Genomic DNA, 72,089 nt, shown 5'->3' on the forward strand with positions numbered 1-72,089 from the left:
TCGGGAATATATACCTTTCACATGTTCCCAAGAAGCTTCTCCATAGCCATCTACCAAATAATACACATCCACAAATTGTATACCCTGTCCAGGTTCCTCGTCGTAATGATGCACACAACCCCTGTATACAAACGGTACAGGTCCTTCCCAGATGCGGGTGTTCATATACATGGCCATGTATAACTCCAGATATGTAGTCATATATCTATAAATGTACATACTTATATTTGCATAAATACACATCACACATACATGCAAATAAGTAGGTGTCAAGTGTGTGTCCTATTCATAAATATGTATACTTGCAAATGTATACATATGCCTCTCAGAAACATATGAACATTAACATGTACTATACATATGTACACCAACCGACTGTCATATTTGTTGCCAGTAGTGTGGAATGCCTGTAGTAAAGTCATATATCCTAACTACCATCCTTACAGAATGAATCACGGATGGCTTAGCTGTAAAACCAGTGACTATAGTGTTTCTATTCTTGGGTCCAAACCATGTAAGATCTGCTAATTTAATATGATGCCCAGAATAATGGCAGCTGGATATAGGGAGATTAAGGCACTTTCAAGCAGACGTAAGTGGGTATGCCCGATGGTAAGTGGCGGTCATTCAACAGTATGGGAAATGTAAATAAGCATATAGGTGTATATGCATGTGTATGTACAGACAGATACATATATATATATATCCATAAAGAATGAACATGGTCACAATAAAGCACTCATAACAAACGTGAAGTGAAACAGCAGCAGAACCCCAGTATTACTTAGTGCTGGCATATCAAGCTGGCCAGAGTTAAGCAAACCTCCTGCATCTTCAACCACAAATAAGATGCTAAAAGTAGAACTAACTTTGCCCACTAAGTCTGACGTTAAGACAGATAAAGGACAGGGCCAATCTCAATTCAAATGAGCCAAAAACAGAAAAACTAATTGAACACCCTAACCCTTAGGTGACTGTCTGTCCCACGACTTTAATCTTGGGACGTCTGAATATACTTGGAGTGAGCCAACATATGGAACATATCTAGAGTAGTAGGGAGTGGTGCATGTGTAGTGGTGTGGTTTATTTCTGACCAGAGAATGGATGACTGCTGTGTTAGTGATGTTTTGCTGCATTTGTTCTGGTAACTATGAACCATGGGTATACATGCAAATGAAGCAGCACAGCAATAGTGTAGTGGTTAGAGCATCCACCTATAGAGCAGACATTGCCGGTTCAACTGCAGCACACACCATTTATGATGCATAATTCATATACGAGCATATCCTGCTAATTTTATGCTGTATAACGATATAATACCATTGAAATGTGAACTGGGGTGACGTATCACAGTAAGAATGCAGAAGGTGTTTGCGTGATGGGAAACGGCTGTTAAACATGATGAAATGGAAACCTCTGCTGAAAAATGTTGTACTCACCCTTTGTTCAACGGCCCTTGTTCTACCCAGCAACACAATAAACCTCCTCGGCCAGGCTCGACACAAGGACCCTACACACCACAACCAATGTGATTTACCACTAAGCCACAGCAGTTATACCTAACTCTGATGTTATCACAAACATAGCAGACAGCACAGTCATTCAACAGTATGATCAAAGTAGTTAATCATGTAGATGTATATGCATGTGTATATATATATATATATATATATATATATATATATATATATATATATATATATATATATATATATATATATATATATATATATATATATATATATATATACATATACAGAACAAATATAGGCACAAGAAAGCATTCATTATGAATGCAAAGGAAAACAGCAGCAGAACACCCATATTAGCTAGTGCTGACATATCAAGCTGGCCAGAGGTGGGCAAACCCCCTGCGTCTCTAACCACAGGTAGGATACTAACAGTGGGAGTAACTTTGTCCATGTGCTAAGTCTGACTTTCAAATTGGTACAGGGCAGTCCCTGTCCCCAGTCAGATAAGACTAAACCCAGATGACCATATGAACACCCTGACTGTCATATGAACGTATGTGCCAGGACTGTAGGCTTGGGAAGTCTGAATATACTTGGAGTAAGTCAACATGCGGGATGGGTCCAGAGCAGTAGGGAATGGCCGATGTGTCGTGGTGCAGTTTTCCTAACAGGAGAATGGATGCCTGCTGTGTTAGTGAAGTGTTGAGGCATGTGTTCAGGTAAATATGAACCATGGTTATACATATAAATGAAGCAGAACATCAATAGTGTAGTGGTTAGAGCATCTGCCTAACGAACAGGCATTCATGTTTCAAGTTCTACTATCGCATATATCATTTTCCACGTGGAATGAATGCCGTTCTGCTGTAAAACCAACATAATAACATGTAAAAGTGAACTTGAGTATCGCATGGGACTTTTAACCAGATCCTTTCAATCAAAGTGGTACTGTCATAATGAATAAGGCACAAGTAAGCATAAATAAGTGGCAGTAAACATATGTAATACACAGTAAGCATATGTGAGTGCGCTTGTGTGGGTGTAAGCAGCGCCCAGTATAGGAAATGTATACAGGTATGTACAGATGTAATCTCTCTCTCTCTCTCTCTCTAGATATATATATATATATATATATATATATATATATATATATATATATATATATATATATATATACATATATATATATATATATATATATATATATATATATATATATATATATATATATATATATATATATATATATATATATATACATACATACATACACACACACACACACACACACAATATATATATATGTATATTGTTGTGTCTTTCGGCTTATCCTGGTTAGGGGTCACCACAGTGGAACTCTGGACCACTAATGTTTGGTAGTGGATTTTTACGTGTCGAGTTACTAGCCCTGACGCACAACCTTCAACGAAGGCACGCCCATTCACACATGCCTCCACACAGAAGACGATCTAGCTGAGAATCGAACGCGACAACGTCTTACTGTGAGGCGACAATGCTACAATATATATATATATATATATATATATATATATATATATATATATATATGTGAAGAATGAACGTCATAACTATAAAGCATAGATAAAAGATGAGAAGGGAATCAACAGCAAGTATAGTATAATAGAGTGCTGTCAACGTATGTCATAATAAGCTGGATAGAGTGAGCAAAGCACTGCTACTGACACCACAGGCAGAGTTTTACCAATGGGAGTAACATCACTGAATTGCTAAGCCTACTTTAAACACAGACAGAGAGTAGTCCCTGCTGGGGCTACCAAAAATTGTAAGGCGCATTTGGCCATCCGACCATTACACGATCAAGACAGGTATGTTCAAAGACAAATGGTGGGAGAGCCTGAGAATACACAAGGCGGAACAACATATGTGTAGGACCCCTAACGCTCTGGAGAGGGCAATGTTTGGAGGTGTGTCATGGCTGCGATAATAGGTGGATATTGGAAGTTACGAGTGTAAGTTGAACACGGGTGGGGTGGAGGAACTATGGGTATGAAATTATGGATCCAGGCGTGTCAGGGTTGGATGGCCCAGTTCTTACTGGACCGCCCCGTGGAGGTCAGCGAGCTCATAATAGGTATATATGCATACACACATGCAGACATCAATATATAGAAGTACATTCTCTGTAACACATGCATTCCATTTGTAGACATAGATAACAGGAATGTACACATACAAATATTGACAGTAGATGGAATAATAGGCTGTGCAGAAGAGAGACGGGATGAATCTGCTAAATCGCAGAGGTGTGTACATTGTCCAAAGTCAGTGCTGTGCTGATGATAATCAAATGTGAGGGCTTCCCCACACATGGAATCATTCCTGTAATCTGCCTGCTATGGCAACGCCAAGTACTAAACTGGTTTATTTGTAAAAGAAATACGCTGAACATGTACATAATTAGGCTTCCATGTGTAATGTGTGCATTACCACATAGTCATACACATTAATTAATTGTAGTGTCATCTTAACAGGAGTAAGGATGTAATGAAGTATAGAGTCTATTCTTGCCATAAACACATGCGTGTTCCATGTGGGGCTACCCAATAATTGCGAATAGTATTCCTTCGGTCACTCACGTCACCAATGTTTGTGGACTAAACATATGGGAGTTCTGAGGATATGTGGAGTAAGTAAACCAATAGGATGGCTCTATAGGAGTAGGGAGTGACCAGTGTGTAGTGGTGTTGATACACAGCGAATCCGACAAGAGAATGGTTGACAGAAGTGTTAGGGAGACGTTGGGGTGTGTGTTTGGGGAACCAGGAGCCATAGGTATATGGGTATATATGCATATGGAGCAGCACAGCAATAGTGCATTCGTTACAGCAACACCCTAACAAACGGACATTCTTGTAGCGAAACCCACTGTATCACATTCCAGTTACCATCGGTAATCCGTACATGAACATATTACAGCATCTGTCCACTGTATAACCTGCTAGATATTGATTACAAGATAACTGGAGTGAAGTGTCGGTGTCATAACGAATAAGGCACTAGTATGCAGGTGAAGCATAAATATATATACACTATTGTACATGTGTAAGTGCATTTGCATGGGGTATGTATTGGTTTACAGACACACACACACACACACAAACATATATATATATATATATATATATATATATATATATATATATAAATATATATACATATATACATATATGTATAGACCTATATATATATATATATATATATATATAGTTGCAGACATACATATATATATATATATATATATATATATATATATATATATATATATATATATATATATATATATATATATATATATACATATATATATATATATATATATATATATATATATATATATATATATATATATATATAACAGTAAATATACACATTTATATAGCTAGGATATGATACAGCAGTTACAAGTAACATATGTTCACAGGCCGTGCATATGGTGGTGGGAGGTCCAGTAAACAAATATGTAACACGTAGCATCACCCCTCCCCACATCCCCAGCTAAGCCGATGAGACATACAGACACACAATAAAGGTAAACACACCACTGCTTCCCAGACCAACGGCAGGATACTACCAGTGGGAGAGACCTGCAAGTTCTAAACTTGAAACAGACATCGATGTCCCTTGTGGGACACCAAAAATTAATGAATGGAGCCAGTGCCAGTAATGATTTATCAAACCAGGCTGTAGATGTAAACAGACCAGTAGGTTGTGCAAGCCTGATAACCCATGGGTCGACACAATGTATGACATGTGTCCTGACACGGGGAGAGTGGGCAGTGTATAGTGGTGTGTTTATACCCTACCTGCACCCACAATAAGGATGAGTGCTGTAGAGGAGTGGCAGGTGGGGGAGCTATGGGTATGCGATTATGGGCCTAGGCATGCAGGTGTTGGCTGGCAGAGCCATATTAGGACTGGCCCGGGGATGTAAGTAATATTCCAATATGGGCATAGCTGACGCCCATACCTCCCAACCCCTAAGAGCATATCCACTGGATAGGCAGTAAACCATTGGGGGAACACATAGGATCCATACCATTGAACTGTCCTCGATTACCAGGGACATCCCTGATTTCAACTCAGATTCTAGCTTTGTCCCACCTAAACCCTCCTAGAACTAGTGATATTAGGAGGAAAGGTGCTGGATTACATGTAAAGAATAACAACAACAATTAAGAGTCATAAACAGCATGTTCCTCAGACAATGTGTATGAATACATATGCTCTGAGTCTGTCAATGTGTCAGGTTAATAGCACCAATAATTTAAATGTGTCCCTGATGTTGTTATGCAGTGTCCCTGAATCAGTCTTCATTTTTCCTCAGTCGTATGAGAAGTCTGATAGGGACAGAAAGCACATATTCCGCTGACCACCTTAGAAAGATGATAGAATAATAGGTATGCAGTAGCATGACACGACTGATGGATGTGGGTCCCAAAACCCAATTACTTGTCTGTATTGAATAGTCTCAATTCCCATGTATCAGCCAGATGGATGCAGATTGTAAGAGGAGCACACAAATAATATGAATAAAACACTGGACAGGTCGCTGATTCCGTACAGTCGAATGGCATGCTGTCGCCTAATGGGCAGCCATTCCCAATACTGTAGGCATGTAATCTGATGTAATACGCATCACAAGATAATATTGTGGTCCTCGCTCCCACCCAGGGCTGTTAGTGTCAGATGCAAGCACCAATGTCAATGCATTTGCAAGTGTGGCAGCGAGCGGGTGTAAGCCTGTTTGGCCGCTAGTATGCGAGTATTACACTGGTAAAGCAATGTAGAGGCTAACTGAGTGTAAGAAGCTGTAACCAGAAGTTAGCATTGCTTAACATCGTGCAAACCCATGCACACTTGCTCACAACTGCTTTAATGTGCCTTAATCCCTCCGTGTCCAATGGCCTTGTTTTGCCCTGCAACAAAATAAATGGCCTCTGCAAGGCTCGGAACCAGGACCCTGTACACACAGCTAATGTGAATTACCAATATGCCATGGCAGATATACAGACAATGGACAGTACCACAAACATGTCATACAGTGCAGTCATTCAACAATATAGGAATGTATCCCATCATGTAGATGTATATGTGAGTGTTTATGTCCAGCATATAAATACATACATATATAGAGATATATCAGGAACATACCATGTGGCAACAAAGCATTACAAATGAATGAAATGGGAAACACCAGCGATGCCTGTATTATGTAGTGGTGTTGTTCTATGTGATCTCAAGACTCCCTCAGACAGACATGTGTCAGTCATACACACAAATAGTTGTACATTGGCCATATACATCACTCTGTGCATGTAATGTACATTAACACAACAGTACCTGTTCAATCATTATGTGTGAACAGTACTCTTGCAAGGTACTGTGTGCAACATCATCATCATCACGATAACTAAATGGGGTAACCATAAACGGACCGGTAGTGTTGTGTGTACAAAGGGGTCATCCTCATCACATGTACCTGGACCATTTATGAGTGATGTGCATTCCAGGATCGTGCGTCTGAGGGACAGGGGTGAGGATAACAGGAGTATGTTGTGATGCATATTACAAGGGTTACATGTGTCCAGTGGGCACGTGTGTGAAATGGACAGCTACGTATAGGACAGATGTTGTCCTAGGAGCCGATTGGCCTTATGTTTCCGTAGGTGAGGGTCGGATGTAGGTGAAGGAGTGTAGGTATGGCCGTGGAGGATACGTAGGGTAGGATCACAGACATGACAGCATACAGGGTTGGTATATGACACATGTGGGGAGATACACCCCAGACAAGGATGGGCGTTGGGAATTCACAAGGCCATGGGAACAGTGGGATGGAGGTCCCCAGCCATGGGCAGCCATCACTGCACCTAAACAGCTGCAAAGGAGACAGTGCTGGGGGCTGTCCAGGATGGGCAGCATCACCCTGTAACTCTGCCCTTGATTTTGTGTATCTGGCTTTGTAACCCCTTAGTGAGCCCCCAGTCCAACACATCCAGGACCGTACAACAGCAGACATGTACCTGTCTGGTCCTGCTCTCAGGGCGGACATGCTCCATCCTCAGTGGTGTTTCCACCAGAAGGTGGTGCAGAGCCAACAGAGGCTGATGTCCAAGGCTGGGCCCCAGATGTGCCAGGCGCCATGGTCAGCTGAAGTGGGACAGGAAGTTCTGCCGGGACCTCCCAACCCATTCAGCCTATGGTGTTGCAGTTTAAACCCACATATGGCTTAGTGATAGGCACCAGCATACAGGATTACCTACAACAGTATGCATAGATATCACCATCAACCCAGCACAACAGATGGTATACATTTGCAGAGGGAGCACAACACATGCATATATACTACATGCCATCTGTACAATGTGTAGTAGACGTTTGACCGCAGCTATGAAAAGTTGCCCATTATTGGCTTGTCACTGAGAACCCCAGACAGTGTCTGTCATACCACTGTTTCATGTGACTTATGTCCAGTCAGGGATGCAATGGCAGTAACTCATTCCTATCATCATGTACTGTCTGCAATCCTCACACTATGCTTCTGCTGTGCACAGATGTATGTTCAGTGTGTAACACAGGAAACAGATGGTTGCACACACTGACCAGTTCACAGATGGCCCAACAGATGGGGGTCCCCTCACAAACAGAGTACTATCTTGTCTGTATTAAAACATGTAGAATAGCCATTACCACACACATGTTAAACAGGCAGTAGTCTCAATGCAGCATAGCTACACTCACATGCTGTAGTCATGTGTGGCACATCACCTTCCTATCTTTAGGCTATTTCCCACTGTGTATAATGTTTGAGGTACATCCAGATATCATCTGTGATGCCGTGTCAGAACACCACATCCAAGTACCACTCACAGCGACTGTCATGACCAAATACCAACATGTTTTCCCTAGATAGTGTACCGTGTTTATCATGCAAATGGCTATGGGAACACCATCACAGCTGTTCCACATGCAATCAGCTAGAGGAGGATTTCAATAGTTGCAGAGGCCATCACCTGACCATGCCCATCACTTACAATACACATGCTGCTGCTGAGCAGGTGTACTCCTTCACATCCACTAGAGAGTGTGTCGGTGGGACAGGCAAAGTACACCAGGGAAGGGCTTGGAGACTTAACCCTAAGCATCATCTGCCACATGCCTAACAGTACAGGGGTCAAACCCCTGACTGACTACTCATTACTATTACATGTGCATGACATTACTACATGTGCCACAAAGATGACATGTTGCTGTGCTGTAAGAACATATATATGTGTGTGTAGGTGAGTGACATCTGCAACAGATATATAGTACACATACATTAGGTGTGGCACACATGACTGTCCATGTGAATGGATGCCATTGTCACCACAAGCACACTCTCTAATGGCACGCATTGACACTCTTTGCCAGGGCCACAAATATACAACCTAACTACTTAGTGTGCCACACTGCAGTAATGCACAGGACTACATGAACCACATGGAATATCTGGAGGTTCTATGGGCTGGGGCATGTGAAAGTGTTTGACATCTGTTGGTATGCCAACGAGGGTTATACTGGGAGTGACTATGGTTGGGAGCATCATAACCCACATGCAGACACAAGCTGCCAGTACTGACATGCATGTATGCATTGCTTCATGGTTGTGTAGTGGCTGGCTGTGCAAGATGGCTGTACAAGGCTGGGTGAGGGGTAATCCTTGACATTGCATCACCCAACAATGGTGTGCAGTGCAGAGGTGTAGTGTCTGCAATGTCCCACACAGATGGGTACTGCATGATCTGCTCTGACATCCTGGTTACCAGTGTGTATGGCCATAGCTTTGCAATGCATGCAGTGTCTGTGTTTGATAGTCCTTCACATGGACATTGCCTGGGATGTGCATGTCCCACAATACTGTATAGTGACATGTACAGGTGTACCTGGTTTGGCAGGCAAATGTGTGCACAGTCTGTTATCCCCTGATATGCCAATACTGGCCTGGTGTTGTGAAACCTGCTTATAGTGAGCAGGTCGACCCTGCACCTGCATTGATAGTATGATATAGGTATTCCCTGGTTTCAGTGGCATTGGTCCATACAGGGCACATGTGTGCAGCATTGTATGGCCTCTGTGGATCACATTTGATGGCACCACATATGTTGCAGGCATCCAGTGTGGAACATAGTGAAGGCACAATGTCCACATATATGTGCCTATTGTACCGCTGAACAGGGTGCCATGTCCTCAGCAGGCCACTGCATTCACACCATGCCTACTATCTGTCATCAGTGTGCATGGTACTAGCAACATAGCAGGATATCCTAGGCAAGTTTGTGCATGGCAAATGGGTGCAGGACATATACTGGGTACTAGTAGGGTTGCATGCTTTCATACCTCTCAAGTGTACCTCATTATGAGGAACGTACCTCATTTGGGGTCTTAAAAATTTAATGTTCCTCACAGTTCCTCAAAGTTCCACATTGAAAGAGTCTGTCACACATTCAGTGTTAGGAATTTTTTTAAGTGAAATCCATGATAAATAGAAATTAATCATATTAATTCATTAAAGGATCTTCTTTATAAGTAAAACCAGCATATTTTAACCATCCTATGACCTTCCTAGTTGAAGCTGTTAGTAAGCCATTAGTATGTGTTCCACATTTTGCCCATTTGTTCCACATTATGAAGGTGAGTGTTCCTCATTTTGGAGATGGAAGGTTGAGAGCTATGCATACTTTGTTCACCAGGCCTTTTGACAGATGTAGGGGTATGGCTTGTCAACACTGTCCCATGGTTGAATGACAGCTGTACTCCTCATGAAGTAGCCAATGTGTCATAAGATGGACATCACATAGGAAAACTACAAATTCCACTCCCCAACATGTCCAATGGTAAGACACTCACAGGCACCTCTACACAGGCTCTGACAAACAAACACACACTTGCCATGTCCTATATACAAACCCATACCTACCATATCACACTGCAGCAATACACTTTTAGGGCACGCATTATGGTGAATACTGGGTTGCAGCATGCCTACAGGTGTATACCTTCATGGGTGACAACAGCAGGAATGACAAAGGTGATCATGTGATTTGTACAGAGAGTGCATACTCTAGAAAGCACACACACACACACACACACACACACACACACACACACACACACACACACACACACACACACACACCATGTCTGGGATTAGAACACCAACCTAAGCACTTTAGCACACTACAGCATTATGCAGGTTTAGAACGTGCTACCCAAATTACTGGGTTACAGTACTCCCAGAGGTGTATTTCTAGGTGGGTGACATCATCAGTCTTGCCAAAGGTGGGTATATGAATGGTATGAGTGTAAGCAGTCTAAAAGCATTATTCAGTCCTCAGGCAGACAGGGACAAACACACACACACACACACACACATACACACACACACACACACACACACACACACACACACACACACACACACACACACACACACTTTGCAAGTCTGGGATTAGAACACTGACCTAACTACTTTATTACACTACAGCATTACACAGTTACAGAACATGCTACTGAGATTACTGGTACACAGCACTCCCAGAGGTGTATTTGTAGGTGGGTGACATCAGCCTTGCCAAAGGTGGGTATAGGAATTGTATGGAGTGTGAGCAGTCTAAAGCATTATTCAGTCCTCAGGCAGATGGGGACAAATACACACACACTTTGTTAGTCTGGGATTAGAACACCGACCTAACTTCTTTATTACACAACAGTATTATGCAGTTACAGAACACGCTACTGAGATTACTGGGACACAGCACTCCGAGAGGTGTATGTGTAGGTGGGTGACATCATCAGCCTTGCCAAAGACTGATATAAGAATTGTATGGAGTGTGACCAGTCTAAAAGTATTATTCAGTCCTCAGGCAGACAGGGACAAACACACACACATGTATGCACACTTGGCAAGTTTGGGATTAGAACACAAACCTAACTACTGTATTACACTACAGCATTATTCAGTTACAGAATGTGCTACTGATATTACTGAGATATAAAGCTCCCAGAGGTGTATTTGTAGGTGGGTGACATCATCAACCTTGCCAAAGGTGAGTATAAGAATTGTATGGAGTGTTAGCAGTCTAAAAGCATTATTCAGTCCTCAGGCAGATGAGAACAGATACACACACACACTTGATAAGTCTGGAATTAGAACACCGACCTAACTACTTTATTACACTACAGCATTACGTAGTTACAGAATGTGGTACTGAGATTATTTGCCCACAGCACTCCCAGAGGTGTATTTGCAGGTGGGTGATACCATCAGCCTTGCCAAAGGTGGGTATAAGAATTGTAGGGAGTGTGAGCAGTCTAAAAGCATTATTCAGTCCTCAGGCAGACAGGGATAAACACACACACACACACACACACACACACACACACACACACATACACTTTGCAAGTCTGGGATTAGAACACTGACCTAACTACTTTATTACACTACACAGTTACAGAACATGCTACTGAGATTACTGGTACACAGCACTCCCAGAGGTGTATTTGTAGGTGGGTGACATCAGCCTTGCCAAAGGTGGGTATAGGAATTGTATGGAGTGTGAGCAGCCTAAAGCATTATTCAGTCCTCAGGCAGACGGGGACAAACACACAGACACTTGGTTAGTCTGGGATTAGAACACTGACCTAACTTCTTTATTACACAATGGTATTACGCAGTTACAGAACATGCTACTGAGATTACTGGGACACAGCACTCCCAGAGGTGTATGTGTATGTGGGTGACATCATCAGCCTTGCCAAAGGTAGGTATAGGAATTGTATGGCGTATGAGCAGTCTAAAAGCATTATTCAGTCTTCAGGCAGATGGGGACAAACACACATACACACTTGGTAAGTCTGGGATTAGAACACCAACCTAACTACTTTATTACACTACACTATTACACAGTTACAGAACGTGCTACTGAGATTACTGGGACACAATACTCCCAGAGGTGTATTCATAGGTGGGTGACATCATCAGCCTTGCCAAAGACTGATATAAGAATTGTATGGAGTGTGACCAGTCTAAAAGTATTATTCAGTCCTCAGGCAGACAGGGACAAACACACACACACATGTATGCACACTTGGCAAATTTGGGATTAGAACACAAACCTAACTACTGTATTACACTACAGCATTATTCAGTTACAGAATGTGCTACTGAGATTACTGAGACATAAAGCTCCCAGAGGTGTATTTGTAGGTGGGTGACATCATCAACCTTGCCAAAGGTGAGTATAAGAATTGTATGGAGTGTCAGCAGTCTAAAAGCATTATTCAGTCCTCAGGCAGATGAGAACAGACACACACACACACACACTTGATAAGTCTGGAATTAGAACACCGACCTAACTACTTTATTACACTACAGCATTACGTAGTTACAGAATGTGCTACTGAGATTATTTGCACACAGCACTCCCAGAGGTGTATTTGCAGGTGGGTAATACCATCAGCCTTGCCAAAGGTGGGTATAAGAATTGTAGGGAGAGTGAGCAGTCTAAAAGCATTATTCACTTCTCAGGCAGACAGGGATGGACACACACACTTGGCAAGTCAGGGATTAGAACACCGACCTAACTACTTTATTACACTACAGCATTACACAGTTACAGAATGTGCTACCAAGATTACTAGGACACAGCACTCCCAGAGGTGTATTTGTAGGTGGGTGACATCATCAGCCTTGCCAAAGGTGGGTATAGGAATTGTATGGTGTGTGAGCAGTCTTAAAGCATTATTCAGTCCTCAGGCAGATGGGGACACACACAAACACACACACAGACACACACACACATCAGTGGTGGAAACGGAACACCTGCCTATCTACAGATCACTATTACAATACTACATAGTTACGAGTCATGCCACACAGACTGCACATTTCAAAGCTGTCATTATGACCTTCTAGGAATGCAGACATCAACATCGATGCTGGCAGTTAAGATGTACATACCTGTGAACCTGTGTGTTTAAATTAGGAATCTATCCTGACCTGGAGTATGCCCATCTGTGGAATGGTCAACTACTATCACTAAACAGGGTTACAATGGCCATGCCCATACACAGAGGCACATAACCGACACAAGGTGTCACTGGGCATGCTCACACACTTAGTAGCACAGGGCTGTTTGGAATGCACTATGTGTCCATCTACACAAGGTTATACTGGACATACACAAGGTTATACTGTGCATGCTCATACACTTAGTAGCACCAGGGCTGTCTGGGATGCACTCTGATTCTAAACATGGAAGGCCACAGTGTCCATGCTATTACAGTTAGATGCAAAGAACACATTGTAATGGATTCTGGTGTTAGTAGTTGTCATTGTTAGCAGGAACGCTGCTCTACATATATTTGACACCAGTCTTATACACAATGTCTGCTGCTGTCCGTCACCTTAGATGTACCATCCTATACCAAGCACAATACCACCACTTGCAGTGATGTCTTGCTAGGAGTGGCAACTGCTTGACCAACACAATGATCCTTGCTAGGAGTGGCAACTGCTTGACTAACACAATGAGCCAATGTCCTGCTGTAAGTATGCGGTTGTCCAGTGTTTGTCATTCTGGGATGACATGACTAACAGTAGACAGGCCTTTGACACAAATCACATGCATCCATGATTCAAGGGAGTGAGGATAATACCCAATTTGCATTCGCCCATATAGTGCCATTCCAAGGCAAATGTCCTAAACACAACACCCTGACTCCTAGAGGACAACTGCATTTTATGCTTATGCTAACCAGTGCTAGATGTGTAGCATCCATAATTACATCTGCTCACTGTAGATCCAACAATGGGGAGTACTGACATCTGTGCAGTGAGGAACACCTGGCTGAAGGTTCTGTAGTGCACAATAGCACTACCACCATATACCTCAGAACCAGACATATGGGAAATAACACAGGTACTGCTACAGGTGGTGGTGTCCCCACATACATAGAGGGTACTCCCACAAAAGGCATCACAGATGAATCAGGTGCAAGACACAGTGACAAATAGTGCATTCTAGGATGTAAACCTCAGACACCACCATGCCCTCCGACCACCAACTCACATACATACATGTTGTAGAACATATAGGAGTACACCACCATGTGACCCTTGACCAGTGGACTATACCAAGCTTTACAACAACTGTAGAGAGTACCCATGTACTGACACAGCTGCATCATGTGCTATGCAATGCAATGATACCACTGTCTGTAACCAGCTCAGCTGTATACATACCAGGGGCCCTCAGTTATTTAAAGCATTAGCAGATGACTGTTGCTGTACACCAGAAAATACCCTCATATTTGGATATGACATACATGTACCTGCCCTGGATATGTACATGCCACCCACACACCCCATACATGTAGATAGCATATATGTTGTTGTCCTTTGTGCAGATAGGTGGCTACAGCCATTACGCACATACACATGGAATGTAGGTCCATGGCTGCTGAATGCTAACAGTACATAAGGTGTGATATCAATGTTGACAGAAGTAACATTCCCTCTGTACCAGTCACCCATTACACCTATCATATCATACAACTGTCCTTGTGTCATGTATGTCATTACACATGTCCACCAATTGCAATGCCTACAAACATGCCCAAATGACAGGATTGTAGGACCTACACACATGTACATGTAGTGGTCTGCGTTCAGATACCATGCGTGTGCAGTTGCTGATGTATGCAGGTGACGTGTATCTTAGTACATCATGCAGTTGCAATGCAGCGTCAACATTGCCAATTGTATATGGTGATATGCTGAATGTACGGAAAGATGTACCTCCAGTATGGACAGATGTGTGGAAATAACAAAGTGGTGGGGAATTTTTGCAAATGGATGTTTGCTGAGGACAGTTCACAGGTACACATACATGTACCTGCCCTGGATATGTACATGCCACACACACACACACACACACACACACACACACACACACACACACACACACACACACACACAAAACATACATGTAGATAGTCCTACAATAACCTGTGTGACCGGTAAGCTTTGTTAATTGAAAGGCATAACACACAACATAGACCGCAGTAGGGGTGACACTGAAGGTAAATCACTTAACACCGGTAACAGTTAAGACTTCCCATTTGCATATATCAGCACTGTTGCCAAAGGAAGCATCAGTACACTTTGTAATGAGTGCGATACTGCTGAGCTAGGCAGGTGTTTGATTTACAGTACTGGCATGTGTGGTTGCGTGTGTGTCCATATATGTCACATATGGTGGGGAATACATCTCAATTGTTACTGTACACTAGTGTAGCCATCTGTACAGACTGCAATGTAGAAAGCAGGAAATAGGCAGGGGTGTGTATCTCACACATGTGAGGTATCTGTATGTGCGTGACATAGGTGTATTCAATAGTGAATGCCACAGTGTGTGTGTGTGTGTGTGTGTGTGTGTGTGTGTGTGTGTGTGTGTGTGTGTGTGTGTGTGTGTGTGTGTGTGTGTGTGTGTGTGTGTATGGCTGTCTGGTCCCTGGAGTGAGGATGTATGTTACCATACTGAACTGATAAGACCCCTCCCCCCCATACAGGCAATGCAATCTACTATCTGTGTCAATGTCCTCGATCTTAGGTCATACTGTCTACCTGTACATGTGTATTCTCTATGGCACGTCATGTAGGTGCACAGTACTGTAATGATGTTTTGCGCATAGGCAAGAGTCCTCACCTCAACAGTAGCAACTGTGTGTGAGTGTGTGTTACTGTGTTGGTGAATCCATGAGTGCGTGGGTGTGACTGTGTCACTGAATACATGTGTGTCAATACCTGAGTGTGCGGGTGCAGTTGTGTGTTGGCATCCTGTCATGGGAATGTGTATTACTGCTTCCCAATGAGGCATCACACTTCCCACTGGCCTCTACCCTTATAATCAGCTAGACAGCTCTCTTACCTCACCACACCATGTAACTGTACCTGTAATGTCACCAGTATGGATGTCATGTCTGTAGCCACAGTAGCGTAATACACAGCTGTCATGCTCTTGGATCAGTAGACATGTTTGGAACATGGGACATTCTCACTGTGATGTGGCAGCTACAAGGTGCATACTGGTATATTCATACATACCTGTGAGTAGTCCACATTAACATATGGGACACTAACAGCCAACACTGACTTCCACCGGCACATGCAATTAGACCTGAAGGAGGAAAGCAGAACATCATGACCAACATGCAGTTACTGTTGTTACACAAGACACATAATGTTAACAGTATGAAATGCATTGCACACCTGAAGTACATGGTATGTCTCCTGCCTGTCAACAGTGCTCAACAACTGTAAACTACACTTATCTTCCTAGTCTGTTCACCCTGTGCATCAGACCATATGAGCATATCCCTGCACCGATGGTGTGGATGTCAGGGATGCGGCACAGGCATCATCATATGCACAGGGTGATAATGTTTGTAAGAGGCCCAGGCTGCACCATTGGATGACATCATGTGTGTGGGTTGGGGCCTTTGATCTAATTGTGTGTGTGTGTGGATGTTATGCATGTGTGTGTTGCAGTGGCCTACATATGTTTTCGGTGTGTGTGTGTATGTATGCACACAGTTCTGGCATGTGTCTGGCCTACACAGGGGTATTATTGACAGCTGCAGACTGTACAGGCCAGGTTTTACAGTTCACGGTGTCCAGCCACGGCCATGTGACCTGTGCCTGTCAGAGGTTGCACGGGCACTACCAGGCAGAGGAGCAGATTGGGTACTGTCTGATGACACTTGTCCACTGGAACCATGTCCCTGTTGGGACCATCCAGGGCCACATGCATGTGGCCTGCTGTGCCATGGTGTGGACAGCACAGCACCAGATGCACTGCTGCTGCTACCGCCACTATGGGAGCGGGCATGTGAAGTAGCTCATTTATGTAGACCCAAAACAGGTGATGTAGCAGACCTACATCCACATGCCTGATGCCTCACCCCTACCAGATGTTCCATCACAGACAGCTCATGCTCACGGATTGTCATATCATGGTCAAGGACTCCAACCATGTCACCCATTCATCTATCTAAAGCTTCAGCAATCTGCTGTTGAGCATTTACCATTGCCTGGATGTTGTTGTTTTAAGAATGGACAGCAGCCCTTTGAAGCCTCTGATCTTCTCTGTTGTGCTGTTCAGCACATGGCTGTGCCTCCATTACAGCCTGAAACATGCGTCTGGTGACACCAGCTGCTGCACTCTGTCTTGCAGGGGCATGTTGACCAGAGGTCCTCCTACTAGCAGCACTGGCCACCTGCCTGTGTGGGGCATCACCAATCAGTTGGCTGACACCATGGTGTGCAGGCACACTTCCATAGACCCCACACTTTCCTGTTCCAAGCTACCTCACACCAACTGTCCTTCTTCTATGGCCACTGGTGATGGGGTATTTGTAGGCATGAGATCTGTGTGCGTGGATGAGAGGGATATAGGTGGAATGGCAACCAATGGCACAGATTCAGCTCCTGACAACCCTGCCTGTGCCTCAATCATATTTTCATCATCACTGCTAGAATCTGTGGGAACACTAACATCAGATTGACCACAGGAGGGCAACACACCTACATCACCTGTGAGGGGCAGGCAAGAACTGTACATTACAATCTATACAACACACACACACACACACACACACACACACACACACACACACACACACACACACACACACACACACACACACACACAAGCATACACAGACACACACACACAGAGTCACACACACTATGGCATCCAACATGCATGTGATATGACAGTAGGCATGCAACATGCATGTGATATGGCAGACAGCATGCAGCGCAGGCAATAATAGTGGTAGTTATCATACATCCCTGGGTTACACACAACAGCATGCATGTGTCATAGCAGAAGGCATACAAATTACACAACCATAGTAGTAGTTAGCATACATCCCTGTGTTACACCATGTAGACCAGCACAGGTTAACAGTACACCTGCCTGATGTGTGGCATATGACCTTGACAATCACATATAGTATGATGTGATCTGCTGGCATGTGCAATGACATGCATACGTGTTGAACACAATGGTGTCCTGTCAAATATACAGTGGGGTAATGGTGTCCCAATGCAGGGTTGTCAGTCCGCCCTTCAGATATACTGTACATTTAGCTGATGTGCATGCCCATTGCAGGGAATCATGAGGCGCCTCTATTGCTATACAGTGTGAGTTACAAGCACAGTTCATAGCCATGATTGTGTTCAGATACAATACATATATACTGAAGAATGTGACCCACATCACTGAGGAGTATACACACTAAACCATGATGTGGAATGCGTGACACAGGTCACTGATGTGTATACGGATGACACCCCTGCACATCTGCAACTATATTGCTGCTGCCTGGCAACTATGGCCAGACATGGCAAACTCGCTGGTATACCATGTCCCACATGACATCTGTGTACCACACACACACACACACACACACACACACACACACACACACACACACACACACACACACACACACACACACACACATGGGGAGCAAGGTTGACATTGATGTCCAACACCAGCAAGGGGAATGTACTGTATCTGTGGGCTGATGTGGATACTGTACAGGTGACTGCTGTCATGCCATGACACACTCAAGATATTCAACACATCTTATGTGATGCATTGATGTCACGCCTACACAATATGTGCACAGGCCTTTAGGATGTCTAGTGTTCCACATCTGCAATATAACCATTACACAAGGGCCATAGTTGGACCATGTGTAGCCAATGAATGACAGGGTGTATACACAAGCACATCACATCTACTGTGTGTGTTGCTTCATATCTCTGGCCATCCTCCATGGCCATGTGTGTACATGTGCTGGCAAAATTATTGTGATGGGCATCTATTTCACATGTCTGTGTTGTTCCATATGACATACTCCCATAGATGTCATATGCTCCACTGACGACAGGGTTATGCAGACAAAGGGTGGTATGTTTGGTATGTGGGATATGTTCTTCAGGATAGTTAGGCAGTTTTGCAGCCAGGCTGCTAGATGTCATGGGCATGTCAAGATAGCACATCACATTGTGTGACATTCATAGCAGGGATATGATCCACACTAGTGAATCCTGTGGGCTGGCCATACTCCAACTCACTGTGTAGTACTATTTGTATTCCCCACATGTTTAGTTCTGATCTGTAGTACATGTCCCTACAGTGAAAAGCATTACCACCATTGTATGCACAGATGTCCATACATCTGGCAATGACAGTTTGTGAGGTTTTATGTCGGTGTTTCACATAGTTTGCAAATGTTGCACATGAGTAGCCATTGTGATGCATTGCAGGTCTGACCTGTATATTGCGACAGGACCAAACATTATGTGTACATGTGGTAAATGCCCACATGGCAGACAGTCCTGTGCATTAAGATGTCTGATAAATAATAACCATCTCACCTGCAATGTGGTGCTATCGCAGCGAAATGCCAGAGGTACCTAAATATCAGTAACACAGCAGTATGAGCATTATCCATGACTATATGATAGCTACAGGAGGCAATGTGCATGTTAACACATATATCAGTACAATACACTATACTATGGTGTATGCACATGTGTGCATACACAGAGTAGCATGCTATAGTATGTGGCATGTGTGTATACATGTCTTGCATATGATGTTACATTAGATATTGTACAGTGACACATGCAACTATATGGAATATAGTTGTTATAGGTGCAGCAGTGACTTACCAGTCAACTCCAGGCTCGGTGGTTGAGAGACACCCACCTCCACAATATTGGCAAAGGCTTGTGGATGTTGTTCTGCAGGTGTTCCCAGGTTGGTCAGTAGCTCCTCGGTACGTGTGAGTGGGGGCTGGGTTGGTGGCCCACCACCTGTTGCAACTTGTTCCCTGGCGATTGCATTTGTACACTGTTTTGCTCATCTAATGAGGTCTGTACAGTGTCTGTGAACCTGCTGGTATGTGCAGTTGTGGCCACCCACATCATTAACCCTCCTGCAAAGTTCCATCCACAGGGCATCACGCTGCTGTGCATCCTGGGGCACATGGATGAACAGGATATCATGATTGTCATTAAGGTACGGGATGAGGGCCTCATCCTCCAAGCTGGTATAAGGGGGTAGCCTTGCACGTGGCATACCTGGAAGACATAATGATGGAGACAGGTCACAGTAACTCACAGAGACATACAGAGCTACAGCAGAACATACATGTGTTTTGCATGTATTACGATTAAATAGTTGTCTTTGCAAATCTACATGACACTGACACCACTGACGTGTTTGACATGTGACACTCAATGGTGAGTGGATATTATCACCATATATGGGTGTGGGTGTGTCACCTGATTACATTTCTCATACTCCATGTGGATGCTGTCTTGATGTGGGCATGTTTGTTTGCCTGTACTGGTGTTCCTACCTATCAGCACATGGCTGGATGTGTCCACATTAATGCAGTTGACCTTGATGCTGTGTATATGTCACATATAAAGACTTACACTGCCTTAACAGACATGAACTGTGACCCTGCAGACTTGCTCATGGAAGGTTTTACATGTAAGTGTTTTGCCATATACATCTACTTGGCACTGTACAGTAATTCAACATCCTGCCATGTATCACCTGTGTTGCACATGTGATACACATGGGACACTGGCTAGCCAGATGGTATTTGCAGGGATGGATATCAACTATAGCATGTACAGTCAAAGTCAACTAGTAGGCTATATGCCCTGAGCCATGTATGAATCTAGGATGAAAGGTTACCTAGCTGTAGCTGACAGGTGGGTCTCTGGGGCCAGGTGGAGCAGTGCCACATAAATGATCCACAAGTTTAATGGTAAATTTACCATTTGGTCATCACACCATGTCTGAGAGGCGGGGGCGATGTGCAGCTTTGCTGGATGGGAATGCATAGTATGGCAGGACTATGTAAAGTGTATGGGACAAGGATCTGTCCAGCATGTGGTGATCCTAGCACTAGGAAGGTGGATGTCCATGCAGTATGTGTTTGAGATCAGGATGTGTATGTGTAGCATGTCCAACATTACTGAGTTGGACATTGATTTTATTCAGGTTAGGCATCAAGCTACATAGTGAAGATGGGGAATGTGAAGGCTGGTGTAGGCATTCTGAACATGGCCAATACCTCTTAAAGGAAATATGTGATCTGATATGGGTCACTTGAGTGTTGTGTATGACTGGACAATGATCTCTGTATTCATGGATGGCACCCTGTCATGATTAGGGTTGCCACATATGACTACCTGACAAGTGTGGTGACATAGCTATCACAGGAAAGACAACTACCCAGCTGCATCCTTTACACACAGTGTCCATTATGTTGACCACTGCCTAGGTGGTAGTTCATGGGTACAAGGTTATTAAAATAGGGGTGACAATGCAATATATATCTGTCAGATTGTGGCCATATGTCACACACCTCACCCACAAAGTCCCTTCTGTATGTTGTCCAGAACACTCTGAACCATTATAGGTCATAGTCATTTGCATACTTCAATAGGTGGATGCCTTCTGTTAGTCTGTGTGGTATGGACTACAATGAGGAGGAGTACAATTAATTAACCCTGTCTTACTGTAGCTGGCACTGGTGTGATGTGCATGTATTATTCAGACACCTTCTGTAGTGTTGGTTCTGGCAGCAGTCCCATTGCAAATCACTTCTGTGACATAGGAATGTACATGAAGTATACTGAGTGTAGGTGGGACACAGTATGGGTGATGATGTCCTATGACCTGGCAAGGTTATGATATGCAGTGTGAAATCAACCTTACTGTCATCTACATCTGTACTGCTGACATCAAATAATTTGATCAAGGTTCATGGCCTTTCAGCTCAGACTCAGCAGGGTAGTAGTGCAGTACTTCCCATTATTAGTGGTGTCTCCCCCTTTGTGGGTTGTGATACCTGTTGGTGTGCACCATACAGTGTGTACACAGCCTGACATGGAGCTATGTTTTACATGATGTGTACGTGGAGAGCAACTTGTTTTGCCATATGTGTATGATACAACCTGTGATGTGGACAGGTCCCATGCAGACTGAGTGCAGCTTGTATCTGCATAGTTGTGGGTACAGGGGCTCTGTAGTGTACATGGATATATGATTGTGCACCTGTTGGGGGGGAGTGTGTTTATGTTATCCAAGACCCTGTCTGGATTGCTTATTCATGTTCAGCACTTGTTCAGAACTTGTAAGCACTACGTAAGCTACTAATTACTATAGCACTCAATCTTCCACATTACCTAGAGGTAAACAGGTTTTGTACATACGTTTCTCACTTGCTTAGAGTAAAATAGCTCTTGTACTCACTTTCCTCAGTTATCTAGGGGAAATTAGTTTTATATTCATGCATGTCCAAGGGTCAGCTGCCAGTGTTCTCTCCTGTCTATCTGATGAATCTGGACATCTTGAGGCAATGTAGACATTGCCTCATGTACACAGACAATCCTCTCCACCTAACACCTAACACTACAACCTGTGAGAGAAGCACTTATCTAGCCAAACTGGAGGTAAAGCTCTGTCCAACCAAGACTGACCCTGACAGTCATGTGGAGAAAGTAAACATTCACACCACACCACACTCATCACATAGTCTCACTGACTCTACCCCACCATTAACTGGGAAAACTACTCATTTACCAACTCATTAGCTCAAAGCTTTCTGGGATTCATAAACACCAATGCCCTGGATCAACTTATCCACACACCCACCAGGGGCAACAATATCCTAGACCTAGGCATTACCAACATGAGTGACCAGTGTTCCACACCTGAAGTCATCTCCTCGTTGGTCCAATCTGACCATAAGCTAAACACCTTTGATATCCACATCCCGCCCCCACCCCCCATTAAGGGAACCACAGTATAATATGTCTACAAAGCTGACTTCATGCTTCTTAAGACAGATGTGGTGAACTTCATGACACCCATGCAGATGGACAATACAGTTACAACTGCTGAATCCTACACAAATGCACTCTATAAGCACTTACACAAGTGCATGGATCATGCTATCCCAAACAGAACTGAGATGCTATACTCCTAATTAAGGAAGCCAATCTGGTGGTCCCCTGCCATAAACAAACTCTACAACAGAAGGAAGACACTGTTGCAAAAGAGAGTACAATCCCAAGCATAGAGGAGCTCCCTGGTCAGCCTCAGTAAGAAGGAGAGATCCCTTATAAGATCATCCAAAGCTAGCTACGGAAATAAAACTGACACTAATTCCAATGACAACCACAAAGCATTCTATAGCTATATCTCGATGTCAACACCCAGATCTTCTCTGAGTTACAGCACAAAGGCATGAACATTACAGAACCAACTGATATTGCCATTCCTGGCAGACAGGTTCAGTGCTACCTTTCCCCCCTCTCACCACCTAAAGGACCCATATCTATACATGAAGAGTGCAGAGTCCCTGTAATCACAACTACACAGGTAAAAGCTGTACACTATAAAGCCAATATCACAGCATCCATGGGACTGGACAACATCCAAGGCTGCATTTTACATGAACTTCAGAACGTACTGACTCCCCACCTATGAACCATGTTCAGTAATAGCCTTGCATCAGGTTTTGTGCCCCCTGAATGGCACTCAGCAACAGTTATCCCACTCCACAAAGGTGGCGCCACAATGGACCATGGGACCTATTGCCCTATAGGCCTGACTAGCCAGGTCTGCAAGGCTATGGAGCACATCATCATTGATCTCAGTCACAGAGACATTGGGTACCTCCAAACCTTTGACCCTTCCCAGTTTGCCTTGGTTAAGGGCAGACCATGCCTCCTAAACCTGGTGGACTTCTTTGAGACAGTTACCAAGGCATTAGATGAGGGGAAGGAGGTCCACACAGCCTACCTTGATCTCTCAAAGGCTTTTTACACCATTCCCTATTCTGGTATTATCAACATACCCATCCACCTGAACATTAACCCCTACATCATGAGATAGTTTGCAAAGTGGCTCATAGACAGAATGCAGACAGTGGGAGTTGCATGCCCTAGGTCCGACTGTAGACCAGTTACAAGTAGCGTCCCCCAGGGCTGAGTCCTAGGACCTCTCATGTTCGGTATATACTTCTCTGAGGTACAGGCAAACACAGGAGGGCTTTAGCTGAAAAGGTTTGCAGATGACTGCAAATTAGGGGCCATTATTGTTTCCCCAGCTGATAGACACCCTCCAGAAGGGTTGCACTGAGATGTATACCTGATGTCAATATCATGGCCTCAAGCTGAATGCCACAAAGTGCATAGTCATCCCCTTTGGATAAAACCAGTTATCCGCGGACTACCACATTGGTGCTAGTCCCCTACATACAGAAAAGGTAATAAGGGATCTGGGAACCCCAGTAGATAGCAATCTCTCCTTCGATAACCATAATGCCAAGGTGGAAATATCCTTCTACGTGCTCACCCTAATCTCTAATGGGTTCACATCCAGAACAAAGGAGGCCATTGTGCCTCTCTACATGACTTATTATACCCATCGAAGGATACAACACCCTATTGGGGATGTACCTTACAAGACAACTGCAACAGCTTGGAAGACCACAACAATACCACACCAAGACAATTACTGACCTCAAACAGATGATCTATGCAGCCCAACTAAAGAAACTCCAGCTGCACTCGGTTGCATATCGCATACTCACAGGTGATCTCTGCTTGACATACAAGGCCCATATCCAACTCAGTATTGCTGGATATGCTCCACCTAAACAGAAGCCCCTGAGAGCCACATGCTCTAGGGATATACTCCTAACAACAACGATGACTAGGATGTGCTGGACAGATAGATCCCTGACCCAGAGACTCCCCATGCTTTGGAATATGATTCCAATGTACATCAGACAGGGCCCCTCACTAGCACTCTTCAAGAGAAACCTTGATGGGTGGATGGGAGACAGGCATGTACTCTGGGGATCACTGCAGTGGCTCTACTGGACAGAAGAACAGAGAACTAATGGCTCTGGCATTCAGAGGCACAAAGAACTAACCTAAGGGGGTGGGGGAAGCCAACACACTATAGCTAGGCTTATAAATACCCATGGGCAGACAGCCTAGTAACTACCTTTGTACTTATTACATGTCTTATGTGCATGGATAGTTAACTAGCTCTTCCATTGTACTTTGCTATCATGCTGTTAAACTGTCGGATGACTACAAGTCATATGTATCCTGTTATTGCGTATTATAAATGCCAATAGACATAACTAATGTTTACCTAACATAACAGTAATGCTATGTAACTTGTAATACATATCTGCCTACAATAGTGTACATTACACAGTTATTGGCACAATATCTCACAATGCATATCATAATTGCACAGTACCACCATTGCAGGTCGCTGCACCTCTAAAAAGCTCCTAGTAATCCAGAGGTTATAGTCAGGACTCCTAATAATCCAAAAAATATCTGTAAAGAATACCAATAAACGAAAATACCAAACAGGAATTTTATTAAGCGTAAAACCAAGTTTTTCGTCGGCGCTCTGCACCAACTTCTTCAGAAAGCAAACTAAAAACAAAGAACAATACATCTGTACCATTATTTAAGCATCATAGCTCCACTCAAACCCTCCCCCTTGTGGACACACCTGAAAATTGCACATCAATGCACTTAAAAAAACTTAACCACAGAAAAACTGTGCATCACCATTTGTATAAGATCAACATGACCAGCCCTGAATATTTGTAATCAAACTAATGCTCTAAATTTATGCCACCAACATAGCATGTATACAATCTTAAATACCTGGTAGACACTACAAACACACAAGTGGTAAACCCAGGAAAAGTATATGTGATGCACAAACCAACAGGCCCTCCACGTACTTCTCGAACAACGAATTGCTCAGTAAACTAGACCAGCAGCTACTGAAAACAGGACAGCAAATAATCCAAAAATGAGTTTAATTAAAGCGCTTCACATGTCACTTTAAAGGTTCTGTATTTTTAAATACTGAATGATGATTAAGGAGGTGATTAACTTCATTGAACTAATTAAGACCTTTGTATAAAATCTGATGTGATGGTACCATGAGTTAATTCTGAGGAAGTTTGCATATTGGAGCAAACGAAAAGCGCTTTAATTAAACTCATTTTTGGATTATTTGCTGTCCTATTTTCAGTAGCTGCTGGTCTAGTTTACTGAGCAATTCGTCGTTCGAGAAGTACGTGGAGGGCCTGTTGGTTTGGCTCATTTTGGTATTTTCACAGTGATTTTTTGTTGATTTCTTTGATATGTGATGCACAGTTTTTCTGTGGTTAAGTTTTTTAAGTGCATTGATGTGCAATTTTCAGATGTGTCCACAAGGGGGAGTGTTTGATTGGAGCTATGATGCTGGGACAGATGAATTGTTCTTTGTTTTTAGTTTGCTTTCTGAAGACGTTGGTGCAGAGCGCCAACAAAAAGCTTGGTTTTAAGCTTAATAAAATTCCTGTTTGGTATTTTCTATTATTGGCGTTCTTTACAGACATTTTTTGGATTATTAGGCGTCCTGAATATAACCTCTGGATTACTAGGAGCTTTTTAGAGGTGCAGCGACCTGCAACGGTGGTATTTATCAGTTTGTGGTTTTGTTTTTGAGTTGTGCATAATCGCACAGTAGGCCAACCTTCAACATGTTATTCTCAGTAATACACCCATACATATGCCTACTGTTACAATATATCAACATATACTATCCCGTGTTATAGCACATACTTGTTGGACCAACCCTGCCACTGGCAGCGACTGGTGAGGATTAGTTGGGTTCAAAGCCCTCATATAGCATCCCTTGTGGTGTATGCGGTGTTTGCCTTGTGATCTACAGCAGTACACACATAAATACTACAAGCGTTACTATGCTCAACAATACATCGCTACAAGATAACTGTTTCCACTATATGCATTGCATACACTTTAAATATTATAGAACAGGTACTACATACACAGACATACTGAGTGTTCTACATACCTTATTAGTAGCCTGAGGCGTCATTGACTGTTATTTCAATCCTTTTCAGTTTGTGATTCAATCTTCTTTGTAACGTTCTGCTGGTATATACAGATGGTTTGAATGTATGATAAACCATCCTTTTATAGTTAAATATCGGTAACATGTGCTATCCTGACCACCAATTGGTGTTCCAAAGTAGTTAATTAGATGCACATCAGCTATGCAGCTACTCCATTAGCCAATACCATGGCAACAGTGGTTGTATAACTGAGTACTCCACTTGGCCGTTGTCCTTTTGCCTTACTTTTGAGGAAGACGACCTGGATGTGTTGTTTGTGATGTATTTCAACAGCTACAATGAGACAGACAGAGATATATTAGCTTCATGACTCCCGTGGACTGTGTGTAATGCCTAGAAGATGTTGTTCTACATGTGAGTACAGCTGTTATATTGCAGAACATTGCTACGTATGCAAGGTTTGTTTGTACCTGATACTTCTGCAGATGTTTCAGTCTGGCAAGGATGTTTGGGCAGATTAAGGCTGCATGGCTATGCATGAAATGTTAGGTGGTTTACAGTGTGCTCACCAGACATCCTTGATTTGGTGTACATGTGTAACACTTCCCGGTGTACACACAACCCTCTGAAACGGGATTAGTGCAAACAAACCCTATAACATCAGCAGCTGTTCCATTGTATAACAGCAACTATTTCATATAGGACGATGTTAGCGTGTCTCTGACAAGGTATGTTAAGGCTTCTCCAAATGTCATACAGTGAATGAATGATTTGTGATGTTATTAAAGCTTGTATTGTAATTTTTGTGGGTGTGGGGTGATGTTGGTGGATGTACATAGCAGATGCAGGTGTGTAGGAACTGCTTTTATACATAATTGATTTGTGCATGAGGGTTCCTTCCTTATTTGAACACCTATCCTTTAGTGGACTAATACTATAGTAATGGCAGGCTGATTCATTAGGGCACTGTTAATTGGTTCCTGTAGGTGATGTTAGTCCTTGAATCCTTTTAGCAATACAATGGAATGTAATACTGTTGCTACATGAAAGTTGTGTATTTCTGTCATAGGTATTTGCAGTTATTGGAGTTGTGCTGATGACTGACCCTCTTTGGCTAGGGTTGCCACCTTTTCAAATGGCCATAGTGGGACATTTTCCGGATACACATCAGATTTTACAGCCCAACACAAACCCACGGTCAGTATAAGGGATAGAGCTTTCCTTTTTTGCCTAAATATAAGCTTATTCTTGTATCAGTTTAGTTGCTTATCCTGTTTCTTGTAACATGTAGGTATTTTAGATAGAGAAAGAACTATTGTATGCAACTATTACATTATATATGGGACATAATTATGTCCTACAATCTCAGGACATTTGCCACGTTTAATATTTTTGGTAAGGACACAACCGCCCACAGAGGGACTGCCTCTCGCAAAGTGGGATAGGTGGTAACCCTATCATTGGCTCCTGTCCATAGCACATATTTGTAATAATGTATAGGCATATACTCTCCATATCCTTTGTTCATAAAGTTTGGTCGTGGCGAAATGCATGAATGCTATGGTCCATGTTATACTCATATATGAACACTTCAACTGCTGTATACAGAACACCTATGGAATCCCGAATGCACAAAATTCCAACACCCACAGTACCGGGCCCAGACTCCCATACCCCACATTACCAACAGCGACAGTCTAACTCACAAAAGTAACACAAACATGGAACACACACATGCACACACAGACATACTGCTACCCACCACATCCAAACAAACCATCCTACACTACATATGAGCAGGTGGGCAAGCCCCTCTACACCCTCGATGTGGGTGGCTGCACCCCCCTACTTTAATATTCTACCTCCTAGATCACACAAACAGATGCACAGAGCAAACCCACACCCACACATTACAGTTCCCTAGGACACAAACCACATTCAGAACACACACACTTACACACACTACAGCCCTCAGAAACACACTTACACACAGTAACCTACCTGAACCGCAACACCAGAAGAACTGACTAAATGTCCCTTACCATCGGGATTTTAAACATCACGCATCTGGTGTTTCGGTACTGTGGCTTTAAGCCTCGTGATTATGCATGTCAGTATGTCAAGCAGTCAATATTTGGTAGGTATCCCATTTATATGTATCTCCATGGTTATGTAGATGTTGTTAACCTATTTATATATCTACATATATACGTATATCCCCATATATCGACATATATCTCTCTCTCTCCCTCTCTCTCTCTCTCTTTATATATATATATATATATAGATATATGTTGATTTATATATATATATATATATATATATATATATATATATATATATATATATATATATATATATATATATATATATATATATATATATATATATATATATATATATATATATATATATATATATATATATATATATAAAAATATATATATATATATATATATATATATATTTATATATATATATATATATATATATATATATATATATATATAGGTTCATAGGTTGATACTAGGCTATCTGCCCTAGGGCATTTATAAGTCTAGCCAGAATGTGTTTGGCTTTCTCCACCCTTTTAGATTAGTTGACTGTGCTTCTGTATAGTAGGTCACAGAAGGTAGCCCTTTTTAGGTTAGTTTACTGTACCTCTGTCAAGCAGGGACACAGAAGAGATCCCAGGGTAAACTTATGATCTCCCATCCACTCGTCAAGATTTCTCTTGAAGAGGGTCAGTGAGGGGCTCTGCCTAACATGGATTGGGATTTTGTTCCAGAGTGAGGGGAGCCTCTGGGATATGAATCTGTCCCTCCAGCATGTCCTGTTTATTTCTGTGCTGAAGTTCAAGTCCCTGGAGTGTGTAGCTCTAAGGGATTTGGATTTCCTGAGGTGAAGCATGTCCATTAATTCTAGGTTGGACATGGCTTTATACGTCAGACACAGATCGCCTCTGAGTAGGTGGTACGCAACTGAGTAGAGCTGGAGTTTCTTTAGCCGAACTGCATAGGGCATCTGTTTAAGCCCCTTGATCCTCTTGGTGAGGTACTTTTGGGGTCTTTCCAGTTGCTGCAGGTGTCGGGAAAGATACATCCCAAATGGGGCATTGTATTCAATTATGGGCCTGATAAGTGATGAGTAGAGGGGCACAATGACCTCTCTTGATCTAGATGTGAAACTTTTCATGATAAGGTGGGCTATATAGAAGGTCTTTCTAACCACTTTGGCAACGTGATTGTCAAAGGAGAAATTGTTATCTACGTGGGTCTCCAAGTCCCTAATTACTTCTTCCATATTTAATGGATTACCACCTATGTGGTAATTTGTGGGCACTTTGTTTTTCCCAAAGGGGATGACTATGCACTTTTTGGCATTTAGCTTTAGGCCATGGCTCTGGCACCAGTTATCCGTCTTTGTAAGACCCTTTTGAAGAATACTTATGTCAGCCGGAAAGTTGATTACGGCACCCAGTGTGCAGTCATCTGTGAACTTGGTCAGCCATAGTCCACCCGTGTTAGCCTGTACCTCGGTGAAATATAGACTGAACAAGAGAGGTCCCAGGACTGAGCCTTGCGGGGTGCCACTGTAACTGGTTTAGAGTCTGACATGGCACCTGCTATTCTGACCATGTGGGTTCTATCTCTGAGCCAGTTTGCAACCCATCTTGTAACATAGGGGCTGATATTTAAGCTGGTGATCTTATTTATGATGCCCAAGTGGGGTATTGTGTCGAAGGCTTTTGCGAGGTCCAGGTAGGCTGTGTGGACTACCTTCCCTTCATCTATGGCTTTAGTAACTGTTTCAAAGAAGTCAGCCAGGTTCAAGAGGCAAGATCTGCCCTTAATAAAGCCGTATTGAGTAGGATCCATTGTCTGGACATTCCCAATAGCTTTGTTTATGATTTCCATGATGATACACTCCATAGCTTTGCAAACCAGGCTAGTCAGGCTTATAGGGCAATAGTTTCCAGGGTCTATTGTGGCGCCACCATTGTGGAGTGGGACCACTGTTGCTGTACACCATTCCTTGGGTACATATCCTGTAATAAAGCTGAGATTGAACAGTGACTTTATATGAGGGTTTAGTTCTTCTTGGAGCTCGTGTAAGAAGCAGCCCGGGACAACGTCTGGTCCCATTGATGCTGTGTTTTTTCTTTGGAGAGGGCAGCTCTCACCTGTGCATCTGTGATCTCAGGAAGACTACACTCTGTTGGGATAGACATTTGCTCTTTTGAGGGGAACAGGAGGAGAAGTTTGCACTGAACCTTTCTGCCAGGATGTTGGCAATGTCTTTGGGTTCAGTGTATTTTTTGTCATTTTGCACTAACTCAGAGCATATTTGGGAGTTGCCTCCCAGGTTTCTGATGTAACTAAAGAAGGCCTTGTGATTATCTTTCGTGTTTTGTGCAATTTTTCTTTCAAAGCTGGCCTTAGATGATTTTATGAGGGATCATAGTTTCTTGCTAGTACTGATTAGAGACGCCTTCCCTTTTTGGGATTTTGCTCTATCATGTAGTAGCTTTCTCCTTCAGTGTGTATATATATATATATATATATATATATATATATATATTATGTATGTATATATATATATATATATATATATATATATATATATATATATATATATATATATATATATATATATATATATAAAATACACCTTTCATTGGGTACATGCCAGTTTGTTCTATTTCCACACATTCCTACCTTTTGTGTTTTAACCTGTCAGTATATACAACTGCCATTGGTTCATCTCAGGCACCTTAGCGGTAGGTTATTGTGAAGATTGTGTACAAGGGTGCATGTTCTAATCCTGGCAGTGGTAATTTTACCTCTCAGTGCAGGCACTGGTAGTGCAAGGGTGATTAACGCACATTTCAGCGGTTGTGTGCAACACATGTTTATTATTCTGTGGAATACTACCTATATATACAAGCTGTGGTGAAGGTATACTATGTAACATAATCTCTGACTTATTGGGATTTGAACCAGGACTGCACAGAAATTATGCAAATTCTGTAGCCATTACACTATTGACATTGACGTTCCTTCTGCCTATTTCCTATGTCCATAAATCCTATGTGTAAGCTTGGCTACACAACAGGCAGAGCCACCCACACCAATTGAGCTTCTCAAAATACCGACATGACATATGAACTGGGAGACTATACATTAACATCCTAACTACATTTGGCATAGCAACTCACTGACACACTTTAGGGGAAATTTTGATGTGTGACTGGCCAACATACACCCATGGGATCATATGTCCCAACACATACAGCCAGGGTGTGGGGGAGCCACTCCAGTTCTACAGCTGCAAGACCTGTTGGGGAAATTGAATGCTGTTGGTTTGTCATGTTAACATGCCCTTATGAGATCACTATGTGCCCCTATCACCCTACAGCACAACAATCTTCAACAGCTTCCAGCAACTCTGCCTGGAATCACTTCATTGGCTATGCTTGACAGAGGCTCAGTTACTTCATCAATGGTGCAGGTAAAGCCACCACACTGTAGCTATGCTTCTAAATTCCCTTGGGCAGATAGCCTACTACCTGTCTGTGAACTTCTACAGTGCAGGCCATCTCCAACATCATATGTGATTATTCAGAGTTTTCTGATCACAATATACAGTGTAGATTCACCATGTAGTCAGACAACAGTTAAGTACAGCAATAGCATACATACTACTGATACATAATCACAGATAAGTACAGCAATAGCATACATACTACTGATACATAATCACATCAAAAGCCTATCTTGAAAGCTAGTGGACATGTATAGGTTTCAGGCTTTGTATTACTTACCAGTAGGTTACCTACAGGAAAGATGGGACACAAGCACAGATGGGATACATGCCTGCAACAATGCCATACCAACTTGCATGTGTCAGCCTAAGGATTTGGAATGCTGGCCAAGGCTATTGGCACACCCATGGTGCCATTGTTAGGCAGATTTCAGAGGTGGATCTCACCTCCATGAACTGCACAATAGTGGAACCAATGAGGGTTAGGCTACTCAACACCAGGGGTAGTACTTACAGCATGCACGCACTCACAGCACCCCTCAGTACGGACATACATATGTTCTGTGACTGGGACCAGTATAAGGCTCCTGTGAGAATACTGGCACTACTAGACTACAACCCATAACACATATTTCAGCCACCGTACATGGACTAGCACAGACATGGAGGGGGTGTATCCATATTCATCAGGGATACCTACACCTCCAAGTTAGTGGGGCAGCATGATACCTCTATGATCATCCATTTGCAGCTAACATCAGCCACGACTGCAATGCAAACTGTGAGCTGCTACAGATAACCCTTCATGACCCAGGAGCACCACTACAGGTATCTGCCGACAGTGCTAAACATGTCAGTCCTACCAGACACCCTGTTATTGATCAATGTCGGCTACCTTACACTTAACTGGATAACCTACTCGAGTATGCACTTCCCGGCCTAGCACTTCCTGGGATTTATCACCTCATATGGCCTGTATCAGTTGGTAGACAGACTAATGAGAGGTGAAAACATACTAGAAGTGGTAGTCACTGACATGTGCAACAGGTGCACTACAGCAGAGGTAAACCGGTCACGGTTTAGATCTGACCATGAACTATTCACTGATGATGTATACTCCCAACCATCTCCCCCACACAAAGAACACACAGTGAATACCTTTCCTACAGTTAATGCCACAGTACTAATGACAGAGGTAGGAGGGTTCACAGCCCCCATGCTCAGGGATGACACTGCTGAAGATACAGACAGAATTATGAATGCACTCTATAAGCACCTACAAAGATGTATGGGTCATGCCATCAGTGGTAAACCAGGACTAGCTACTCTTCCACAAGGACACCAGTCTGCTGAACCCCTGCATTATTCAGGCTATACAACAGAAGTAGTACAGTAGTCCAGAACAGCAGCAAATCCAAAGACATGCAGACGTCCGTGACCAGTATTAGCATGATACTTATGTTACTCATGTAATCATCCAAGGCTAACATCCACAGGTAAATAGGCATGGATTCAAAATATGACCACAAAGTCTTCTTTGGCTATGTCAAGGATGTAAGCAGTAACACACAGATTTGCACTGTGCTGGTGCAATATTGCACTGAATATACTTACCCTACTGATATCACCAACACACTTGATGATATATTCAGAGCAAGCTTCACCCCCTACTAGGACCACAACAATACCCAAAACGTACAGTATCCCAGACATATGTGACATACAGGTGGTAATGGATCTTTAAAAATGGCATAACAGAGTGTCAATGGAGGCAGATGGTGTCCCAGACTTCATCCTACAGACACTATAAGACAAAGTGGCCCCCTGACTAATTTAGCAATTCACCATCAGCCTCTACACAGGCTACATGGCCATTCACTGGCACATGGCAACAGCTATTACACTCCATCAAGGTGGTGACTCAACTGACCATAGTAACTACCACCCCGTAGGCCTGAGTAGCCTGATCTGCACGGCTGTGGAGGGCATCCTCATGGCACGCATGAACATTGAAAATGGTAACCTCCAGACACTTGACCCAACCCAGGTCACTTTGACTGAGTGCAGATCAAGCCTACTGACCAGTTTGACATCTTACAGCCACCTAGACTTTAGGTATGGGGGGGTGTGGTAGTTCACACATACTACCTGGACCTCGCCAAGGGTTTTGACACCATTCCCCGCTCAGGCATTTTTTCTACACTCAACAGCCAGTACATACACCCATACATAACAGGTTGGTTTGCCAACAGGCTTACACACAGAACCCACAAGATAAGTCTAGCAGCCTCCAGGTCCAACTCAGTCCTGGGACCCCTACTGTTTGCTATAAACTTCTCAGAGGTACAGGCTAACTCAGGTGGACTACAGCAGGCCGTGTTTGGTGATTACTGCAGACTGGGAGCCATAACTGACAGTCCAGCTGTCGGAGATGTTCTTCAAGGGGCTTCACATAGACCAACACAGGGTTTCAGAGTGATGGCCTCCAACTAAAGGCCACATACTGCATGGACATTACATTTTGGGAAACTACACACATACATATTAACACATGAGTGGCAGACAGTATAATTCAGATGACGTAATGGATATGTGGGGACTACATTACATAGTGATCTCTCCTTTGACAGTCATATGTGCGAAGTAGTTAAGACATCCATCTATGTAGGCCATCTGATTACTTAAGGGTTCACATCTAAACAAACTTAGGTTATTGTGCGCCTTTACTCATCAGTCATCAATCGCATCATCGAGTATGATAACCCATTTTGGATGTATCTCAGAAGGCACATATGACAGCTGGAAGGGCCACGAACGTACCTCGCATTGAGGGATAATGCCCTCAGACATGTCTCCTATGTTGAACCAAAAAAAAACTACTAACAAAAGAAGCAAAAGTAGCAAAAGTAGTCCAAAAGCAACGACAACGGATCCAGTATCAGTGGTTTATTGCACACAAGTCCCTAGCGCCTCGGCCTTCGCCTTCCAGGGGAATATCATCAACTGACATTCAAACATTTTTTATACATTTATCAATAAAACAATTAAATTATACAATTATCAATAATATAATTATACAATTAATTATAAAAAAACTTTCCAATTGCATTCCAAATTCATGCCTCTAGGTGTCATAGTATCATACTTCAATATAAAAACTGTCTCCTTATACAATAATATAGATTTTATTTTTTCTTCACTTATATTCATACTTAAACTTTCTAAAACTATAGCTAACAGACCTTTAGGATCACTATTATGAAATTCTTTAAAATGTACAGCAATAGGACTTTCCATTTTTTTATGTTTTATGTCTCTTAAATGTTCCTGAAGCCGTATTTTAAAAGCCCTTTTACTTTCCCCTACATAAAACATATTACAAGGGCATTTTAATGCATATACAATTCTTTCAGTATTACATGAAAATTGTCCCTTAGGATAGAATTTCTTGTTATTAATATAATCAAATGTTCTACCAATATATTTACAAGAAATACATTTACTAAATGGATATGTGCCACATCAATTAACATCAATATGCGCATTCAAATGCATCTCTGGAGTAAAAAAATTTGCATGAACTAACATATCTTTTAAATTTCTCCCTCTCTTATAAGAGAAAGTTACTTTTTTTGGAAAAATTGATGCTAAATTCTTATATTTAAATAATGAAGTCCAATAATATTTCATCATATTAATAATTTCTAAGGACAATAGATCATAGGTCATGACCATATATATTTTTGTTAATTCATCCTCACATGCATATACAAATGTTTTATTATTACACCTCTTTTGCACCTTATTTCCTACTTGATTGATTTCCTTCATTCTCTTTAACAATAACTCTATCTCTTGGGCATCATAACTCTTTCAATATATAGGCATGCCATTTTTTCTAATTCATTATTAATTTCATCATTATAATTATTCAACCTCTTAATTCTCATAAATTCACCATATGGCAATGCACTTATTAGATGTGGTGGATGACAACTACTTCCATCCAATAAATGTAGTTCATTTTCAAACTTCCGAAAAATTTTTGTTATAATATTTCCATTTGGTCCACCCTCTAAGGTTATGTCCAAAAAATTCACTTTATTACCAACTTGGAAACCATCAAATTTTAAACTAAATTCATTTTTTTGTATATCATTCTTAAATTTATCAATTTCTTGCTCTCCACCCTTACAAATAAAAATTAAATCGTCTATGTAACGATAATAACTAACAACATTCTTTATATAAAACTCTGTCCTATATAAAAATTCTACCTCAAAAAGATTCATCAAAACATTTGCATACATAGGCGCAAAACCCGCCCCCATCGCTGTACCCTTTAGTTGATGGAATAACTGTCCATCAAAACTAAAGTAATTATTCTTTAAACAAAATTCTATAAGATCTGTAATATATGATGACAAAGGACTATCTCCTAACAACTTCCCAACAGCTCTCAGTCCATGTCTATGTTCTATGCTTGTGTATAAACTCTTAACGTCTGCTGTAAACCAATACATATCCATGGTCCATGTTAAAGGTAATATTTTTGCTAAAAAATCAAAGCTATCTTTTATATATGAAGGCTGTTTTATCACAAAAGGATATAGAAAACTGTGCAAAAATAAACCCATATTGCGTGTAAAATAATTACATGCTGACACAATCGGGCGACCAGGAGGTTGATACAAATTTTTATGTATTTTAGGAAGGCAGTAACATTTTGCTACCTCACATCCTTTTGTTGAAAATTTCTTAGTTATGTCATCTTTAACAAAATACCCTAATCTATATCCTTTATAACATAAGTCTTCAAATTTTTTAACAGCTTCTTCATATTGTGTCATCTCACATTTCTCATATGTTGTTACGTCATTTAGATGTTCCCAACACATCCTAGCATATTGTGTGTGATGCATCAACACAACTTTGTTCCCTTTGTCAGCAGGTTTCACTATTATTTGTTTATTAGCTGCTAGTTCTTTAATTGCTTGCCATTGATTCTTAGTCATATTATATTTAATATTATTTCGTTTTGTATTGAACTCACTATAAATAGTCTCAGCTGCAAAATCAATCATAGCTGAGAAATTTTTAATACCTTCATGCTGGAAAGAAGGCATAAAAGTACTTTTTACCTTAACCTTACTTGTATCTAGTCGACAGTACGCATTATTTTCTATACAATTGTCATTATCAGACATACAAGAATAAAAACTGTCTTCAGAATCTTCACCAGTACTTAAATCTTCCTCATTTGATACATTCAAAAAATTATCCTTACTATTTCTAAAAAAACACATTAAATTCAATTTGCGTACAAAGCGAAAAATATCACTCTTTAGAAAATGTAACCTAGGCAATACCGTAGGTACATATTTTAAACCATGGTTAAGGGCAGAAATAGTAGCTTCATCAAACGAATTTCCACTTAAATTAATAACATATAGCTATGAACATCATTATTACAATTTTTTAAACCATTTCCTAAGGAATTAATTCCTTCTGAAACGTTTGTACCTCTGTGCAGCTCCTGAGGTCTCTGAATATTGTCTCTGTCCATTCTCGGCATTAAAGGTACTTCCTCTAAATTCCTGTCTATTGCCATACTCTGACCATTTGTTCCTCCAAAAGGAATTTTGAAGCTGTTGTGGATTTTGAGCCGGTGGTAACACAGGATAGTCATTGTTACCTTCTCCGGCTTCACTGTCCCAATCTGTAGAAACATCAGACAGAGTATTACGCCCGCCATCTTCTGTACGCCTTTCTTCATCTGCAAACCTGACGTTACGACGTCGCTTCTTGTTGTTGATTGGGCGACAGAAAGCCGAGCCTTCTGCATAGTCTTTGATGTCACGATTAAGTTTATACTTTTTAACATTCAGCAACTCTTTCTCCATGTCTATTAGTTTGTTTTGTATGTCTTTTAAACAAAGTTCCATTCGTGACAAACCAGCCATATCTGATAGAGTCTTGCAGACATTAGTGATTTCAGTGTTAAGCCTTTCTTGTTTAACTTTATCACGTTCTACTAAAATAGTTACCCACTCAATAGAACAGCGGTGGGCAGCTTCTACCCATCTTTTTTGAAAGGCTTTATCAACTTCATCCACTAAGTCAAAGGGAGTTGTTGGATTCTTAAGGGCTCGCAAGCCTCTAGGTGTAATGTCTAATTCAATATATCTTTGTAGACTTAAGCAATTTAGATGTACCGCTAGCTCTTTAGACATTAATTTGTCTAATTTGTTGAATGTCTCTCTCATTTCAGCAGGTAAAAAATTATTTGTACTCTGACCAACATTTGAAAAGGGATTACCAGTTCGTCTTAGCTCTTCCTTTTGTAGAAATTTCTGCCAGAATGTAGTCTGTTGTTCCTGTATATTGCGAACATTATCGCCTTCATTCACCGCAGTAGTAAACTGTTCCATAGTTGTCTGGTTTTTATCCAGAAATTCTTGCCTAAAAATCCTAGGCACATTCGATGATGGATCACTCGACATGTAGAACCAAAAAAAAACTACTAACAAAAGAAGCAAAAGTAGTCCAAAAGCAACGACAACGGATCCAGTATCAGTGGTTTATTGCACACATGTCCCTAGCGCCTCGGCCTTCGCCTTCTAGGGGAATATCATCAACTGACATTCAAACATTTTTTATACATTTATCAATAAAACAATTAAATTATACAATTATCAATAATATAATTATACAATTAATTATAAAAAAACTTTCCAATTGCATTCCAAATTCATGCCTCTAGGTGTCATAGTATCATACTTCAATATAAAAACTGTCTCCTTATACAATAATATAGATTTTATTTTTTCTTCACTTATATTCATACTTAAACTTTCTAAAACTATAGCTAACAGACCTTTAGGATCACTATTATGAAATTCTTTAAAATATACAGCAATAGGACTTTCCATTTTTTTATGTTTTATGTCTCTTAAATGCCCTCAGACATGTCTCCTATGTTGCCAGACTGCATAAACTCATGCATTACTCAGTGGCATCTCATTTACTCAGGGATGATATTTGCTGGCCAACAAAGCCGTGTCTAAGTCAGGCTTAATGGATATGCTCTACCTATGGGCATCCATGTGATAGTGAGCCACACACTGTAATGAGCTCCACCTTGCCACAACCATAACTGGAAGATAATGGAGTGACAGATTCCTGTCACAGGTGCTCCCCATTATTTGGAGCTACATCCCTGATTACATTATAGGAAACCCCTTACTAACACACCAGGGAATCTTTGCAGAGTGGGTGAGGAACAGTGAATACACCCCATTGTTCCCGCAATTGGCTCTGCTCCACAGAGGGGCAGTTAGTTAATCAATGGGGTGGTGACAGCAGATACTTTTTGGCTATGCTTATAAGTGGCCTCAGGCGGTTAGGCATGTACCTATCTATGTATCTATGAACCTATACATACAGTATGGACACATGCTGATAGCTTAATTTACTATTCAGGTATTGACTTACCTTGTACCAATGGCAGTTGTGTGTACAATAATTGAGGGCTACCTATGTAGGATGCACACAGTAGACCACCTATGCATGATAATTTACAGGTGGTAGTGTGTGTGTGCCATCCATGTTTGCTGTGTGCAGGTTGAGAAGGCTGTCAGTCCATATGTGTCTACACTGTCAGTGCGTGTGCTATACGTTCCCTCTTTGCCAAGGTATGGGCATACTGGGTATGCCTCTGGCTGCCTACTGGGGCTGACACAGGGTGTTTATGGTCTGAGTCCCTCTGTGCCTGTGGGGCCCTTGGGAATGGTGGTGGGCTGTGAGGGCCTTCACCATTCTGTCCCTGCTGCAACTGTTTCCACTGGATCATACTGTGTAGCATGGCACATACTATGAAGATGTGGGCACATGTGCCTGGAGAGTACTGCAAGGCTCCACCAGATATGTCCAAGCAACAGAACTGTGATTTCAGCATCCCAAACACGTGCTCTATGATGATTCTGGTTTCTGTGTGTGCCTCATTATGGCATTATTGCTTGGCTGTGTGTGCATTTCTGATGGGAGTCATCATCCACGGTTCCAATGCATACCCAGCATCCCCCACCAGGTGGCCATATAGGATGCCCCCCCTGGCCAAATACCTGATACAGCTGTGAGGCATGCAATATGTGGGAGTCGTGATAGCTTCCAGGGCTGCCAGCACACATCCATGATAATGCCCTGGGCATTGCACATGACCTGGCAGTTGATGGAGTGGTATCCCTTGCATTTTATGTAGCACCTACGCTGCTCACCAGGTGGTGTCTTGATGTGTATGTGCGTGCAGTCTATTGCACCTAGTACCTTCCGGTAGTCTGTCACATGGTGGAAGAGACGCATATTGCTGGCCAACTCCTCCTGCATTCAGTGGAAGTATATGTGCTCATTGGCATGTGGTAACATGGCATCCAGGAACTGGTGGAGTACCCTGGATGCTGATGTTTGTGAGATCCCCATGATATCCTCAGTTGGCCTTTGAAAGGTACCTGTGGCTAGTATTCTCAAGCTTACACATACCTTCGTGTCCACTGGGATATGTTCCCCTCTGTTATTTCTGGCTCTGAGGCATGGCCGGTGCAGCTCAACAAGTTGCTGTATCCTGTCCCTGTCCACCCTGTAACACTCTACTATCTCCAGATCATGTAGCCTCTGATAGGTTACCCTGAGTCTGAACACTCTTCTCCTCGTCCAGTGCCTGAGAATGTTGTCAGCATCATCCTCCACACCACCATCAGTCTCTAACACATGCTGGTGAATCAAAGCTATGACAGCCACTAACATGTACATATTAAAAGTTCCCCATCTGTATACACCAATGGTGCAGAGTGTCTAGGAATACACAAGTGTGTGTGGGGCTTTCACGCCTTATATTATTGTGCAATATATGATGCTGGTGTAATTGGGTCTGTATGTGCAATTCCAGCTGAAGGGTATTTTAATTATGGGTTTTACAGCAGGTACTGCTATTGTGGGGCTTTTGTTATTGACTTACGCTTGGCTGCTGTGATTCATCTATTGCCCTTTACTTCACTTTTCAACCCGATTCCCCTCCCATTGTCAGGCATGCATCCAGCTGCCTGCTTTCTTGTTTTGTACTTTCCCAACCCAGGATTGTGTTACGAAATGTGTTATGTAGCTGATCTACTGCAAGTTTGCTTTGTTCTGCTGTGACAGTTCTCTTTTCTTTGCAGTATGGCACCTCTCCTTTCCTGTTCTGCAGGTAGCTGCTAGCAGCCTTGTTAGCTGCTGTCAATGGCCAACTGTGAGTGCCTAGGTGTTAATTACTCATTTGTACTCCAATTACCATGCTGCAGCATTTCCTTAATGTCTTCCTGTATCCTTCCTGTTTCAGCTATGGTGTGTGCTGCACACAGCAATTTACCGGGTTTCTCGCACATTTTAATCCACGTTCACATGCACTTTCGGTTACCTTGTGTGGTCTCAGCTAAGCAAAGCTATGGTTACTGCCACACCCCTATCCTGTGGCTTTGCTTAGCAACAGGCAACCCGGATTAGCAATGCTCCAATGTGATTACAGCTACGGTGGCGCACCCCTCTCTTGATGTCATGTTTACCTCCAGGCCTCACCTCGGTGTTGTACCACTACACTGTGTGGTACATCCTTACACTGGCAGGGATTTTGCGATTCAGTATTACTTGACTCATTTGCATGACATTAACTACTAATTCCTAGTTACTGCACAGAACACTGTCACAGACACTTAGCAGCCCTTGTGTCATGGTTGTGGTGTAGCATGCGTGCCATTGACTATTATGGGGAGTTCATGAATTGTGTTACATTGCAGTTTTATGGCATCTAAATATATTTTCATTGTGATCCCGTTTGCACACCGTTGCACTGAGATTTTACTTTGCATTAGTGTGGCCTGGACATTAAATGTTATTTTTTATGTGTTGTGCATGTTTTTTTACGCCATTGGCTATATATTTAGCCATTTGCCTATATTAACATTATAATACATAAGTTTGGTCTGCTTTCATGGCTCTGATTTTATGTTTGAAAAAAATATAAACCGTTTTGTTTTTGGTTTACATTTTTTCATTCTTATGCTATGCCTGCTCCACTTCATGAATCGCTATATACCTTCATTTGCATGCTTCACTGCTGTGCATGGAGTAATTAGCATACATGTGCTGAGAGCTGCGCAGTTCTGGCGTATGCTGGTAGTGCATGTGGAAACAGCTCGTACCTGAATTGCTCTACGGCCACATTTGGCGTTAGATCGCCGACGCTACTCCTACACCTGGCGCAAGCTTCATGAATCCTGGGGTATGTCTATATTTATATTTATATTTATATTTGTATTTATATCTATATCTATTATTCTTTTTGTTAGCTATACCATATTGCTCATCTAGTATTTCTGACAGAGCAGTCTGCAGGAGACCTTTAAAGTCTGCTATCTCATTGCACCACAAAAACATATGTTCCCAATTATCTCCTTCTTCCCTGTGACACCTCCAACATTTGCAATCCACTTGAGGAAAATTCTTTGGAGACTGCTTGGGGTATAAAAATATTTATGCAAATACTTTCAAGAAAAGCTTCTAAATCTGGACTTTGTTGCATATTTAGGAGCCATACATACATCTCCTCCCAAACTCTGCTACCTCATTATACTTCCAAAAATAAGTTCCCAATTATTTCTTTCTTCCTTGTAGTACCCCAACATTTGCAAAGCACTTGAGGAAAAATTCTTTGGAGTCTGCTTGGGGTATAAATATATCTGTGCAAATACTTCTCCTAAATCTTCTAGACTTTGTTGCATATTTACGAGCCATACATATATCCTTCAATTGTTTCTTTGTAAATTGCTTATCCAGCCTCTCTTTTCAAACCTTTCTAACCTCATCTAATTGATTTGTATAGTTATCATGTAATATTTTATATACACTACTAATTATCCATTTTTAACAGCAGCTTTTGTTCTAGATTACACTAAATACTCTACTAGTGCTAGTCTTTCTCTTAGGATTACACTATGTTTTTGTCGTTGCCTATATTCTGATAGCAATCATTGACAGGGAAGGCAGTCTTTAGCCTGCAGTCCAAATAAATTCTTGGCCTCTTCCCATTCTATTACCTTTCCATCTCTAATTATTTGTAACCAATACCTTTGTTTCTTTGCCAGTTTGTCCCATAAATTCCAGCCCCCTCTTGCCTAATCTGTGTACCCCTTATTGTATTCATCCCTATCGATAGAAGCTCCTTTCCCATCTCCCATGTTGGCTTAGTTCTTAGAATTCTTTCTGCTACTTTATGACTATAATATTCTTTATAGTTCTTGTTATTCTCCTTTAGAAATGGCATCCAAAATACCAGTCTGTCTTTGTTTCTTGAGCTTCCCCCGTTTCATCATCATCCCTTTCCACTTTGAATTATAGCTTTCTGCTTGTGCTATGTATAAGAGCCTTTACTGTGTAGCTCTGAAATACCCTTTCAAATCAGGTAATCCTAAACCACCTCGTTCTGTTGGAACGATCAACTTATCCAACTTGAGTCTTGCCCTTTTCTGCTACCAGCTAAAATTCTTCATCTCTTTATGAATTGCTATCCACACCTTCTGCTCTAGTTGGCAAAAATATGCTTGACCTGTGTATATAACTAAAGAGACTAAAAACATTTTCACCACTTGTAGATTGCTATCCATACACATAAAAAAGAATTTCCAATTTCTCAGTTTTTGTATTATCTTTTAGCTCTCAACCTGTTAGAGCAAGAAATCTGGAAAAAACATAAATAATGGGAGGACAAAGGCCCAAAAATAGGGACAATTTTGAAATATTGCTTTTACAAACTTTGTTGATTAAATTACTGACTTTGCATTAGCATGAGTTTTCTGAAGGATATGAAGTCTAAATCTCAAATGTCTGTCATTATTTTCTGACTTCAGGCCTCAAATATTTGGCAATGATTTGCCAACTAGAAAACCATTTGAGGAACGGGCCAAAAATATGAGGCAAAAATCTGGACATTCTGTGAAAAATCTGTACAGTTGAGAGGTATGCCACTTATTCTTAGCTGTCATAACAGAATACTTTTTAATCCATACTCCTAAGTACTACATTTTATTATGTCCTCATAAATATGGGTATTGCTGAAGCAATTTGTGTGTGACTACATAGTTTACAGCTATTGCCCTTGTTTTACCTTCATTCATTTTGTATCCTGAAAAGACATGAAACTGTCTCATGGTGGTGTAAAACATTGAAATGTCTTTTTCTGATGTTATCAGGTGCAAACAAATGTCATCTACAAATAAAGCCAACTTTTCTTGATTACTATACCAATTATACCCTTAAATTTCTGGGTCCCTTTTTTGCCAGTGGTTCTAAATAAAAAGTAAATAACAAAGGGGAAAAAAGATACCCCTGCCTGTTTCCTCTGTTCAAATAGAACTTATCAGAGAGAAATCCCTGCACTTTATTTTTTGCCTCCCATCCCTCCTCCTAATCAACCTTAAAATTGTATCAGGGAATGCAAATGCTTCCATTGTTGTACTCATAAAAATCTCAGCTTACTTGGTCAAATGCTTTCTCTGCATCAAGACCCACCAACAACAGTGGTCTTTTCTTATTGTCTGCTTCCCTCTGGATCATCATTGTTCTATTAATGTTGTCACATGTTTGCCTTCCCTCCACAAACTCACACTGATCCATGTCTATCAATTTTTGTATTACTTGTCATTCTTTTAGCCATTATAGACGTAAACACTTTATAATCATGGTTTAGAATTGAAATGGACCTATATGAAGCTGGATCTGATGGGTCTTTACCCTCTTTAGGTATTACAACCACCACCACTTTCTTCCAGGATGTTGGTGCTTCTCCTCCTTTTAAAATGCTGTTAAACAAAACCATTGAGATCTTTATCACTTTTTTCCTCCTAGCTTCCAAACTTCCACAGGAATGCCATCTGTTCCTGGAGACCTTAATGCAGATTGATTATGCATCACCATTTTTATCTCATCTCCTCCTATACTAACTGTTAGAAATGGAACCTCATCTACCTCTAACCTTCATATATTTAATTCTTCCATAAACATTTCCATTTGTACTTTTATTGATTTCCACATTTCATAAAATGTTTGAAATATTTCTAATATCTCTTCAGGATCACTGGTCATTTTCATTGTTATAGGTTCCCTAAGCTTGGCAACAACCCTTTCTACTTTCTGTATGTGAGTCATTGTGCTAAAAGCTTTTGTGCTCTGGAGTTATAAAAAAAACAGTTGCTTAATGGAAATCTTTCTAAACTCATGAATATTATGAAGGTAGTCCCTTATTTTCTCTCTAGCACTCTGCTGTTGTGACTCTTCATGTTCTGTGAGATTCCTCTTATTCTACAATACTTCAACCTTTGTCAGTCCCCTCTAAATAATTCTTGTTACTTCTTAACTGCATCTCTTTATTTCCACCCCATTTTTGAACTCCGTTTTAATTTTAACCCATTGCTTAGCCATATTTTCAGAAGAAATTTCTAGCTTTGCTAATAACTCTCAAATAATTTCCACTACCCATTCCTTAAATCCGTCTCTGTTTAACAGATAGGTGGAGAAGTACCAGTGTCCTATTTTTATTTCATTACCCTGCAATTTTTAATTTTATGATTATTACTATTGGAGTGTGATCTGTAATAGTTATTGAATGTATATCAAAACTTCAATTAAATGCACACGTGAAGTACAATTTCTGTCTAGCCTAGGCCAGTTTCTGTGCCCTGGCTAATAATATGCAAACTCTCTATGAACTCCTACTGCTGAATTCATATCCTCCATATCAAATATTTTCATAACATTTCTCAAAAATATACCTTACTTTGCTATAGTTTCCCCTCTAGGTCCCCAAACATATGTTCACTGCTGCAAATTAAATTCCATTCCCCACCCATACGTAATATCCCTGTTAAATGCTGATCATTTCGACCAGAATTTTCATAAGCTCAACTGTAGCAGTTTTAGGTGGAATATGAAGACATGCCAGTGCAATCCTCATCCCTTGCCAGTAACCCTGCAGTGCTACAAATGTACCATTGTTATCTTTCTTTCTATTTTCTGTCTCACTACTGGAGCTCCTCTTGCAGTTAATATCAGCACTCTCCTTTTCCTTTGCCCCAGATATTCCACTGAACAGCCATCCTGAAATCCTTTTTTATCAAATTTACATGCTCAGTTTTTTCCAGCTGTGTTTTCTATAGTGTTGCTATTTGCACTTTGCATTTTTAATATAGTTCATTACTTCTTCTTCTTCTTCTCCTTTCAGCTGCTCCTTTTGGGGGCTGCCACAGTGGATCATTGGTCTGCAGAACAAGTGGCAGTAGAGTTTTTATGATGTCGAGTTACCAGCTAAGTGCCCAACCTTCCTCAGAAGGCACACACTCACACACAGTCACAACTGGGGCCAATTTAGACTGTCTAATCCACCTGTAGCATATCTTGAGAATGTGGGAGGAAACCAGAGCACCCGGAGGAAACCCATGTGAATACAGGGAGGACCCGCAGAGTCCACACAGAAGGCACCCCAGCTGAGAATCAAACCAGAGAACTTGTTGCTTTGAGGTGACAGTGATAACTGCTGCATCACTGTACCTCCCTTTCAATATAGTTCACTATTCTTTCTTTTTTTATGTTTCTATGAGACCATTCACATTTAAAGATAATACGGAAAGTGCTGTCTTTATGGTAAAAAGTTATTATTCCCACCTGTTATGTATAACAGCTAAATGTCTAGTTTCAGCTCTAATGTTTGTCAGGTTAATCTTTGAAAGAGTTGTTTCTTGTCATATCCATTTAAATCTATGTCACATCTTATGCAACTTGTTGTTTTAATAAAAACTATCAAACAAAGAAGCAAACGCATCACCAAAACACCCCCAGAACCCATCAACTTAATACAAACTCACAAAACTATATATATCTTCAAATAATGAAGTTTAACCCTCTCAGCAGGAACAACTGTCCTTGACACCTACACTTACAGATCGAACCAACCCATAAAAAGAGTTAGCCATGCTAAGATGTATGGTATAGCTTGTGTTTTTGCTTACACTAAGTGCTGTCTGTCTTTAGCTTCTCTTTCTATTCCTCTCCCGGATGTAGAAAACAATGTAGAAAACAACTTCAGTACCTTCAGAAAACATTATCCCAGTCACTAAAAAAAAGAATTATTCTGTTTTTTTTTGCCCACTTATCACATTGTCTCCATAGAATCACAAGAACCAGATATACACAGTTGCCTTCTACTACAAATTTCCCATATTAAACTATGAACATCCACCTGCTAGAGGAAAATCGTTCACCATATTCTTTGTACCCATATCTACCCGCTTCCCTATAAAACTTGTCATTAGATCAAGCCAAGGCCCTCAATCCAGTCATTTTCCTATGCAAAAGCAAGAAAAAGAACATCATCTCCATTCTGTCCAGGACTTCCTCCCTTTCCACACTGCAGTGCCTAAATTTCTTAAATCTGAACAAGAAGAAAGAAGGAAGAAGGAGGAAAAGGGGCACCTTTCTATTTCAGTATCTTCGTTGCTTATTTTAAAACTGTCTCGCTATGTTAAACTCATTTAACATAGCGAAACACTAAAAAAAAGCAACGGAGATCTTGCTTTCTCCGTTGCTTTTGCCCACAGCTCTGATGTACTGCGCAGGCGCGCAGTACATCAGAACTGCCGCGGATGCCAGACATCTGCGGAAGGGCAGTAAACAGGCATTATACTATGCCATTATTTAAGAAAAGTAATAGTTTCTTTTCTTAAATAATGTCATGGTATAATAGCAATAACCCACTTCTGGGTGTGGGTAATGCTAAATTTACCCACGGTTGGCTTTGTTTGGTCCAAACCACGCCAACCGTGGGTAAATTTAGCATTACCCACACCCAGGCATGGGTTATTGCTATACTCTTCGTCAGTTAGGGAGTACTACAAAGATGCTGTAAAAAACAAAGAGTAAGACTGAATTTATTTCTTTGATAATGGTTTTCCTTCAGGCCATCACTGGATGAAAGTTTGTTTAAAAATACTCTTAACTACATCTTGGTACATATAAAACCCCCATTGCTTAATGCAGTTCTTTCCTCCATGGTAATCAGAATGATGTCTTGCCTAGATACAACATGCTGAGTGAATAAATAACAGCAGGGAAAAAACAAAACAGCTAAACAAACTGTGAAAAAGGTAAGAAAAAAAGTAATCTAGATGTTGGGAATAGACTAGGATAGGTGACAGTGAGAGTACCAGGTGATGTGTCTCAGGAATTGGAGGCAGTGGACAATGGGTGGTTGCCATGGAGCCCTTCTCTAAGGTGCCAGTTTAACTAAGACTGGAGCTGTGTGCCTGTAAAAGGTGCTATTGTCCCCTTTAACCACACTTGTGGCATTTTAACAGGCTACATTCTGTATGAATGACTAATTTCTGAGCATTTTATTCAAATCAAGATTTTATATTAGTAGATTAATTGGTTCATATTTAAGGTTAGCATTACAAATGATCCATTCCCGGTGGCATTTTTCATGTACTTGTATAAGTGCATTCAAGTATTTAATAATTTAATATCTGTCTGTTGGGGGCTTCTAACTCCTTAACCACCTGTTTGATTTGTATTAAAGGTCTGTACTCTGTATCATTCGTCTGGTTCATGACAAAGGTTAGCGGTATGAATTAGTTGCATTTTTTTTGTTTGCTTATACGAGAACAGCCCAAGGATTGCAGGCCTAGTGGAAATACCAGGGTGAAAACAAAAGGCTCTACAGGTTGGGGGAGGCCCGGATGGAGGGCTGGAAGGTATGACAGGCAAGAAGAGAGGCAGGAAGTGCAGAGAGATGTGGAGGGGCAGAAGGGTAGTGTAGAAACACAGATGAAAGTGGAGTAGGTAGACAAGAACAGCCCTTTCAGATGCAACTCCAAGAAAAATAGATAAGACTGAGAGAGAGAGAGAGAGAGAGAGAGAGAGGAAAACATGGCAGGATTCCAAAAATGGTTTGGCATGGTGTAACACATTAACTGATTATGTTGTTGTGTCTTTCGGCTTTTCCCAGTTAGGGATCACCACAGCGGAACTCAGGTCCGCTAATGATTGGCAGTTGATTTTTTACGTATTGAGTTGCCAGCCCTGGCGCACAACCTTCAACAAAGGAACGCCCATTCACACATGTCTCCATGCAGAAGACACTCTAGCTGAGAGTCGAACCAGACAGCGTCTTACTGTGAGGCGACAACGCTACCGCAGCACCACCACATTAACTGATTATACTACAGCAAAAAACAAAAGAAAGGACTCAGCCGCTGTCCTTTTGGCCTGTGCAAATGGGGAATGATGGAGCCCTGTGCCCAATTCCAAAAGGGGAAATCAGGTGCTCCACATCACATTTACTTGGTGTTGTACATTGGCAATCCTTGCTAATATACAATGCTGAATCAAAAGTAAAGCCCTTTGAAATGAATGAGCTTCATGGCATGGTAAAAGCTCCACCTGTATGTAGGAAAACTTACTGTAGGCAGTATCATATAGAAAGCCGGAATGCTTGCACTACCTAGTTCCACATACAGATGGAGATGAACAGTGTGATGAGAGAACAGCTTGACCTGTACACTGCTAATGCAAGCAGGCTCCCTGTTTGCAATATCATTTACATTAATGCATAATACAGATGGAGCTGCTCTGCTAGATCACTTCAGCTGGCTTGGAAAGCTTTGCACTATGCCTAGAATGAGTAATGCAGTTTGTTAGAATAAAATATTTCTGAATCGTATTATCTTGCCTAGGCGTATCAGTTCCCTATTGAATTCTGCAGATCCCACCCTTCAGGATGATGTCATCCCTCGATCAGGTTGAAGTTTAATATCAAGTTTGAAATGGTAGAGGCTGTCCACCCTCAAATTGTTTATGTTTTAGAATCCAGCCTACAAAAAGGAACACAGGAATGGACAGGAGGAAAAGGGACAAAAAGGAATGAAGAAACAGTAAAGAATATGGATCAGTGAATTCCAGAAAATAGTTCAGAGGCAACTGGAAACATTGGGAAGTACAACAATTTTGAAACTGAGTGCCCTGTAAAAGTGAATCATGTTTGATTAATTAACAAGGAAAAAATCCAAACTTTGTAGTTGGTGCTTAGTGCAAGGCAAATTATGTTTTGTTAAGTAATTTTAAATAAGCCAGATTTCTTAACTAGTGTTTACTACAAGGAAAGCATATTCGATTTGTTACTTCAGCAGCAAGAAAAAACTATACCACTTAGTTGGTTCATAAGTATACAATGATTGCTACTATAACATACATAAGCTTGGTCTTACTAACAAAAAAAGAAAGAAAATATCCATGGGGACTTACAGACAGATGACTATGATAAACTAGTACATGGGTGTCATTGTATAGAAATGTTTCGTTAAATAATGTAACGTTGCACTAAAAAGATCTATTTGTTAAGGACCACATGTTAGAAGTAGCTATGATGGAGGCAGCCACACGAAAATCCTGGCAATCCTCCAAGTACTTTGGTGTTTATTTAAGCTTATATTTGAAAATACACTTTTCGTCAGACCCTATTGTCCAACTTCTTCAGAAACATTTAAAACAAACTACATCAAGTTCACATTATATAAAGCATCAAGGTCTCATAGTAATTACAACACTAACCATGTGGGTGTGCCAAGATTTTAAATGTGATGTCATCACCTTAACGTTGTTAAGGCAACCACAACACACACCCTCAGGCTAAGTGAAAAAAACAACAAACCCAACCATTTCCTTATAACTATAACTGAGACAAGTCAAACACTAAGTTTGTCTCAGAAACACTGTGTCACTAGTGATGTTATGCATTTAAAAAAAGGGGGGGGGGGGGATACCACCTAATAAAAACAATAAAAACATATAATCAAATGTCACTTGAAAATGGTATATTAACCTCAATTGTTCTAAAAGCATACTCTGCAATTTCAACAATATACAGTGGTGCCAAACAAAACCTACATACCATACTGTAATAGATTAAAAACAAATAAAATAGAAGTTCTCCTACAACACATCATACTGTTTACTCATTATTGTATATAAAAACCTCCATTCAATGTGGACTAAGCCACCAATAATGGAAAATATGTGATGCTCCTAACTTGTATTCTCAAAAGTCAGAAATCAAACCCTGTACTTCAACTAAGTCAGAAACCAATGAAAAAATTACCTAAGCAAATTTTTTAACCGCAAAATACACATAATGGAGCTACACTCATTTAAGCCTGGGACTTGGCATGCATTCAACTTCAATTGCCAAAGAAGTTCGAACCTTTCCAATATAAGGGAATCCGGTCCTCCTCTTCCAGCGTAGTGTAGTTGTTGTATAACTCTAAATTTAAAACTGTGTGTAGGTTGTTCCATAATATGTCTAGCCAGTGCATTCACGGATTTGTTATTGTTAATGCTATATATATGCTCATATATTCTGTCCCTCAATCTCCTGTCGGTCTTGCCGACATAGAAAGCAGGACAACAAGTGCAACTAGCCAGGTAAACAACTTGTTTACTGGTACAATCACATTTTTCCTTCGCTTTAATAATAATGTCCCTAATTCTACAACTGGTGCCTTCATCAATGTATTTACATTGATTACACATATAGCATTTAAATGTACCCATTTTCCGTTTCATAACTATAGGTCTACTTTCCAGTAAATGCTTCATATTAGCTCCTCGTCTAAAGACCATTTTTGGGAGCTGTGAAAATACTGCACTGGTCTCATTGTGGTTTAAGAGTACCCCCCAGTTCTTACAAATGATGTTGACAATTTCAAAGGATTCCATGGAAAAGGTGGATATAAAACAATAAGGACTTGAAATTGGGTTGGTCCCTGAATTGGTGGGGGAAAACAAAACCTTTTTATTGAGAATTGGTGGAAAAAACCCACGTTTCTCTTAATCTTAACTTCTTCAAACAAAGTCAAGAACAAGTTAAGTGGATACCCTCTTTTTAAAAAGAAATTCTTAAGCGTTTCACACTCAATCATGAAATCCTCATCTTTTGTAGACATTCTAGCTGCCCTGACCAGTTGTCCCTTAATTACTGATCTCTTCTGTGAGAATGGATGGCAGCTTGAATAGTGAAGGAAAGAATTAGAGTAGGTACTCTTACGGAAGATCTTTGCCGAATATGCTGCTTCCCTGTAGTCTTTCCACAATTCGACATCTAAATAAGCAATCTTGTCACTATGTATAGTATACGTGAATTCGAGGAACTCGGTGCTAACATTGAAAATATCTAGCATCTTATGTGCCTCTGATTCGTGACCCAAAAAAATGACAAAGATGTCATCAAGGAAACGTGTAGAACATTTTATATGTTGTTGGCACCAAGGGTTCCCTAAAATGTGTTCTCTCTCCCAATGGGCCATCACCATGTTGGCCACACTAGCCCCACAAGGGGAGCCCATGGCAACCCCCACTCTTTGATGGTAATATTTGCCATTGAAAATGACATAGTTAAATGATAACACTATGTCAATTAATTCTGTCACCAAATGGATTTCATCCTTTGGTGCGTCGTGAACTTGCATTAAAGGTCCAGTTCTTTTAATGGCTTCCTGGTGGAGGATGGAGGAGTACAAGTCTTTGACATCTATTGTCATAAATAAAGCATTGTCAATTAATGGAATTTGATTTATATGTTGCAAAAAAGACCAAGAATCTTTTAAAATCTGGGGTTCCTATTTGACATATTTCTTAAGAATATTATCTACGGCCTTTGCGCAAGCGTAAGCGATGCTCCCCCTCACATCCACCAATGATCTCATCGGTGGGTCCACTACACTTTTGTGAGTTTTCGGGATCCCGAAAATGATTGGTATTCTAGGGGCTGGCATCATTAAAAAAATCAAACAAATTCCTATCTATTCGTGCTTCGATGTAAAAGTCATATAACAGTGAATTTACTCTATTCATAGCTGTGTTCAATTCACTTTTAGAAACTTCAACATAAGTGCTAGTGTCTAAAATAGTTGACATTCTTTGATTGTAATCCAGGGCATTCATTATCACAAGCCCCCCTCCCTTATCCGGTTTCATAATCCTAACACAGGAGGAAGTTAAAAAACTCAAAATGTCCCTTTCTTCTCTGGAAATGTTGTACCGCTGAGTATTGTGATAGCTGGTGTTAAAAGGTTTACTCAGCAAGTTCCTAATGTCTAGCTCACAAATCTGCTCAAAGAAGGACAAAATTGGGTGAGTAGGAGGGTTGTATACACTTGACACATAGTAGGCATTTTGTGTTGGTAACTGAGTGCCCATCAATAAACTAAGATTCATTTTACGTACAGAGAGCTTCAAATCAATCAGTATATCTGCTACTTGTGTATGGGCAGTTGGAACAAAGGTGTAACCCTTTGATAACAAGTTATCCATCTCAGGTGTTATGTTAATCTCTGAGTAATTGTAAATTTTAAAATCCCTTGAGTCATTCATAACAATGTTACAAGTGTTTATGGCGTCAGCCACATACTCCCTCCTTCCTTCATTATTCACCACTTGTTCTTCCTCCTGGTTTTGTTGTTGTTCCTCCTCTCTTTCGGTGGATGGCAGCTGGAGGCTTGGTTCTGAAAATTTAGATGGTCACTAGGACCCTGTTTGTTACCCATGTTGTTTTTCGTCGCCAGTCTGTCACTGCGACGAACCAAGGCTGAGTTTAAGGCTTGGTCCCCCATGTCACTACCAAGAGTGACATGGGGTTCTTCGCTCTCATGAATCGAGTCCTCTGGATACCGGTTGTCACCCCGAGGGAGATAACTCCCCTGAGATGGTGGGGGGCTTGGGTATGCCATCCCTTTCTCATAATCTTTCAAGTCTCTTTGGATCTTCTTAATTTTCATAGAATTAGCTTTAATCAGGTGTTGGTCTATGCTATGAAATATTCTATCAGAGTCATATTGATACCTTTGAAAATCCAAATCTTTTTTGATGTGTTCGTCTAAAGAAGTCACTTCAGAGGTTAAGGCATCCACTGTCTCCTGGTAATGAAGGCATAACGTTTCTAATAATTCTTTCCCATGTTTATCAAATAATGTTATCAAATATTTATGAAATTTTGAGCCTTCTACCAGGCCCATGGGATACTGCCATGACCTCAACCCCTTAGGCACTAGTCTCAAGCGGATACATTCCTGAAAGTAGGCTATCTCCAGTTGAATCTTTTTAAGTTTAATTAATTTGGTATCAAACTCATGCAATTTTGTGGACAAGTTCGATTCATTCTCCTGCATACCCAATGATGAACCTCCGATTAATCCATTCCTAAAGCTAAATTCCTTATTCAACCATGAGTTAAAATTGGTGGGGGCAGTCCCACTACCAGTCTGTGGGTTTGTGTGTTACACGGACCTGACTCTCTACTAAGAGCCCCATCCACCCCAGGAAGTACTAGGCTACTGCTCTGTAAAGCTGAAACTATTCTATTCCGATTAGAGCCAATAGTACTAACCTGGTTGGTGGTCGAATTGTTGTCCAGAATGGGCCTTGGTGCACTAGCATCCAACCTTTTACTTAAATCATCCACCCGCTGGGATACAATATATATAATGTGAACTTGATGTAGTTTGTTTTAAATGTTTCTGAAGAAGTTGGACAATAGGGTCTGACGAAAAGTGTATTTTCAAATATAAGCTTAAATAAACACCAAAGTACTTGGAGGATTGCCAGGATTTTAGTGTGGTTTTCTTGGGGAACAGAGTTTTGGAAACAGTTTGTTCATTTGTCGAAGGCCATTCAAGAGTTTTTGTGGTTATGATGGAGGCAGCTCAAAATCTCCTTCCCACCCCCACCTCCAGTCCCATAGAATCAAGGGTGCATGCCTTGCAAACGATGACACTATACATTTCTACAGATTTCTAACACATTTTTATGTGCTGAGAAAAAAGTAGGAACCAGATGCTTCCAGCCCTGTGAAAAGATTGCTGAGAACTACATATGTTTAACAAATGTTAATAATTTTAATGTTTCTTCCTTATTAAAATTTCGTTTTAGGTAACAGGTCTGGACACAGAATTCTACTTTGAGAGAAGGCTGGAATATTTCAGAGCAGGGCTAAGTTTTTAACTTATGTGTTAGATTCCAGATATCTTCTTGGATTACTTACTGCAAAGTGTTGTCATGGGACAGAAAATTGATTAATGGCATAATTCTTTTTTTTTTAAGTCTGGGATATTTCAGGGTGTACAAACGTTTTTGTTTTAGCTGCTACATTCTAGCTACCATCTTGACATAATTACAGCAAAGGGTTTTGTATGAACCGTAAAAATGATTTGTTGCCTTGTTATTTACCTAATAGTTTTATAACCCCTAGAGCACTTAGGTTTTACATGGGTGGGTGGAAACAAAAGAGATGCAAACTGAAAGGAAAAAAGTTTTAGTAAGGCAAGTGCTCTTACAGAGTAAAATTTATAGCCGGATTCAAAAACAGTTTTGCATGGCATAACATGTTCATCTGCACGTGTTACACCACACACATGACAAAGGTTCATACGTAAGTACTAGGCAATCATTCTACATACTTTTGCAAACTTAGCCAAAAAAAACATATTCAATAGTTCCATTCAGCCTCAAGAAAGGAAAGACAAGATAAAGCAGGACAAATTTGAGACTGTCTATCCAATTATCTGGGTTTACCTTCAAGATGGCAAGGGTGTTCCTCTGCTTGACATGTAATGTAAATATGGATATGTTGGGATGTGAATCTACATCTTATTTATCTGTTGATGAAGGTTAGTTCCTTTAACCAGAATTTGATATACAGGTAGTTCTGTGAAGGAATAGGAGGTCAAAGCGGGCTGAATCTTTCATGGCTTGAAAGTCTAGATGCAGAGCCACTTCAGGGAGCCTATAAGAGAGTACAGAGAGTACAGAGAGAGATGGATGCCAGTCTGTTTTAATAACTAAGATTTTTGGAGGCCACCGATCTTTTCATTATGTATCTCTGAGGACTGTCAAGACTGATATGTTTAGACAAATACATGCCAAAAGGTACATCATGTTCAGTAATGGGTCTGATGAACTATGGGTAATGGGGAATTAAGACTTCTTTGGCTCTAGTGGAGATGCCTTTGGAAATTAGACAATGGAAGGTTTCCAAACTATGTGTAGACATGATGGTCAAATGATAAGGAATTATCAATAACAGTGTCTGATTCCCTTATGACTGGAAGGGTATGTCACCTATATGGAATGTGGAAATGTCTTGTTTACCAAAATGAACTATGCTACATTTTTTTCACCTTTAAATTGAGGCAATTTTTAACATGGTCTAACCTATGTTGAAACGATTGTAAGTCAGTGGTAAAACTTAAAAGCAACATTTAATCAACAGTTGTCTGCAAACTTAAATATTCATACTCCATGAGTGCTGCACTGACAGCCTGAGAAATAATACCAGCTAGGAGATGGTCTAATATTAAGCCCTGTAGTACATCACTGGTAACAGTTTGCTTTCAGAAGTGGCAAATGTGACTTGAGTGACATGGGTTTTGTCAGACAATCAGTTCGCTGTCTACCACACACAATGTATTTATTTATTTATTGATTGATTGATTGGTTGATTGATGATTGATTGATTGTTTGATTAACATTTGTTTACTGGGAATGACCGACTGGGTATGAAACAATTTTCAGTACAGGCCTGGGGAGAAAAGCTCCACATAGATAATAATGATACAAAATGCTTGATTTTAAAGAAGTTTCACAATGAAAAATCAATGCTTGTTTATACAAAGATCGTGAGAACTATTTACACATTTGACAGAATAATAGCATACATTTTAAGTTAAGCTGTTAATGGTTATAATAATTTGAAGTAGTGATGAGGAGAGAATCCAGAGATTGATTAGGGATTATGAATGTGAAAAGCTAGAAAGTCTTATAGGAACAGTGATGAGGAAGAGGAGCAGAAGGTGTAGGAGTTGGAGAAGAGGGTGGAATAGGCACATGAGATAGGAGAGGAGTGTGATACATGGAAGAAAAAGAGGAACATGGAGGTAAGATGGAGGTGCAACTTGCTAATCAGGGGAAGGGGGTTATATTCAGATTTACAAGTCTGTCAATAATGCCTGCATGGGTAATAGTGTTATAGGCCTTGGCCAGATTCAGATATGCTGTATGTGCTGCATATCCACTATCCACTGATTTATTACACCAAACTTATTTTCAATATCATTATCCCACCAAACAAACAGCTACACATATCCACACTTTCATCCATTATAATTTACATATCTTATCCACACCTACATACTTACCAGTAAAGTACCACAGACTGGCACACATTAAATACTATAGCCTATTACCTAAGAAAGCTCAGTATCAAACTAATAACTTACATTATATTTTGCTTAAACTAAAAAAGAATTCCTTACAAGATGGAGACATCCATCCCAATCCAGGCCCAGCCAATATCCTTTCTACTGAATCTATAACCATTAAACCCTCTATCCCACACACCCAAAACAAACACCTAAATTCACTCCTTATAGCACACCTCAATATACAGAGTGTTAATAACAAAGTTGCCCATCTCCATGCTCTCTTGGATGTACACTCCTTTGACATTCTATGTTTAACAGAGACATGGCGGAAACCAGCAACCCAGGATAATCAAATCCTCCCATCAGGATACAATATACTACGACTAGACCGTTCAAAGAGAAAGGGAGGGGGAGTAGCAATTCTTTTCAAGGATGGATTACAAGTCACTTCTCTACCTTATAACCTGCCAAAAGACAGTAATGCTGAAGTTCTTATTTGTAAAGTACAACTTAATTATAATAAATCCTTGTACATCTTTTGCATCTACCTACCTCCTGGAAACAATGCATCTAAACTTGAAGATATACTTAACTGGGTATCATCAACCTTCCCACAAGAAACTATAATCCTTGGTGATTTCAATATTGACTGGAGGTGCATTGGTACTGACCATCCTACTTCTCACATTAACCTTCATGGTTTCTCACAGACCATCACCTCCCCAACTAGAATTAACAAACCTACCAATAAAGAGAGCACCTTGGACTGGATCCTTATTAATAACTACCGCCAACCCTACAAAGTAGGTGTCTTCCCTGTTGATGTAAGTGACCACTCTTTGACCTACATAATCAGGCAAAAGAATGATATCCCACACCAAGCATCATATAGGACAATACGGTCAAACAAACAGTTTAACCAAAGGTTATTCCAAACTGAACTTAGCTCTTGTGATTGGTATCCACTAAAAACCCTCCCTCTTCAAGAGGCTGTTAAACACTTTAACTTTACCTTCTTAAATATCCTTGACCAATATGCACCAAAGCGTACTATCAGAACTAGGTCAAAACCAGCCCCATGGCTCACTAAAGACACCAGGCAACAAAATGTTACTTAGAAATAAAGCCTGGACTAGGTGGAGGACTACAAAAAACTTAACAGATCAACAAATATTTAAACAAATGAGAAATATAACAAAAATAGCTATACTTTCAGACAAAAAAAAATTTTACTGTAAAATGCAACAAACACACCTAAACAATCCTCAGAAATTCTGGACAAGTATCAATAGTTTGTTACACCCAGGTCACTGCAGCACACCATCCCCAACTGGAGCTAATCAAGAAACTCCCAACCAAACTGCTAATGCCTTTAATAACTTTTTTACTAAAGCTATCTAATCTCTAGCCAGCCAGCTAAACCCTGACAGCTCTAGCCTCCCAAACCCCATTTCTAGCTCTCTTCCTACCTTCATATTTCAACCAATCTCTACTAATTTCATTTACAAACTCATTCTAAAACTTAAGCCTTGTATGCCTTCTGCTGACCAGATTCCAGCACAATATCTGCAAAAAGCAGCTAAAGCAGTAGCTTATCCAATATCAATCCTAATAAACAGAACCATTAATGAGGGAACCGTCCCAATCATCTGGAAAATCTCACACATTATCCCCCTACATAAAGGTGGTAACTCCAATGAATATACCAACTATCAACCTATAGCCCTACTATCCCCTTTAGCAAAAATAATGGAAAAATGTATTCATCAACAGCTTTTGGATCACCTACTACACCACAACTTACTAGCACAAAGCCAACATGGCTTCAGACCATACCATAGTACCACTACAGCCCTCTTATCCTTCACTGACACCATCAACAGAAATCGCAATAATAATGTTCTCTCTTCAACTCTATTTATTGATCTATCAAAAGCTTTTGATATGGTTAACCACATTGCTTATAAACATTCTTAAATCACTTTCACTCGATACTCTAGCTGTACAATGGTTCAGCTCCTACCTAAGCAACCGACAGCGAGCTGTTATGTGGGAAAATAATCTATCATCCCACCTGCCAGTTACACTAGGTGTTCCCCAGGTCTCCATTCTAGGTCCTCTATTATTCTCCATTTTTATTAATGATCTCTGTAAAGCTACTCCTCATTGCTACCTGTATACAATATGCAGATAATTCCACAATAATCTGCACAGGAAAATCTTTATCAGAACTACAGTCCCTAACTCAGAAAATGTTTAACACAGTAGAATCATGGTTCTTAAACAATGCCTCCTCCTGAATCCAAAAAAAACTAAGCTCCTGCTTTTTACCCCTACCTGGAAGCATATACCTTTAGATTTCTCTGTTACTTCTAACAATGGTACAATCATATCCCCTGATGCTACCACCAAGCTCGTAGGAATTACTATAGACAACAACCTCAACTTTGATTCCCATATTAATAACACTATAAAAACAGTCAACAGAAAAATGGGCTCCCTATATAGAGTCAAATCCTTCCTCACTCCTATAGCAAGATCTACTATTGCCCACTCCCATCTAATCTCAACACTTCTTTATGCCTCACCAATCTATACTAATCTGTCAAAACATAATTGTTCCAAACTAGCTACATCCTATAACAATATTGCAAGATTTGCCACTGGTAATCCCTATAGAACCCATCACTGTCTGAATCTAAAACAACTAGGATGGCTTGAGCTACAAAATCAGCTTCAATATAGTCAACTTATCATTGCACATAAGATCCTCTACCTCCCAAATAATACTCCAACACTTTCAAACATCATTACCCCCTATAAAAATCTTACTAATTTACGATCATCAAATAAACTGTTAGTTAACATTAGTAAGTCAAACAACTTGGCAGGTGACTCTCTGTTCTCAAATACTGCTGGGAAAAACTGGAATCTTCTACCTATTGTACTTCCTTCTCTACCTCTCTTCAAACAAAAACTGAAAATATTCCTCAGAACAAAATGGCTATGCCCTTGCAACAACCCTGACTAGCTGATTAACTCTACTAATTTTCCCTCTACTTTCCCTTTTGAGACCTTTGTTCTTATTTCATCTTAAGTAGAACTGTTTACTTGTAAGCTACTATGATTGACTCTATATAAATGTCGTATTCTATAATTTTGTAAATAGTACTCTTTTTTTAAACCATTGTCTTTGATGTATTGTTATTAGTTACTTACCAGTGTTAGATATTTTTGTAAATATTTACTAACCAGTGTGCACCAAAATGTATATTCAATATTTTTGTCGCTATGTAAGCTTTTTTTTTTATTCTACACTATTTTACTTTTTTATTTGTTATTGTACTAGAGCTTTTCTCCCTGGGCCTCTACTGAAAATGGACATATATCCAGTTAGACTAGCCCGGTCAACAAATGTAAAATAAAATAAAATAAAATAAATAATAAATAAAATATTATTGTTTTCAAATACATTAGTGAGATTAAAGAGTCAGGATCTTCATTTGACAAAATGATGAAAGTCCAGGGCTAACAGATTTTTCAATGTCCAGATTATTAAGGTCTGAGATAATTCATTCCATAGAATTACACATGAGGCTTGTGAGGCTAATAGGTCTACAGGTACCAGGATCTGTGATTGATCCACCCTTGTGTAACAGCTGGCAGATATCATCTCATATTCTCCATATACAAGACAATATCAATCAGCTGTTGCCACCTTAAAGCAGTTAGTGTGTAAAGGTGTGGACATTGGATATTTGACTCATAACAAAATAGGTATTTTATGTCATGAAAAATAATAAAAAACTGACTTATTTTTACTGTAATTAAAAATTATAAAGACAGTAAAACTCCACCAGGTAGATGTAGTATAGCCACATGTAGTAGCTACTTACAAAATATGAGTAGGTTTATAAGTAATTATTTACAGACTTGTCAGTTAATTATTTTCATTAAAAAAAAAATTCTAAAGATTTATTGAAAAACTTAAGACATGTAAGGTGGACACAAGGAATTTCTTTGATGACTTTGGGTGCTGATAGTCTGTGTACTACTATTAGACACCATGATGAATTATAGGCAGTTAAATATATTTACCAGCTTATTTGGCTGCTGATTTTGTAGGATAGTTAATGGATTTCTGTTTAAATAATATGTTTTTACATTCACAGATAGATTATACAGATAGAAACCTGGTAGAACATACATATGTTTATTTATGGACATGGCTGAGAATGAATATATTTATTTGCATAATTTTTTCAAAGAGAGGTTATGTACTATTTTAGATACATAGATTTATTTTTCTTTTTCCGTGTAGAGGTAACATACATAATGTCCTGAAATATGTAGAAATCTATCAGAATAGGTATGGACTGAAATTTGAATGTAATATTCAAGACTATGAAATTATTTTTCTTGAAGTTACCCTTATAGGACAAGCAGGCAAATGTGTTAAAACTGGAGTTCAGAATATGCCATTATATGCTACCACATGCCATCCCCCCACCACTAAAACAGCCCTGTAATATATGCAATAATGGACATTCAAAATATGCCATTCCACACTACCCTATGCCATCCTATCATACTATAACAGCCCTGTAATAAATACAAAAGTGGGCGTTCAGAATATGCTATTACACAGTACCATGTGCCATCCTACCCACACTATAGCAGCCTTGTAATATATACAAAGTGGGCATTCAGAATATGCCATTACATGCTACCACATGCCATCCTCCCACCACTATAACAGCCCTGTAGTATATACAATAATGGACATTCAGAATATGCCATTCCACACTACCATGTGCCATCCTCCTCACACTATAACAGCCCTGTAATATTCAAAAAAAGTGGGTGTTCAGAATATTCCATTACACGCTACCACATGCCATCCTCCCCAAATTATAACAGTCTTGTAATATATACAAAAGTAGGCATTCAGAATATGCCATTCCACACTACCATGTGCCATCCTCCTCACACAATAACAGCCCTGTAATATATACAAAAGTGAGCATTCTGAATATGCTATTACATGCTACCATGAGCCATCCTCCCCACACTATAGCAGCCCTGTAATATTCACAAAAGTGGGTGTTCAGAATATGTCATTACATGCTAACATGTGCCATCTTTCACACACTATAGCAGCCCTGTAATATATATACAAAAGTGGGTGTTCATAATATGCTATTACATGCTACCACATGCCATCTTTCCCACAGTATAACAGCCTTGTAATATATACAAAAGTAGGCATTCAGAATATGCCATTCCACACTACCATGTGCCAACCTCCTCACACAATAACAGCCCTGTAATATATAGAAAAGTGAGCATTCTGAATATGCTATTACATGCTACCTTGAGCCATCCTCCCCACACTATAGCAGCCCTGTAATATTCACAAAAGTGGGTGTTCAGAATGTGCCATTACATGCTACCATGTGCCATCTTTCCCACACTATAGCAGCCCTGTAATATATACAAAAGTGGACATTCAGAATATGCCATTACACGCTACCACATGCCATCCTCCCCACACTATAACAGCCTTGTAATATATAGAAAAGTGAGTGTTCAGAATATGCCATTCCACATTACCATGTGCTATCCTCCTCATGCAATAACAGCCCTGTAATATATACAATAGTGGGCATTCAGAAGATGCTATTACATGCTACCATGAGCCATCTTCCCCACACTATAGCAGCCCTGTAATATTCACAAAAGTGGGTGTTCAGAATATGCCATTACATGCTACCATGTGCCATCTTTCCCACACTATAGCAGCCCTGTAATATATACAAAAGTGGACATTCAGAATATGCCATTACACGCTACCACATGCCATCCTCCCCACACTATAACAGCCCTGTAATATATAGAAAAGTGAGTGTTCAGAATATGCCATTACACGCTATCATGTGCCATCCTACCCACACTATAACAGCCCTACCATATGGGGAGTTACTTAGGACAAGAGGGTTATGTAGTGACAGAATGGACTTTTTAGATGACAATAATAAGATTGTTAAAAAGTTTTTAAGTAGAGGTTACTATCAAGTGCAGCCATGTCAGTGACTGCATAGAGGCTGATGTACCTACAAGATGCAAGCCCAGGACTAGCCACTGGAAAAAAAACTGTCCTGGTGGAATCCCAAATTAAACAGGATATACAACAAAAGGGGAAAATTATGGTGAAAATCAAGAAGTGTAATACCCATAAATCGAGAAACTCATCAAACTTAATAGGCAACTTAGAGGGCTAATTAGGGCAAGGAAAGCCAAATTTGAAGTTAAAATAGCCTCCCAGGTGAAAGATAACTATAAGGCCTTCTACAGCTATGTTAGAAACCTCACGAGCAGCACACTGTAATGTGCTGAACTGGTGGTTGATGGTGCCACATTTACTGAGCCTGGAAATATACAGTAGCAAATTTGTTAGAGAACAAATTCAGTTCTAACTTTGTCACTCCACCCCAACCATCCACCCCAAAATACCATCAAACATAACCCTTCCAACTATAACTTGGGAGCATGTTCTGATTGTACTCATCAAAGTCAAGAACATGGCCTCAATGGGTCCCAGTAACATCCCAGGATGCCTCCTGAATAATGTAAAATATGACTTATCAGTAGGGTTGCCACCTATCTGTTTTTGACGGACTGTCTGGAAATCAAACTGATTGTTCAGTAGTTCAGAAAACACTGTACAAACTCCAATATTCTATTTCAAAAAAAGATACAGACTTTTGGAGTTTGTTAAATCAGCGGATCTACTATGCTTTGTTACAGAAAAGCATAGTAAACTGGCAGAAACAAAGGCATCAGGAACAGAAAAACAAAGGAGGTCACCATTGGCTGACATCATGATGACATCCTTAAATGGGTGAAAAGTGGGTGAGGTATGGGTAAAAATTGCTGGGGTTACAGATGGTGCAAGAAATGTGGATTTGGTCCAGTTTTAGCCACAATGAAAGGTAGCAACCCTACATATCAGAATCCCTGGAGTCATCATTTAACTATAATCTTAAAACAGACTTTGTGTCACATGAATGGAGGACTGCAATGGTCATTCCCTTTCATAATGCGAGTCCTTCAACCAGTCCTGGAAACTACAGACTCATTAGAATACCTAGTCTTATTTGCAAAGTCATGAAATGAATTATCCTTGAAATTATTAACAACGACATAAGAGACCTCCAGACACTGGATCCATCACAGTTTGTCTTTGTCAAAGGAAGGTCATACTTACTGAAACTGGTGGACGTCTTTGAGAAGGTCACAAAGGCAATGGTTGAGGGGAAACAATGCATACTGCCTACACAGATATGGCTAAAGCATTTCATACAATATTCCACTTGGGCATTGTCAACAAACTTATGGAACTAAGTGTAAACCCCTTTACAACACACTGAATAGCTAGCTGGCTCATTGATAGGACCCAGGAGGTTAGAATAAGTGAGGCCACATCCACAAAGAGGCCAGTCACTATGGAGTCCCCCAGGGCTCTGTGCTTGGCCAATTCATCTTTGGCATCTACAGTATTTCTTAAATGTCAAAGTCAATGTCAAACAATTTTGGATAACCAGATTCACAGAAGACTGCAAACTAGGAGCAGTCATTAAAATCCTCTAAGATGAAAACACCCTATAGGAAGGTCTAGCACAGACAAACCCAATACCAAGAAATCATACCTCTCAACCTGTAAACTTCAAAAATCTGAACAAAGGCCCATAAAAATGGGTACAAATCTGTATGCTGATTAACATAAAAGTTGCATACATAATTGCGCAACCCCGCCCACTCCAATGAAATTGTGGGATACCAACTTTCAAATGCAAACTGAAGAACAGAGAACTAAAATGGTTGAATGGGGCCCCCACATACATAGCCCTCACCCCTGCAGCCATTCCAATGTCCCATTACTTGGCTATTTTGCCCCATTTGCCATAAACACTGCAATGTGCATACTGCTTTACTCTTACAATGATTGTTTGGATTTTATTTATTTAAAACTTTTATTTTACATTTTATAGTACAGACACTAATAGACATCTGCTAAACAAAGCAATACAGTCTCACGGTGAAAATAGACTTAGCATTAAAACTTCTCTGCCCTTGAAACTCACATTCATTGAAACAGCATTGAAACCTACATTCAAAGGAAATGCATCTGGCCAGTGGTGAATAAAGATTACCTTTGGGCTTTTTTCAAATCATAGGTCCCCTTGCACATGAAACATACATATTGTCTTTGATACACCTTCCTGATTGTACTAAATTATATTCCTTGTATAATAAAGCACACTTGTCAGAGAGCATTTTAAATGTATTGTTTTGAACATTTTTCCATTAAGCAATGAAACAAAATGCATGAACCAATAATGACAAAACTGACCAATTCAGAACATTTCCATCATAAAAGTCTATTCAAACTTCTACAATCCACCAGTATCAGTAAATATGCACAATCTCTGCAGAAGTAAAAGTTGTGGTTGCTTCTAGCAAACAACTTTATATTTCATGGTTTCATCTACAAATAAAGTCCCTGTTGCCCTTGAGGAATAAATTGTCTATGTTACATTAAAAAATGCAAAGCTAGTAATATTGCAGTAGGGAATGGATGTCAAACTGATAACAGGTTCATAGTTACTAGGTATCTCCACAAAAGAGAATATTCTCAGGCTGCAGCATCCACCCCTTTAAAAGTACAACACAGTACATTATCAGCAATCCATCTACATACTGTGGGAGTAGAACCCACAGCCGTCTGCATCAAAAGCAAATATTTTACCTGTTGTGCTACTAACTTCACAGTCAGAACTGTCTTAAATAAACAGTACTAAACTTATCTCCCCCTGAAATACTATGCAGCACAAGAAATCTGAAAAAGCCAAAATGTATTGGAGGGGAGGCCCACAATCAGGGACATATTTTAAACAATACTTATGTAATCTTAGAAAAGTTGCTAGAATAAAATGTTTTGTGTTACCATGCATTTCCTGAATGACAGGAAGACTGAAACTTAAATGGCTATCATTATTTAGTGAATTCAGTTCTCATTGATTTACCAGAAAACCAAAATTTTAAGAAGAACAGACCAAAAAAGAGACAAATATTCTTTGGACAGTTGAGAACTATGAACTTAACTCCTTGAACTAAGTGTTAATGGCATGGGTAGAGAATTTAGGCCCTTGCTCCTTGTACCTAAGGTGCAGAGTTCGAGTCTGTGTACCTCTAACCTCCAGTTATCCCTAACTGGCCATTTCACACACACACACACACACACACACACACACACACACACACACACACACACACACACACACACACACACACACACACACACACACACACACACACACACACACACACACACACACACACACACACACACACACAAAATCCCTGCTGTGAATTGCTTAGCACACTTAAAAAGAATGACTGCTGTGAATGCATTATAGCACCTTCTGGGAAGTCCACCACCTTGGATAACTATGTTACTCATAAAACACACTTAAAAGTTGATTCACTAGTCAGAGATCTCATATAGATAGTAACCTAGCCTTTGACCAACATGTGCCAAAGGTAGTAAGAACATCCTTTTATATTGCTCAACTTATAAGCAAGGGCATGGCATCTAGGTCCAGAGTGATCATCATACCACAGCACCCGGCCATCATCTGATCCATCATATAGTATAATGCCCCCTTCAGTATGTACCTGACCAGACACATGCAACAAATGGAATGTCCACAAAGGCTCCTTCCAAAAAGAATATAGGGAGTAAACACAATGTCCTGCGCTTATCACCTCAAAGCCCTAGCTCTTTACTCGGTATCATACTGACTTCTGAGAGATTATCTTTGCCTAGCATACAAGGCATCCCTGGACCCTGTTTTGATTAAACTTTTTAACAGCCACAAAACAAACAGCATCAGAACTATGATGATGTGAGGTACTGCCAGCTATGCCAGGAGAAGTAAGGCAGTGGAGGTGTAACATATGCCAGCATAGCTAGGTGGAGTTTTGTAAAGAATTATATGTCATTTGTATATCAAACTGATTTGTATAGGTGCTTGTGTTGAAAATGTATAAGTTGCTTGTGTTAAAAATGTACTAACAGGGGGTTCTGCTGGACAGAAAAAGAAGTATACCTGTATGTCAGACTGTATGTTAACTATTGAAATGAATATATTGTAACACAGGATACCGGAAGAGAAGAGGTTAATCTCAGTCCAGCTAACTTTAAAAAATAGTTTGAAAATAAATTACTTAATTTAGGCAATAAAGATTGTATCTCACAGGTCTCAATGCAGCCAGAGACAAAAGCTCTGTGCTAGGAAGCCTTCTGTATTGTCTTTAGCAGTGAACTAATTGCTTCTCTGGAAGCATGGAAGTTTGAAATTGTTTTGTGACTTCCAGAAGCTGCAACAGATCTTAGCAAACCTCTAGGTGCATAAGGTAACAAATCTGTGCTAGATCCTGGTAGCCTCTAGTAAAGCAGTACTATGAAAACCAGAAGTCAAATGACCAGATGTACGTGATGTTATTCTGTAATCCAGAACTAGAATGATGTTTTAATACCAGATGAGACAGAAGTCTCGGAGCAGTCTGTTTTTGTAACCTGACATAGAAGCATCACTGACTTACTTCTTCTTGCCTTGCTTTAATAACTAATCAGGGAATAGTAATTTTTGAGATCAGTCAGGAAAATATAGTGAGATTAGTTAAGTACTTTGTTGTATCTAAGTGAATCTGTTCATCTGTATTATTTTAATATTTCCTGTGATTGAAACTCTGTTTATTGTAAATAGATATTTAGTATTTTCATGTTATTTTATTATTTATTATTAAATGTACTTAAGTACTTAAACTTTTCATTGGGGCTGGTCCTTTAGAGAATATTTTAGCCTTTGATAGTACTTATATTTATTTGGTGGCACTGTGTCCACTCCTGAAGGCCATACTGCATTGGTCAAAACATTACAATTTGTGTTAGTATTAATTTTACTCAGCATAATTGGGCTCCCCTTGTAAGAGCCTTAGAGTAGATGGCATTGGAGTGTCTGGTAGCAGTTGCTACCTTATAGTCTGGGAAGAGAGGCATAGCTAGTAAATCTGTGCCAGCCTTTCCCAAGTGTGTGTGTGTGTGTGTGTGTGTGTGTGTGTGTGTGTGTGTGTGTGTGTGTGTGTGTGTATGTGTGTGTGTAAATCAAATCTCGACGAGTGTGTGTGTGTGTGTGTGTGTGTGTGTGTGTGTGTGTGTGTGTGTGTGTGTGTGTGTGTGTGTGTGTGTGTGTGTGTGTGTGTGTGTGTGTGTGTGTGTGTGTAAATCAAATCTTGAAGAGTGTGTGTGTGTGTGTGTGTGTGTGTGTGTGTGTGTGTGTGTGTGTGTGTGTGTGTGTGTGTGTGTGTGTGTTTGTGTCAGCTGCTTGGAGCAGGGACACAGACCACTGGTTTCACAGAGACAGTGGTGGAAGGTTTGGACACTCAGCTGAGTATTCAACTGTACAGATGTGTCAGTGGGGAGTCTTATTGGGGGCCTGGAGAGAGAGAGAGGGATAAACCCAGACCCCGGACTGAGTGTGTTCCCTGTGTGCTCTTAAGGGAAATTGTGCTTGGTGCAGAGAGCTATATCTGGAAATACTGTGTCCATCTATTTTTATCCCAAGTAAAAGTCCATCTCCAGTGTCAGTGGTGAGGATTCAGCCTCCTAGATTACTGACCCAGAGAGAAAGGACATCACAAGAACTATATTTAAAGACCTAAATTTTGCTTAAGACATAAGTAGGATATGTTGCAGAGACAGATATGTTTCTTAGATAATTCCCATTCTCTGAAACAGGTTTTCCATTCATGTAGTTCCTCCTTATCTCTACTGAAGCACAACTTGGACTGATGGGTGGATAATCGGAAATTCAACCATGGTCTGGCTCCTACAGCTCTGACAGAGGCAGTCAGTTAATAACTCCCTTATATAAATCAAATTTGTGGGTCACATTTGGGTTGCACAGCTAGGCTTATAAGGGGCCTAGTAGTCATTAGCCCAGTATACACCTATGAATGTATGCACTTTACAGGTTATAAAAGATACTTATAATAAAGTGAATATAAGAACTAGGGCTGAAGCTTTATATTAACAGTTAAACTGGAATGCAAATATGAATTATAGAAGGCAAAAGAAGGATGTTATTAAAGATATTTGTGGGAATGTTTGTTATTTTGTGACTGAGTATGGAGTATTAACAACTCAAACAGTACAAATAGTAAAAGATGGATGACATTTTTTTTAGAAATTATACAGTATTAGTTAGAAGTTTTCCTTGTAGTTTATATTTGTCCTATAGAAGGCCTAAAAATCTGAAGGATTATTTAGTGAAAAATAACTATAAAGGTTGTCAGAATTAAATAACTAGGAAAGCAAGAGAAAATGTAGGAGAAAATGTGGGATGTTTTACTTGTGGAAACTGCTATCTCCCAGATTCACAAACGGTGGCCCTACACTGTTCCTGCACGGAAAGCCATGTAGGATGCAAATCACCTCATCTGCTGGTAAAAACAATGCAAATGAGGTGATTATGTGATCCACAAAGCTGGCTGGACTCCATGCAGGAACAGCGTCAGACCAGAAATGTATTTAGTTAGTAACTGAATACATTTCTGCATCTGAACAAACGGAGGCAGGACAGCTTGTGGAAAGCATATATTACAGTCAAACACACATGCCAATGGCCAAATATAAGGCCATTAGCATTAAAAACAGTTTATTTTTGTTAAAATTAAACCTTTTTTGGTCAATCTTGGGTGTTTAAGCTTAAGGCAGCGGTGTGCAAATAGGATCATGCCAAAAAAAATGAGAAAAGTCAATTTTAAGTCTGCATTTTGCCATTATAGTCAATGGCATGCAGAATATAAACAATACCAGGGTCCACTGGTTGTCAAGGGGAAAGGGTCCGTTTAAGTGCAGTAACTAATGACCTACACACTAGGGAATGCAAATGAGGGGAGTTATACTGAATCACAGATTTCATCGAAGTGTCAGCTTGTACCTAACCATGTAGGTGCAGCAATACAACAGTGCAAATGTAAGAGTTGAACAACTTCATAAGAGGGTGTGTCATGCATGCTGTAAGCTCATTGGAGCTCTGTGGTCCATGTTTGCCTTAGCTAAGCATAGCTAAGGAAGGTGGTGTGTCAGATGTGCCTGAGCACTGTGTATATAGCCTTAACAGGTGTATGTGCCATGCACCGGGATTTAAACAAAAATAAATAAATAAATAAATAAATAAAAGAGGAAATGGCAGCACTGTTTACATATGGGCAGTGGGTATGCACGGCGTGCCTTGGGGCTTACATAGGGAGGAACTGGGAAGGGAAAACAGCACTAGGAAGGCAATCAAGGAGAACTAGCATAACTGGTAGGTGGAGTGTATCAGAATCAGCCAATTACATATGCAGCAGCCCAGCACACTAATATAAACTATGCAAACACCCTACAGACTGTTTTATTCCACAAACTCTACATCACCGGTGTACACAGATGGGGGATTTTTAACTGTCAAAACTAGCTAAAAATGTTAGAGGCTGCTGCTGCTTTACTCCATCGATATGTGCTAGAGACCTGAGGGTGGTGAGG

The sequence above is a fragment of the Protopterus annectens genome, chromosome 10.part0 (genome assembly GCF_019279795.1).
Source record: "Protopterus annectens isolate FY-2018-M chromosome 10.part0, PAN1.0, whole genome shotgun sequence".
NCBI lineage: Eukaryota > Metazoa > Chordata > Ceratodontiformes > Protopteridae > Protopterus > Protopterus annectens.